Source organism: Ranitomeya imitator, chromosome 7 (assembly GCF_032444005.1).
Source record: "Ranitomeya imitator isolate aRanImi1 chromosome 7, aRanImi1.pri, whole genome shotgun sequence".
Taxonomy (NCBI): Eukaryota; Metazoa; Chordata; class Amphibia; order Anura; family Dendrobatidae; genus Ranitomeya; species Ranitomeya imitator.
Genome location: NC_091288.1, coordinates 186,237,500 through 186,309,588, shown reverse-complemented (window position 1 = coordinate 186,309,588; position 72,089 = coordinate 186,237,500). Strand labels below are relative to the sequence as shown.

General features: G+C 42.3%; 2 protein-coding genes and 1 long non-coding RNA gene across 3 annotated transcripts in view; 2 read left to right on the top strand and 1 right to left on the bottom strand.

The window, feature by feature from the left end:
• ZP2 (zona pellucida glycoprotein 2) overlaps positions 1-6,789 on the bottom strand; it is a 9,265-nt gene extending 2,476 nt beyond the window's left edge. The window contains exons 1-8 of the mRNA XM_069735404.1: positions 6,730-6,789; positions 4,192-4,278; positions 3,470-3,555; positions 2,708-2,845; positions 1,405-1,443; positions 416-586; positions 251-347; positions 1-94 (exon numbers count right to left, since the gene is read on the bottom strand). The exon at positions 1-94 is cut by the window's left edge and continues 88 nt beyond it. Coding sequence (XP_069591505.1) covers positions 1-94; positions 251-347; positions 416-586; positions 1,405-1,443; positions 2,708-2,845; positions 3,470-3,555; positions 4,192-4,278; positions 6,730-6,742 — 725 coding nt within the window. The 5' untranslated portion in view covers positions 6,743-6,789. The remainder of the gene's footprint in view (positions 95-250; positions 348-415; positions 587-1,404; positions 1,444-2,707; positions 2,846-3,469; positions 3,556-4,191; positions 4,279-6,729) is intronic.
• Positions 6,790-24,228: 17,439 nt separating this feature from the next.
• On the top strand, positions 24,229-43,910 carry ANKS4B (ankyrin repeat and sterile alpha motif domain containing 4B). The gene is made up of 2 exons (XM_069734192.1): positions 24,229-24,449; positions 42,804-43,910. The coding sequence occupies exons 1-2, from the start codon at positions 24,286-24,288 to the stop codon at positions 43,867-43,869; spliced, it is 1,230 nt and encodes a 409-aa protein (XP_069590293.1). The 5' UTR covers positions 24,229-24,285; the 3' UTR covers positions 43,870-43,910.
• Positions 43,911-51,452: 7,542 nt separating this feature from the next.
• LOC138645925 (uncharacterized) lies at positions 51,453-54,750 on the top strand. The gene is made up of 3 exons (XR_011314812.1): positions 51,453-52,025; positions 53,610-53,774; positions 53,868-54,750. It is a non-coding gene; the product is annotated as an uncharacterized lncRNA (long non-coding RNA).
• Positions 54,751-72,089: the final 17,339 nt, after the last annotated feature.

The following is a 72,089-nucleotide window of genomic DNA, read 5'->3' as shown; positions in this document are numbered from 1 at the left end:
GGAATGTCTTGGTCAGAAATAGCAATGTGCTGGAGATAACCATCAAAATGAGGAATCCACAGAGTCATGTGTGTTCTATTGCAAGTTGGAGGTCCTAGGTCATAAGATGGACATTAAGTGTGCAGCTTGTATTTCTATAGGGCCAAAGTTACACCCGTGAAGGGGGTAGGAGGAGGAAAGGAGTGTAAAAATATCTGTAGACCCATCACCAGTCATGGAATAAAATATAGAAAGTAGGGTAGCCCATTACCTCTAGCACAAATAATTTTCACATCAATGGTTATCTTTGGGTTGCGCCTCTCCTGGATCAGCGAGACATTTCCACGGTAGAACTTTTGACCTCGAAACTGAGAATTTAGAACAGTCAGTGACTTGAATGAAATGGCATGATTTTACTAACTCGTATTAGACTTACAGTTACTTCTTGGATTCCAAAGGCATCGAATCTAGTACGAATCATTAAGAAATTTCTATCACTTGTCAGGGTATATCCATAAGCACTAGCAGCTGCCACATTGACTTTTACGAGTGTGCCATTATGAATTCCAATGGTCCATGATGATGCTGGAGATGGTGTACTGATTATCTACAAGATACAGTTAGATTTTTAGTTAGTGTAGGTCCATTTATAAGCCAATAACTGTACGGGCTATCTGCACATCTCCAAAGTTAAGGAGCACTTTTCTTTGGGAGGGGCAGTAGAACATTAAAGCATCATGGTTCAGTCTGTCCAGTTTTAGAAGCATATGCAATTGGGAACAAGTGTCAACTGTTTGGTGCAAATGAAAGTGATAATAGGTGCATGAGTGCCAACCTGCAAGAAGGAAATGTCTATAGGTGGTGGCCTCAGAATATTACTCCTTTTGCCAGTTTCTCACTACTTACAGTACGAGACATTACAGGTTGTCCAGATCAAGGGTCAAACATCCATACATCTTTAGATCCGATTTAGTTTTTGAAATGTGTACTGTACTTTTCAGATACTGAGATCCTGGCTAATCTCAATTTTTAGTGATGGAAGCATTAGGCAGCATTGGCACCAGTCATGGCTAGGTGTTGCAATGTAAGGGGCCATTTTCAACTCAAGATTGTGAAAAAGCATTTCTAGGAAAGCTCATTTCACAAACCTGCAGTTTAAACATGCTCCTGATCACTTAAAATAATTTGTTGGGTGAAGTTCTGAACCAAAGAATTGTTCTCGGCAGCATAACGTCCTGTTTAAACAAGACTGGACTGCCAAGAACAATGGCAGCCTACTTGCACTGAAATATTACTTGTTTCTATTTTATTGGAAGCACAGTATGCCAGTGTGAGCAGGCTATTAAATGACTCCCAACTGGAACATATTTAGCGGTCTTTTAATAGATGGTTAGGTAATGCAGTTCCAACACCCACAAACCCTACCTCATCATCAAAGCCAGTCAGCGTCCTTGGTATCGTTGCCTAGAAGAAAGTGTAGTTTGACATTAAGTTTAGGATATAATGGAACACCAACTTAAAGCAGACTTAAATTTAGAAGGAGACTGAGTTATATACGAGTTGCCCACCAGGGCCGTGGGGGGTACTCTGTACCGGTCAGCTCAAAGGGGATGTCACGGTGGCAGCAACCTGGTCCGTGGCCCTGGGTGCCCATGTTTAAGGGAAAGGTCTTTTATGGGATTTGTAATAAAGTTTGTTCATGACACCACCTGTAGTTTTTGGTCAGTAGGGACCGACGCTTCTTAAAGGGGTCCTCTGGGGTGATGTTATGCAGCAAGATGGTGAAGCGGCGTCCCCAGGGATCCCAAGGTGTATGGCACAGATGGTGTGGTGGATGGTATAGAAAGGAACGGAGGACACAGGTTTCCAGTCTTTACTGGGTTTACTGATGGTAGCAGTCAGCCTCAGTCCAGGATATCAAGTGTAGGGGTAGCTGTGGTCCGGCCAGCTTTGAGGCAATGGGGGGGGGGGATCCCTTTCCCAGGTGAGGTCTGTAAGCCTTTCCTATTTGTGCCAGCTGGAAAAGTCCCCTCTCTCTTGTCCTGAGACAGATGTCTGTACGGTGGGCAGTGTGAGACATTTTATAGGGTCTCTCATGACCCGGGATCTCAGGTTACTGCTTCACCTCAGACTTTGTGTGGGCAATTAATGTGCAATCCTATGCCCTCTGGTTCTGTCGGGTGTCCTGGAGTACAACACGATCACAGGCTCCTGATGCCCGGTTTCTGCGCTCTGGCGGTGTCCGGTCACCATTTCTCTTTCACTGTGCTCCTTTCCTCTCAAGCCCCACTACAATCCAACCTTTCAGGTTCTCTCCTTTTCCAGGGGCTGCAGCTCCCATGTGGCTGCTCGACCCCACTGTGTTCGACGTCCTTCCATCTCTCCCTCCAACAGATTGACCAGAAACAAAGTTGGGGAAGCTTCCCTGAATCTGGGTTCAGAGCTCCCCCTTCTGGTCTGGATTCAGAATGTGTTGAATGTAGATGCTTACCTGTTAAAGAGAGAGTCCTCCTTGCCTCCAAGCATGATATCACCCTCCCCAAAGGGAAGGCAATATCACCAACAACCGATTACCTGGGGTGTTACATATGCCATAGAAGTTCAACCAGCAAATACCCCACCCGAGCATTGGGAATATTTGTCAGAACTTGGACATTTCCCAGTAGTACCAGCTCAGTTTATATCTCATCAATACCAAGGGATGGGAAAAAGAAAAAGATCAGTTTACCATAATGTAGTCCTTTGTACATGTGATAATTGGCGTCATGTAGTCAGAGTCGGCCTGGTCACCATTGCAAGATACTTGGTAAACAGTCTTATTACGCATATGCTCATACAAGGATATATGGGCAACACGTTTTCCGGTCTAAAAGAAAAAAAAAAAAAAAAAAAAAAAAAAGTTACTTGTTGAATTAGCTCAACTGAAAAATCATGATCACATTATTAGAGGGAGTCTGTCACCCCAAAAATCATATGAGATGGCCACCGACATCAGGGGCTCATCTACAGCATTCTGACACTGAACTTTCCCGGCGCCTGCGCCGAAGCAGGAAGACAAGAAGAGGACGTGATCGCATGAAGATAGGAGGCGCCAGACCGCAGAGGGACCGCCCCTGGGCGAGTATAATATAACCGGTTTTTCTTACCTTTCAGGTTACATCAGGGGCTTATTCTACAGCATTACAGAATGTTGTAGATAAGCCCTTGATGCCGGTGGCCTTATCATACGATTTTTGGGATGACAGACTCCCTTTAATAGGAAGACCTCAACACACTCAAGAAGATGGACTAATGACTCAGGCAGTTGTGTTTTAGCATCTGTATTACTGGTGTAAGTCATGGCCAAACTGAGTCCGAATCATGTTACCAAGCAATTTAGGGTTATTCCAATGGACTCATTTGAGGAGTCTGTATTACACTGGAATTTCTGCTGTACATTCACCAGAATATGACGGCTGCAAGACATGCTTTAGTATAGTGGTAGCAGTACCTCATGATTCACACATGTTTCAGGGATAGTCAACAAGCTGCCATGAGGCGAGAGGTGACAGGCATCCACTTCAAATCCTGAAGAATCTGTTCAGTTAAATGTTTAAATATTAGTGAATGCGCAATAAAAAAAAAAAAAAAAAAAAAAAAATCCAAGACCTACCCCGGTAGAACATATGCAAACACTTAACGCTAGACATAAGGTGGGTGTAGAGTATCCCCCTGTGTGATTATGGGGGGCCCTGGCTGATCCAAGCTATTGTATACTCTGTTGTGTCCATGATGCCTTAACTATAACAATGAAAGAAACTATGCCACCATTTGTCAATTTTGAGTGTCTCCCTCCCTCCCCCCACAGTGCTTTATATGCCTGGACAGCCTACTGGTGCACCAGCTCTATTAGGAGTGCCATATAGCATTTCTTCCCATTATGAGAGCATGCATAATTATTGCGTATGAGCAGCAGGTATAAAGGTTGGTTGAGATCACTTTTCCATGACGATGACAGGGTGGACCTACACCAAGTTGACCTGCCAAGAATGTTCTCACTTGCAACTCTTTAGTATGATTGCATGGCTTAAGACACAAACAAGGAATTGAGCTTGAAAAGGTTAAATCCCCCCCTTAATTTTTTTTTTCTTGCTCAATTTAATGCATATATTTTCAATGAAAAAAACAAAAAAAAAACAAACATTTTTTTTTAGAACATTTATAATTACCTACCTACAACATGGAGTTTCTGCCATTCGAGCTGTTGAACATCTTTAGGTTTCTTTATTAGAATCTCATCCTCCAGACAATAAATGGTACCTAGAATACAAACAAAAAAAAAAAACCTGTTGCTACATGGAGCAGAGGGAAGAATTAACTGTGTAAAGAGGCAAAATGAGCAATTTTAAGTACAATGATAATATGAACGCAGTATATTAACCCCTTTGAGACCTTGCCCTTTTTGTTTTTCGCTCCCCTTCTTCCCCAGAGCCATAACTATTTTTCCGTCAATATGGCCATGTGAGGTCTTGTTTTTTGTGGGACGAGTTTTACTTTTGACCACCACAGGTTGTTTTTTCTGTGTACTCAAACAGGAAAAACAAAACAAAAACAATTTGCATCATTTTCCAAGACCCATAGCGTCTACTTTTTTTTGGATCTCAGGTTGGGTAAAGGCTTATTTTTGTCTGTGCGGAGCTGACGTTTGATTGATATAATTTTGGTGAAGATACGATCTTTTGATCTCCCATTATTGAATTTTAATGCAATGTCGCAGCGACTCAAAACGTAATTTTGGTGTTTAACTCCCCCCACCCCTCTTTTCGCTATACTGTTTATCGATCAGGTTAATAATTTCTCTTTTTTTTTTTAAATATATATTCATAGATCGAGCAATTCTGAAGACAGCGATACTAAATGTGTATGGTTGATTTTTTTTTTTCTCTTTTTGTGAATGGGGTGAAAGAAGGGAGATTTGAACTTTTAACTTTTTTTTTTTAAACTTTCGGCAGGCTTTAGCAGTCTCCATGGGTGACAAGAAGCTGCCATAACCCGATCGCCTCTGCTACATACAGGTGATCTGATCATTGCCTGTATGTAGCAGAATATCTCACTTGCTATGAGCACTGGCCACAGCTCATAGTAATCCGGCAGTGACAACCATAGAGGTCTGCAGGAGATCTCTCGTTGTTATGCCAATCCATCAGTGACCCCCGATCACACGACAGGTCACCGATAGGAGTGATTTCAGAAATGCATATTAAATGCTGCAGTCCACGTTTGACAGCAGCATTTAGCGGGTTAAGAGCATGGGTGCATTAAGATTCCACCCGTGGCTGTTCTAGGCACATGTCAGCTGTTCAAAACAGCTGACATGTGCCAGGAAAGATGAGGGCTCGGCGCCGGACCCAAAATCAAAGGGGGAGATACGTCATGAGCCGCATGGCATGAGAGGGTTAAAAACCTGACTTCTAAGCTCCATGTAGAAACGGAAAATCCATTTTCCCTGCATGAGTCACTGCAAAAGTTTGGGGGGGTTGCAGATGGTCAGGGGTTGAAGATGAATATGGACGCCTGCAAGGAAAAAGACTTCCATTTCTAAGTGAAGCAGAGAAAAAAGATAGTTGACTGGGTAGAAAGGCAAAATGAGCAATTGTAAGTACACAGTGCTGTATAATCGGATGATTGCAATATATTAATATAAAGACTGATGGGAGTGAGTCTTTACATACAGACAGCATATGGAAGTCAGCTGCGTGATATATGTGGCTCCCCCATCCCCCAAATTCATTAGACTTTGGCACTTTTAACCCAAGATACTGGAAATAACAGACATGTTAACAGCACCATAGACTATAATGGGCACTTGTATCCATGTAAAACATGGACATTTGAATGAGGCCTAACAGTAGTGACATTGCTGCAAGTCACATTTCAATCTCAGGGATTTTGTTCTGTTATCACATGGCACATGCTGGACCTGCAATACACAGTCAGTGGCCAGCAATGCCATGCATCACCCATAGCAGTCACACGTTAAGAGTGGGGTAGGTGTGTAGCCCCCACCCCTTTAAAATACATAACAGCAGCAGAACAGGGACATATACCAGGAAGAGGTAGGTGGGCAGCACGGGGCCAAGTTTTGCATCAGTGTCCCATCAGACTCCAGTTACACCACTGCAATATACTACTAGCAATGGAAGAGAAATATATATATATATATATATATATATATATATATATATATATATATATATATATATATATAATCTCCTTTCAAGCAGATTTTAAAAGCTTGCAACATTTCAATATCACATGCTGAAGACTGTCGTGGACTTCACGCTTTGCAACGAGGAGGAACAAAACTAAGGAGAAAATCCACCCCAGAAAAACACCTTGAGGGTATGTGCACACGTTCAGGTTTTCGCGATAAAAACGCACTACAAACTGCAGACACACGCATCCTATCATTTAGAATGCATTCTGCAATTTGTGCACGTGTTTTTTTCCCGCAAAAAAAAAAAAAAAAAACACACACACCAAACCATGCAGCATGTTCATTAGTTTTGCAGATTTTTCACGTTTTTCCCCGCTATTCTATGCATTGGGAAAAAAAAACGCAAAAAAAAAAAAAAAAAAAAAAAAAAAAACACGCATGTGGATTTCTGGCAGAAGTGTCCGGTTTTGTCAGGAAATTTCTGCTAGAAAATCCTGACGTGTGCACATACCCTGAGCGTGCAGTTGCATTTCTACACAACGTTGGCCATTTACCTGAAAAATCCATTGTCTTTATAGCATCAGACAAGATAAACAGAACGCACAGAAGTGAGAACCTGGAAGAGATCAGATTAGATGAAATATTAAAGTAGATCATAAAAAGACCGAACTACCACCTCAGTATTTCATCCACATTACCTCATTGCAGAATGCTTAGAATTAAGCACAGGCACACTAGGACCTTGAATCCTGCACCCCATCAGGGCAACTAACCCCAATTTCCCCATAGCAGAACCAGCTCCAGCAAAGAGAAACCCAACTGAGCATGTGATGAACCTTCCACAGGAAGCCTTTATGATCCCCATGCTCCAGGTCAGGTGCAAACAATTAGCTCACAGGCCGTTACTCCAAGTTAATTCATTATCATCACATTTGGACATGTCTGTCCCTGCCAAGAAAATCTTTTAGGCTGCGTTCACACACATCGGTCATGCAGCGGTTGAAGACATCAGTAGCCTGGTGCCGCCGCAGACTTTCCACTGTTTCCCGGCACAATCACTTAGTTCCCATTGCACTTTTTTTGTATGTAATTTTTTATATATTTTTCATCTGTTTTTCATTAGCCCCCTCTTCTTCTATTTTATATCTGCTTGCCTGTTTTGTTTGTTTTTTTGTTTGTTTGTTGACAGGGTTTTTTAAAAGCCACAAAATGTTTGTGCGAATGTATTCCACCCCTGGGGTGATTTTATGCACACCTTGAAATTTTTGAGCTAAAATGATGTCAAAAAAGGTTAAAGACAAAAATAAAGAGCAATCTGAAGAATTTGGCAGAAATAAATGTCATGGAATAGCACAAGGCCCAAAAAAAAAGTGATGGTGAAATCGGGCCTTATATCTTGCAGTGAAACAGCCCAGCCGATCACAATGCCCTGAGATTGGGATTGTTCATTGAAACGGCATGACCTTTGTGTGTGAATACAGTCTTAGGCTATATTCACACTTTGCGGATTTTGCTGCGGATCCGCAGCGGATTTGACCGCTGCGGATCCGCAGCAGTTTCCCATGAGTTTACATTTCAATGTAAACCTATGGGAAACAAAAAACGCTGTGCACATGCTGCAGAAAAATCCGCGCGGAAACGCTGCGGATTACATTCCGCAGCATTTCACTTCTTTTCTGCGGATTTTCAGCTGCTCCAATAGAAAACTGCAGTTGAAAATCCGCAGAAGAAAACGCAGTAAAAACCGCGATAAATCCGCAGTAAAAACCGCGATGGGTTTTCACTGCGGATTTTGCAATTCCGCTGCGGAAAAATCCGCAGTGGAATCTGCAAAGTGTGCACATAGCCTTAGGGCTCAGGCAGATGTCTGATTTTCTCGTACAAGTGCTAGCTGTGGTTTTCATGGATAGCCTTCATGCCTAGATTATTCTACAGGGCTGTGTACATGTCCAGTTTTTATATTGGACCAAGAGGTTCCATGGAAAATATTGGAGGCGTCCAATTTTGATCCGAGGGTCATATCAAAAACAGTAATGCAAGTCTATAGGTTCGTGAAAATCGGATCGCACTCGGATGACAATTTTTTCGCGAACTGTCAGAATGGAGAAATTTTCTTTATTTTTTTCTCCATGTATGAGAAAACCTGATGGCACTCAGACCACACTCTGATCAGAATAATCAGTCCTTTTTCTTGTATGTTGAAAATACTGACATCTGAATGAGCCCATAGGCTGGGACTACACGGTGACACTATGCGCTGCTACTTCACAGTGTAATGCATGTGAATGGTTCCCCTGTAGGTCATTGCAACAAGCAAGTTGCAAAAAATTGTGATCTTTAGCCATGTGACCTGTGTTGCTGTCAGTAGCCTCAGTGGTTAGCGCTGTTGCTTTGCAGTACTGGGGTCCTGGGTTCAAATTCCGTTAAGGGCAACATTTGTGAGGAGTTAATATATTCTTCCCATGTTTGTGTGGGTTATCTCCCAAGACATACCTGGTAAGGCTACTTTCACACTAGCATCGGTACGGGGCCGTCGGCCCGACGTAACGATGCATACTTTGCAAGCGCCGCACAATGGGGGCAGCGGATGCATTTTTCCAGCGCATCCACTGCCCCATTGTGAGTTGCGGGGAGGTGGGGGCGGAGTTCCATCCACGCATGCGCGGTTGAAAATGGCAGACACAACGCAGAAAAAAACCATTACATGTAACGCTTTTTGCTGCCGACGGTCCGCCACAACACGACGCAACTGTCGCACGACGGTTGCGACGTGTCGCAATGCGTCGCTAATGTTAGTCAATGGAGAAAAAAACGCATCCTGCAAGCAATTTTGCAGGATGCGTTTTTTCTCCTAAACGACACATTGCGACGTGCAGTGCACGACGCTAGTGTGAAAGTAGCCTAAGAAGTTTAGACTGTGACCCCCTATGGAGACAGGAATAATGTCTGCAAAGCGCCGTGGTATATAATGGAGCTCTATTGCATAAGAAACCATTTCAATGTAGTTTCCTGCTCATCCACTTCTCATTTTGTCTTCAAAATTTGCATTAACACTTCATGGAATAATCTCACTAAGTTTTTCTACATGAATTTATCTGCTTGAAACACAGGTCTGCAAAAAAAAAATTTTTCAAGAGCTGTCTTGGTTATTCCACGTAATCTTTATGTTTTTAAGTGCGCTGAATCCGAAAATGACCTCCGTTTTGTCATAGGACATCACGTTTTCTGACAATTTAAGTACCTATGTTAAATAAGACAATACCTCAAAAAAAATGAAAATACTCATAAAATTAATTTTTTATTACAAATGTTTCATGAAAATCATTTTTTAACTGCAACGAGCTCACTAACACACACTAAAATCGATTCTTCTTCCCTGTGAGGCTTCTCTTGGTACATTTACGTTTGTGAGTAGCATCTGGAATGTCTCTCTGAAGCGTCCAACAGTAGTCTGCCATCATTGTAATGCTCCATCTTCCCTGGTATCTTCTTTCCATCTCTTTAAAGGGACACTGTCACCTGAATTTGGAGGGAACAATCTTCAGCCATGGAGGCGGGGTTTTTGGGTGTTTGACTCACCCTTTCCTTACCCGCTGGCTGCATGCTGGCTGCAATATTGGATTGAAGTTCATTCTCTGTCCTCCATAGTACACGCCTGCGCAAGGCAAGATTGCACCTTGTGCAGGCGTGTACTATGGAGGACAGAGAATGAACTTCAATCCAATATTGCAGCCAGCGGGTAAGGAAAGGGTGAATCAAACACCCGAAAACCCCGCCTCCATGGCTGAAGATTGTTCCCTCCAAATTCAGGTGACAGTGTCCCTTTAAGACATAGACAAAACCAACAAGGCAAAAATACTTCAGGAAAACATTGGTGGTCATTTTCCTGAAGTGCCTTCTCAGCTGTTTTCAGATGGCTCCACTGCTGGCATCTGTGCACTATACTTTCAATTGTATAGAGAGGGCAAATGACTGAGCATGGCAGCATGGTGGCTCAGTGGTTAGCACTGTTGCTTCGCAGTGCTGAAGTCCTGGGTTAAAACCTCACCAAGGACTGCATCTGCAAGGAGTTTATATGTTCTCCTCTTGTTTGTGTGGATTTTCTGGGTTCCTCCCATATTCCAGAGACATACTGATATGGAATCTAGATCTTGGAGACAGCGATGACAATTTATGCAAAGCGCTGCATAATATGATAGAGCTATATAAGCAAAGCATAATAATAATGAACATGTTACTTGTTTGAACCACTTCAAAGTATCCAAACCCTGAAGCTGTTAAAAGAAATGACATAAGATGGAACATGTGCACAGCAATGTCATTATGAGTGATAGGTGGTCAAATGGGTTTATAGGTTGGGAAAGATGGCTTTCATGGTGAAGATAGACATGGAGGCTGCCTTTGTTGCCAGTTCACCATAATAGTTTTTATTTGTTGGGCTAAGGTCCCACAAGCAAATTTTCTCTTATCCGTGAGAATTGGATTGAATATGGTAATCGCAGTCTGATCAGACTCTGATGAAAGTTTGATCTTAGTATAATACAATTTTGTCAGTTGTGGAGAAGATGGGGATGAAAAATATATCCATCATCTCCATTCCGTCAGTCTGTTAAAATCAGACTGTACTCAGATGTTATCCGAGTGCATTCCGATGTTTTTCATGGTCTCATTGACTTACATAGCCGAGTGCCATCTGATGATCGGATCCAACTTGGACATGCTGTGATTTTTTTCCTCAGAACGGCTTGGTCTGAGGAAAAAGTCGGACCTGTGCACAGCCGTATAAACTAACATTGGTCCGAGTGTGATCCAATGTTTTGTCACATTGTACTCAGACTGAGAATACGGCCATGTGCTTAAGGCCCTGAACTGCGAATGAAGGGTAAGCTTATATAGAATCTTGTTTCGCTATGGGTGTTTGATTTCTTGGTCTTACTTTGATAAGTTTAGTAGTTTTGTTGAATGCATGGTATAGTAAGAGCCTTGGCTGTATGCCTCCAGTATTTAGAAGGACTGTTCTCTACTCGGACACTGAGCCCTATAGCTCATCAGCGGCCACTTCACTCTCACTTCATTTGAACGAAATTGACTCCCAAAAGAAGTGAGAACTCCTGCTGCTTTCTGACTACCTCCGGATGTCAGTTACGTCCAAAGGAAATGAGTGTGAAGCGGCCACAGAACATGTCACGTGAGACCCAGGAGAGCCAGTGCCATCATCACTGGATTAGCTTTGGCACTGGAGGGGACTAAAGGTTGTTATTTTATAAGAGGGGGATAAAGCAATTGAGACGGAGTTGTCCAAGAGGTTGACAACCCTTTAAAATGATTTTCTATGTATTAGACCATCTGGGTTACTGCTGCAGACAGTAGAAATAGTCATTAGTCATTTCAGCATTCTGTTGGGGCCCAAAAAGATGGAGGGTAAATCAACTGAGTGAACCATTTGGGCATTGAGGAAGACTTTGATAGAATGGAATATCCCCTGTACTTAGATGAGCTGCAGGGCTTAAAGGAGTGCGTTCAAGAGGCACTGCGGTCCAAGAAGGTCTTACAATGGTAGATCAGTTTGTTTAGATAAGGTAGTATTTAATGTAGATTTTGACTTGCGTATGGATATAGCTGGTGCATTGAGTTTTGGTGGTTGATGATTAGAGACTGGCCGGTTGACTGGATGGTTAGAGACTGGCCGGTTGACTGGATGGAGGTGAGTTTGACAAAGCATATGGCCCTTCTGGAGTTGTTTACCATAGTTGCGGTGTTGAAGGTCTGTGATGAGGATTTCAAGAATAAGAAATTGTGTTTTTTGTGGGATAATCTGAGAATTTATAAATATCATGTTGGTGAGATTCCTGTCAGTGGTAACTTTCAAGTTCCTCCTTGTATTGAGATGTTTGGAGTTGAATGTTTGGGTCTGAGTTACTCATGTCCCTGATGCGAAGAATTATCTTGTTTTTTCTATGTCTTGCTGCCAGTGAAATTGGTTTTGTGAAATGGCATCGGACACAGAACAGAGAGGATGAAAATGGCCACAACATTTGTGGGATCTGGTCACAGTACAGCAGTTAATTTGATGAGGCATTAATTTGATCTGGTTACATGGATGATGTACTTTGTTTCATGGAAATTGTGAGGACATTGAAAGGCATCTGGTGGGGACAGGATATCTGAGGCTGAGTTTGCTGTTATAATATAAAAGAGATGAAACACATTGGTGGTTTTTAGGGCCAGCGTGTACGCAGTGGTTGAAATAGATATGGTAAGCGCAGAAGCACTTCGGCGCGTGCGTAATGACCAATAGCATCTGAGAAAGTGAAACACAACCTGCGCCTGCGCATTATCACACAAGAAAAGTATCTCTATAACGGAACAACGATCCGAGTGGCGCAGGCGCAGTATGTGAGCCGCACATGTGAAGCGCAAGAGCATGTGCGCATGCGCAATTGGTCGCGCCTGCGTACATGAATTACAGGAAGTGCAGTCACATAATCTCTAGCATGTGGGGCGCTTGGTACGCAGGACGGGAACTGGATGTGCGGGATGCTGATAAGCACGCTAAGTATCCAGGTGATTTGGATGAATGGGCAATGAGGAGGCTATATAACCTATACATTTGGGCACTCGTTCTGAGGCACTATATCAAGAGGGGACCTGCCCTGAGGTGCTGAGGATCATATTGGCTGAAACCGATCAGCTATTGATAAGCTAAGTAGTCCTATGGCATTATTATTATTTTTTTACTCCTGATGAACCTCATATACTTATAGAGGGGAAACGCGTCGAGTTTCTAAGAGACATACTTAATGATGAGTTTTCTAAGGGACATACAGTATTTACTGATTTTGAGCTTCCAATGTGGGTATATGTATTTGACTAGATAAAGGTAATAAGATCATCTACTGTGAATTTGCATTTGGGCCGGCTGATTATTAATTCATAAGCTCTAGATAAATTGGAATTTTGTCTTGTATATGCGAGCTATGAATGAATGTTACAATGAGAGGACCCATATATATATATATATATATATATATATATATATATTTAGGAAACTCTAAATATTTCCAATTATTGGCACTTTAAAGCACTAAGGCACCTTATTTTACTTTGCTTTTGTCTGTGTAATAAGTGACAGAGCAGAGAATCAGCCATCAAGCGGGGGCGCCATTCGCACTAGGTATAATAATAGGGTGTCAACCTCCGCTGGTAGGCAGGGACAGGATAGGGACAGCCCTACCTTGCCAATATGTTTATGTGGATCAAGATTCAAACTATGACAGTCGGCACACCGTATGCATGAAAAACACTTATCCCATCCTATAAGGGCCCAATAGGGGTAGAAGGGATAGCCGACTGTGAGCGGGGGTAATAGGGTTCCAACCTCCACTGACAGGTAGGGTGCATATAGTGAAGTGTAGGGTTAGGCACCACCCTGGCCTTTTCTATTGGATGTTGTTGTTATGGTTTGTGTAGTGCACTAATCATGATTTTCTTTTAAATTAAATTATTAAAAGGTAATATCTATTCATTAAGCACTGGGTTTTCTTAGTGTGTAAAAAATGTTGCAAGGTAAGGATGGTTTTAAAAAATAAAAGTGTTAATAGTTTATTTTTATCAATTCGCAAAAGGAAAATGAATGAACAAAGGAGAGATCTAAATCTCATCAATTTTTGGCATGACCGCCCTTTGTCTTAATGAATTCTTCTAGGTACACTTGCATATACCGTATATACTCGAGTATAAGCCGACCCGAGTATAAGCCGACCCCCCTAATTTTGCCACAAAAAACTGGGAAAACTTATTGACTCGAGTATAAGCCTAGGGTGGAAATGCAGCAGCTACCGGTGAATTTCAAAAATAAAAATAGATCATTATTTCCCCATAGCTGTGCCATATAGTGCTCTGCACCGTTCATTATTTCCCTATAGCTGTGCCATATAGTGCTCTGCACCGTTCATATTTCCCCATAGCTGTGCCATATAGTGCTCTGCACCGTTCATACTGCCCCATAGCTGTACCATATAGTGCTCTGCACCGTTCATATTTCCCAATAGCTGTGCCATATAGTGCTCTGCACCGTTCATACTGCCCCATAGTTGTGCCATATAGTGCTCTGCACCGTTCATACTGCCCCATAGCTGTACCATATAGTGCTCTGCACCGTTCATACGGCCCCATAGCTGTGCCCTATATGCTCTGCACCGTTCATACTACCCCATAGCTGTGCCATATAGTGCTCTGCACCATTCATACTACCCCATAGCTGTGCCCTATATGCTCTGCACCGTTCATACTGCCCCATAGCTGTGCCATATAGTGCTCTGCACCGTTCATACTACCCCATAGCTGTGCCATATAGTGCTCTGCACCGTTCATATTTCCCCATAGCTGTGCCCCATATAGTGCTCTGCACCGTTCATATTGCCCCATAGATGCTCCACATAAATCTGTGCCGCTGCTGCCGCTGCAATAAAAAAAAAAAGCCATACTCACCTTTCTTGCTTGCAGCTCCCGGCGTCCGGTCCCGGCGTCTCTGTGCACTTACTGATCAGGCAGAGGGCGCCGCGCACACTATACGAGTCATCGCACCCTCTGACCTGAACAGTCAGAGCAGAGCGACGCCGGGAAGATGGAGCGGCGCCGGGAAGATGGAGCGGCGCCCGGCGGCTGGAACGGGGACAGGTAAATATGACATACTTACCTTGTCCCGGCGTCCGGCTCCTTCTCCCAGACAGCTGTCTTCGGTGCCGCAGCCTCGTCCTCTATCAGCGGTCACCGGCACCGCTGATTAGAGAAATGAATAGGCGGCTCCACCCCTATGGGAGGTGGAGCCGCTTATTCATTTCTCTAATGAGCGGTCCCACGTGACCGCTGAAGAGGGGAAGAGCTGCAGCACAGAAGACCGTGGGACGGCAGGGGGAGCGCCAGGATCGCTGGAAGCAGGTAAGTATGCCTCAGCGCCCTCACCCGCCGACCCTGCCACCCACCTTGACTCGAGTATAAGCCAAGAGGGGAACTTTCAGCCCAAAAATTTGGGCTGAAAATCTCGGCTTATACTCGAGTATATACGGTAGTTTTTAACGTAATTCAGTAGGAAGGTTGTTCCAAACATCTTGGGGAACTAACCTCAGATCTTCTGTGGATGTTGCTTTGGCAAATCCCTTTGTCTCTTTATGTAATTCCAGACAGACTTAATGATGGTGAGATCAGTTCCAGGTCTACTTGCTCTTCTTTACACTGAAGATAGTTCTTAATGACTTTGGCTGTGTGTTGGGGTCATTGTCCTCCTGCGGTATTAATTAGATGTCTCCCTGATAGAATTGCTTGATGGTTAAGTATCTGCCTGCATTTCTCACCATTGATGACACCAGGAAATGAAGAACTATATTGAGCATAATGGATGGCACAGCACTCTTTAAGGAGTGTGCCACTGACTGCGGTGCCCCCCTCCCCCACCCATTCCATTACTTGGTACTTTCCCTTCCCCCCCCTTTCTTTTTGGTTATGGGAAAAATGGTCTGGCCCGTTTTGGTTGGCCAATGGTAGCTCTTAGGGCGATTCAGCCCCCCCTCCCACTTGTACCTGGTATATAGCAGCAGTAGCTGCGTGGTTCCTCCTCTTCCCCTTTGGGTCCCGGAGGTGCTCGTCTGCGCTGTCTGGTGAAGAGTGGTGTGATGGCTGATCCTATCATGGACATGCTGCGTGTCAGGGCATCGCAGGAGGGTGAGCACTGGGAGCAGGCTCTGATTTCAGGGCTTAGTGCCTGTCGTCCTCCTCCGGCTGTTGCAGTATCTGGAGGCCGGCGGTCCACGAGGTGTTCCCGCCCTCCTGTTCGTCTCAGCCCTAGCCCCTGCCCCATTCCCTCTCCTGCTCTGCGAGCAGGTCGTACACTTGATCCCAGGGCAAGCAGGGCGGTCCCGCCCAAACCAGCTCTGTCTGCTGTAGCTCCACCCCGTCTTTCAGAGCGCTGTAGCTCCGCCTCCTTTTTCTCATAGCGCCGTAGCTCCGCCCCCTTCATCTGTGATCGCTCCTGCTCAGCCTGATTCTAATAATGCTTTCATTCCTTCTGTCGGGCGCTCACATGAGCGCTATTCAGAAAGAGGGAGCACACATAATCCTTCCCTGGCCACTCTCCCTGCTCCGCAGCCTGCTGAGTTAGTAGTAATACACTCGGGCCGGACAGCATGTGGCTCCTCCCACTGTGCCCCAGCTCTGTCCTCCTCCACTCCCACAGGTCAGCGTGCAGGGCACTGTAGATGCCATTACTGAGGCTCCAAGTTTAACCCCTCGGCCTCAGTATTTTTTATTACAGCCCTCACATAGTTTACAGATGGGGTAGAGAGGCAGTACCTCTGCCTCTGCAGATGACTCTGCTGAGCCAATAACAGTAAGCACGCAGCAAGGCACGCAGAAAACTTCGGGGGCCCCCCCCTGCCTGACGGTGCCGTACCCGGCACTGTCGCTGGTAGTAATGTTGATTTTGGGGTGGTTGTAGCCCCTGCTGTGCCTCAAAGGGCTTCCTCTATTTTGGCTACTGCCACATCTAACGAGGCTGTATCACATAGGCGTAGACGCCGTGATTCTAGTTTATCATCATCATCTGAATCACCACAGCATCATCGTCGCCATGGACACCGCTCCTCACGCCGGCGTAGCAAGCGTTCCACGCATGTGCGCTGGAGGTCCGGATCTCACAGGAGGGGTCATAGGTCACGGTCCTCAAGATGGCGCTCTCCGTCATCATCGGAGTCTTCGAGCGCATCGGCGAGTCCCGATTACTGGCATCGTTCTCGTGGCGAGAGACGTGAGCCAAGTTCAGCTTCCAGGGCATCCAGCCTGGCCGAGCCGAGAGCTGCGTCCAGGGCTGCCAGCCTGGCTCTTACTCACCCAACCGTCGACCCAGGGGCTGGAGTTCCTCCATCTAGCGGAGTCCCTCCTCCTACGGCAGATTTGGGTGAGTGCAATTTTTCTTTTCCAGGTAAAAATGTGAATTCTGATTTTCTACCGACCCTTAAGACTTGGATTGAGCAATTTGTGACGCCGGTTGGCGATACACTAGTAAATCAGAAGAATTCAATTAAAACGGTTGAACCACCGCTAGCCAGTGTATTTAAAGATTCCCTTTATTGCGGGATTAGCCCACTTGGTTCTCATTTAGATAGTGAAACCAAGACAAAAATTTGGTCAAACAATTATATAGATATATGGTCATTAGTATCAGTGGATCAGCATACGATCGATAAAGAGAGGCGTCTTAATGATAGGCCATTTGATAGGAGCAGGCAGAAGGTCGCAAAAACCATGAGCAATTGGTTACAGGCGTTTTCCGTTTTGGGCTGTGTCATGGGCCAGAAACATCCGGAACGGTGTTCTGAGTTGTTTATTTATAAGGACATGATTTACACTTCTTACAAGGCCCACGGCGGTTCCGCCTGGTGGCGCTATGATGAGGAGTTCCGGAGGCGGCTGGCCCTGCAGCCTGAAATAGGTTGGGGGGTAAAAGCTACGGACGTGTGGATAAGGTTAATGCTTTCTCAAAAACAGCCCTCCTTTCCAACAGCGGCCACTAGTCACCCCACAACAGCAGGTCACAACTCAGTGGTCATCCGGAGACCTGGAGCCTGCTGGTTGTTTAATGAGGGACACTGCCGTTTCTTTGGGTTATGCAAGTACAAGCATGAATGCTCCTCCTGCGGAGGAGCTCATCCTGCGGCCCGCTGTCCCCGTCCAACGAGCAAACTGCCAGTCAAGCCTGCCTCTAGTGAAGGCAGGGAACATAAGGACCCGGGTGAGCGTATCCGCGATGGGCCCTTGGCTAGACCGTTATCCTAATAAAGATGCGGCGGGCCAACTTCGATATGTTTTTTCATATGGGTTTTTTTATCCCCGTCGTTTGCTGCGAATTTAAAATCTGCCCGGGACCACTCTGATGTTTTACGCGAGAAAATCGTCAAAGAAGTGAAGCTAGGCAGGATTGCTGGCCCGTTCAAAACTCCTCCTTTTTGGAACTTTAGAGTTTCCCCTTTGGGTTTAGTTCCAAAAAAGAAACCTGGCAGTTTTCGTCTTATACACCATCTATCCTACCCCAAGGGTGAGTCTGTCAATGACGGAATTTCAACGGAGGAAGCATCGGTATCATACATTTCGTTTGACAGGGCGGGGGCCTTGGTCCGCCAGGCTGGCGCTGGCGCCCTCCTCGCGAAGTCTGACATCGAGTCTGCCTTCCGTCTCTTACCAGTTCACCCCAATTGTTTCCATCTTTTGAGATGTCAGGTGGATGATGGTTTTTATTACGATATGTGCCTCCCGATGGGTTGTTCCATATCTTGTTATTATTTTGATCTCTTCAGTTCCTTTTTGGATTGGGTTGTTAGATCCGGAATGGGTTACAGGTCTGTCACACACTATTTGGACGATTTTCTGTTTGTGGGTCCTAAAGATTCAACTGTTTGTGTGCAATTATTGAATTTTTTCAGGGATATAGCACACCATTTTGGGGTCCCGTTATCTGCGGAAAAAACTGTAGGCCCAGTTACAACCCTGTCGTTCTTGGGGATTGAAATTGACACCGTGAATATGGTTTATCGTTTACCTGCGGAAAAAGTGGAGAAACTGATGTGCATGATTGAAGGTTTTTGTTCAGCTAAAAAAGTTACCATCCAACAAATGCAATCTTTACTCGGGCTATTGGTTTTTGCCTGTGAAGTCATGCCGGCGGGTAGAGTTTTTTCACGGCGTTTGTCCTTAGCGACAAGAGGGGCTACTCTTCCCGGTCATAAAATTCGGATAACAAGAAGTTTACGGGCTGATTTGGAGGTTTGGAAAACTTTTTTGAGTTCATTCAATGGCCGTAATTGTTTTATGTCTTCAGAAATTTCTAGCCAGGAGCTAAAATTGTTTTCGGATGCGGCCGGGTCAGCTGGTTTTGGTACTATTTTCGGAGATCAGTGGTGCGCGGCCGCTTGGCCGGAGTCATGGAAGTTGCAAGGCCTTTGCAAAAACCTTACGCTGTTGGAACTTTTTCCCATTGTAGTAGCTGTGGAGATATGGGGCACACAATTCGCCAACAAAAAAATATGCTTCTTGTGCGACAATCTCAGCGTGGTCCATTGTATAAATCGCTTGTCTTCATCTTCTCCTCCGGTTCTTAGCCTACTTCGTCACCTAGTCCTGGTCTGTTTAAATAAGAACATATGGTTTCGGGCTCGCCATGTTCCAGGTGTGGAAAATGATATTGCTGATGCTTTGTCGCGTTTTAATTGGCAGGTCTTCAGGGAGCTTCTCCCCAGTGCGCAACAGGAAGGATTGCTGTGCCCTTCTTTCCTATGGGACATTGTGGCCAACAGTTAATCCCGATGGTCCGTTCGTCAGTGGCTCCCTCTACTTGGCAGTCATACGGTAAGTCTTGGGTGGAATGGTGTCAGCTGATCAATGGGAGACCAGTTCATTCTTGCTGCCAGGCCAGACTTGAGGTAACAGTTGAATTTTTGTTGTTACTCTGGAATTCTGGAATTTCGGGTTCTTCGGCGCAACAACGGCTATCTGGTTTGGCCTTTTATTTTCAGTTGCTAGATTGGCCAGATGTTACAAAGGCCTTTATAATCAGGCAGGCCTTAAAAGGGTGAAAGAGAGCTCAACCCTGTAAAGAGAGTAGACGCCCCATTTCCTTTTCATTATTACATCAATTGGTTTCATCTACCCCTGTTATTTGCTCTTCGCAGTTTGAAGCTGCTCTTTTTTCCGCTGCGTATGTCATCCTGTATTTTTGAGCTTTACGCATTAGCGAGTTAGTCCCTAAATCAAAAAATATGCCAGATAAGGGTTTATTGAGCGAAGACGTGGTGGTAGTAGAAAATGCTATACGTCTTTCGAAGATCAAAAACTGACCCTTCTGGTAGGGGTGCCTGGATTCTGGTAAGCACAGTTTCAGGATGCCCAGTTTGCCCGGTTACGACGGTTTTAATATATCTGGAATTCAGAATTATTGGTAAATTTTTCCTTGCGCATGAGGATGGGTCCCCGTTGACTAAATTTCAATTTCAGTCGTTTTTTCTCAAAGGCCTACAGGCTTCCGGGGTTCTACCTGGGGAATATGGGACACACTCCTTTCGTATAGGGGTCGCCACGGAGGCTGCAAAAGCGGGTTTACCAGTGGCGGAGGTTCAAAGGATAGGTAGATGGCGCTCTGCTTGTTATGCTAGGTACATTAGACCAGATTTACTAATTTGATTCTTTTCTTGTTTAGGTCGTTTCAGGCCAACAGTGTGGCTCCTAGGCCATTCATATATTTTCTGGGCTGCTCAGAGAGCTGAATGCCATCCTGGAGGAAGACATATGGGTTTCCAGGGTTTGGATGTTAATTGGAGGGGCATTCGGGGTCTGAGATGGCCTCAGGTGCTACAAGAAGTGGTTGATATCAGGAGGGATATGTTTGGGCCAGTAATTCTAGTTCTGCAAGTTGGCGGGAATGATTTATGTTCTTACAAGGTTGCTGAGCTGCTGACTATGATGAGGTCTGACTTGGTAAGATTTCCTAGTTTTTTCCCAGAGCTCATACTGGTATGGTCAGAGATAGTACCTAGAGCCGTGTGGCAAGGTGCACGGGATGGGATGGCGGTAGAGAGGACTAGATGCACCATAAATGCACGTATGTCCAGATTTGTAAGAGATAAGTTCGTTGTGGTGGTGCGGCATCGCCAGCTGGAGGGTGACAATTCGGCTTTCCTGAGGTCAGATGGCGTCCATCTCACTGATATCGGTTTGGATATCCTGTTGTCAGGGCTGCAAGATGGGATAGAACAAGCGTACTTGATGGGTGGGGGTCGGAGTACCGTGTAGGTCTACACGGGATCCTCCATGGCTGTTTCAACAATAGGAAGCACTGGAAAGTTGAGGCTAAGTAGGCTGACTTGCCTGTAGATGTTAGTCTAAGTTCACATTAGCGTTGCGCCGCTGTTGCGTCGGCGACGCAGCGGCGACGCAGCGGCGACGCGCCCCTATGTTTAACATAGGGGACGCGTGCGTCTTTTTGGTTGCGTTTTTCGCCACGTGCGTCGTTTCCGACGCTGGCGTCGGACGCACGAAAACGCTACAAGTTGCATTTTCTGTGCGTCCGATTTTGGTCAAAAACGACGCACGCGTCGCAAAACGCGCGCGTTTTTGCGCGCGTTTTTCGATGCGTCGCGCGTTGCGTCGCCGACGCAGGGCGGCGCAACGCTAGTGTGAACGTACCCTTACAGGGCATTTGGCTACTGGTCTGTTGTGAAGTTGAAAGTGCTTCCTTCCATTGTTATATGTTATATATGAAAAAAGAAATTAAAGCTGTGACCCTCACCCAGCAATTTACTTGTGTTGTCTCTTTATTGGGAGATGGAATACTACTTGGGAGGGGGAGGGAGAGTGGTTTTGCTGGTGCGATGTTTATGGGGGGGGTCGCCGCAATCTGGATGGCACAGCACTGTTTAAGGAGTGTGCCACTGACTGCGGTGCCCCCCTCCCCCACCCATTCCATTACTTGGTACTTTCCCTCCCCCCCCTTTCTTTTTGGTTATGGGAAAAATGGTCTGGCCCGTTTTGGTTTGCCAATGGTAGCTCTTAGGGCGATTCAGCCCCCCCTCCCACTTGTACCTGGTATATAGCAGCAGTAGCTGCGTGGTTCCTCCTCTTCCCCTTTGGGTCCCGGAGGTGCTCGTCCTGCCCTCCCTCCCCTATGTTTGGTAGTTTTAATATTTGTTACTGCATAAATGTCACAGCGGCTGTTTCAACAATAGGAAGCACCGGAAAGTTGAGGCTAAGTAGGCTGACTTGCCTGTAGATGTTACAGGGCATTTGGCTACTGGTCTGTTGTGAAGTTGAAAGTGCTTCCTTCCATTGTTATATACAGTGGGGCAAAAAAGTATTTAGTCAGTCAGCAATAGTGCAAGATCCACCACTTAAAAAGATGAGAGGCGTCTGTAATTGACATCATAGGTAGACCTCAACTATGGGAGACAAACTGAGAAAAAAAAATCCAGAAAATCACAATGTCTGTTTTTTTAACATTTTATTTGCATATTATGGTGGAAAATAAGTATTTGCTCAGAAACAAAATTTCATCTCAATACTTTATAATATATCCTTTGTTGGCAATGACAGAGGTCAAACGTTTTCTGTAAGTCTTCACAAGGTTGCCACACACTGTTGTTAGTATGTTGGCCCATTCCTCCATGCAGATCTCCTCTAGAGCAGTGATGTTTTTGGCTTTTCGCTTGGCAACACGGACTTTCAACTCCCTCCAAAGGTTTTCTATAGGGTTGAGATCTGGAGACTGGCTAGGCCACTCCAGGACCTTGAAATGCTTCTTATGAAGCCACTCCTTCGTTGCCCTGGCGGTGTGCTTTGGATCATTGTCATGTTGAAAGACCCAGCCACGTTTCATCTTCAATGCCCTTGCTAATGGAAGGAGGTTTGCACTCAAAATCTCACGATACATGGCCCCATTCATTCTTTCATGTACCCGGATCAGTCTTCCTGGCCCCTTTGCAGAGAAACAGCCCCAAAGCATGATGTTTCCACCACCATGCTTTACAGTAGGTATGGTGTTTGATGGATGCAACTCAGTATTCTTTTTCCTCCAAACATGACAAGTTGTGTTTCTACCAAACAGTTCCAGTTTGGTTTCATCACACCATAGGACATTCTCCCAAAACTCCTCTGGATCATCCAAATGCTCTCTAGCAAACTTCAGACGGACCCGGACATGTACTGGCTTAAGCAGTGGGACACGTCTGGCACTGCAGGATCTGAGTCCATGGTGGCGTAGTGTGTTACTTATGGTAGGCCTTGTTACATTGGTCCCAGCTCTCTGCAGTTCATTCACTAGGTCCCCCCGCGTGGTTCTGGGATTTTTGCTCACCGTTCTTGTGATCATTCTGACCCCACGGGGTGGGATTTTGAGTGGAGCCCCAGATCGAGGGAGATTATCAGTGGTCTTGTATGTCTTCCATTTTCTAATTATTGCTCCCACTGTTGATTTCTTCACTCCAAGCTGGTTGGCTATTGCAGATTCAGTCTTCCCAGCCTGGTGCAGGGCTACAATTTTGTTTCTGGTGTCCTTTGACAGCTCGTTGGTCTTCACCAGAGTGGAGTTTGGAGTCAGACTGTTTGAGGGTGTGCACAGGTGTCTTTTTATACTGATAACAAGTTTAAACAGGTGCCCTTACTACAGGTAATGAGTGGAGGAAAGAGGAGACTCTTAAAGAAGAAGTTACAGGTCTATGACAGCCAGAAATCTTGATTGTTTGTTTCTGACCAAATACTTATTTTCCACCATAATATGCAAATAAAATGTTAAAAAAAACAGACAATGTGATTTTCTGGATTTTTTTTTCTCAGTTTGTCTCCCATAGTTGAGGTCTACCTATGATGTAAATTACAGACGCCTCTCATCTTTTTAAGTGGTGGAACTTGCACTATTGCTGACTGACTAAATACTTTTTTGCCCCACTGTATGTTATATATGAAAAAAGAAATTAAAGCTGTGACCCTCACCCAGCAATTTACTTGTGTTGTCTCTTTATTGGGAGATGGAATACTACTTGGGAGGGGGAGGGAGAGTGGTTTTGCTGGTGCGATGTTTATGGGGGGTCGCCGCAGTCAGCAGAACAAGGAAGTGATGATATGGCCATGAAAGAGCACTGATCTCAACATCACTCAGTCTGTCTACATTATTCTTTAATAATAAACTATACTACTATACATAGGCAAAAAAATACTGAAGTGCTTCTCTATAAAGAAAAAAAAACAATAGGTCATCCTCTGACAGTACACTCCTTTTAAGGTCCATAAGATTGTTAAATCTCATGCTTGTCTAGCAGAGAAAGGACTTTGAGCCATTATTATCATCAAGCTGATTATTTAATGGTAGCCTCAATTAGTAACTTTCTATATAACGCACTTGGTTCCTAAGGTTTCCGCCCTGCGCTAAAGCAATTACTGGGGACTTTGAACCTAATCCGACTGCAGTAAATGAGCCATCCCAACGTGTAATAATTAATCAGCCTTGGAGAAGAAACTTCTTCATGCAAAGCCCTACAGATTGTGTGAGAACTCTCTAGGCTGGAGGAGCAGTAAGAATGTCCACCAGATATCACCAGTCCGCCATAGATGGCTACTTAGATATCCTGAAAGAAGCCACTAAAAAGGATATCAACACAACAGACGGAGATGGAATGACTCCCACCCTACTGGCAGCCTATCATGGACATATAGATGTGCTTGAGCTGGTATGCAACAGAGGGTAAGTAGACAGAGGAATCTCTTAGAAGTTCAAGACCGTATCTCCCAAGTGTCCCTGTTCCAGAAAGGACAGTCATTACTTATGACCTCAGTTCTTAGGTCCCTCTTTGCTCTTTAGCCCTTTCCCAGGATAAGAAATACTGTCCTAGGCTGGGCTTCACGAGAAATTGTCATTTCTTCTATATGCTTCAATACCATAGATCAAATTATTGTAGGTGGAAGTCAAATGGGGGACAAAAAAAAGAAAAATCTAGAAAAAAAAGTGGTTTATTTATAAGACTTTGAATCACCCCTCTTTTCCCAGTTAAACAAAAATAAAAAATAGACATATTTGGCATTGCTGTCGCCGTTAGAGTCTATGAAAAAGTAAAATTAATGAACCCATAGACTATTAATACCTTAAAGAGAAAAAAATCAAAATACAAGAATTGCTGTTTTTCTTTCTATGCTTGTCCAGCAAAACTACAATAAAAAGCTACCAAAATGTTTTATGTACCCCACAATAGCATCAATAACAAATATCAGGTTACTATGCAAAAAATAAGCCCTCACACAGCTCCATCGATGTAAAAATAAAGGAGTTATGGATCTCAGAAAATGGAGAAACACAAACCAATTTTTTTTTAAGTACTGATTTTTTTAACCTTTAAAGCATAAAAAATGACATATATTGTGTATCACCATAAATGTACTCGTGACCTGAAGATTGATGTTTTCATGTTATTTTTACTGCAAAATGGAGCCATAGAAACAAAATTAAAAAAAAGTAGTTGGGGAATTATGTTTTTCTTTTCACCATTTCAATAAGCGTGGATTTCTTTTTTTTACAGTTTTTCATTTCATTGGATGCTAAGATGAATGATATTAATCAAAACGCCATCTCATCCTGCAAAAAAAAAAAAGCTCTCCTACCTCTATTTCGATAGAAAAATAATTCTGTTGTGGCTCAATGAATAGGCGCAGGAATAAACAAAAGCGCATAAACAAAAAAAATCACTTACTCATGAGAGGGTTAACTTCCCTTCTTTTTGACCAAAAAACACCTACAAATTTGAATCCCTGATGAAGCATTTGTGAAACGCACGTCGGTGTTTGGTGGGTGAGGTTTTTTGTTATCTATTATTTAGATTCGTTATCTGTGACTCTTGACGTGGGTTATACATTGATAGGTATTATGATATGGATACTTCTATGGTATCCACGGTATGGACACTTCTACATATATATATATATATATATATATATATATATATATATATATATATATGCTTACCGTATATATTATTCAATATTTATTCATGCTGTTATATATTATATATTACAAGTGTTCTATACCATTTACTATCTGGGTTCCCATAGTTGCTCACCAACCAATTTTAGTCTTTCTCTGCATTGCTGGGATTATCTGTACTCATAGTTTTTATGACCTGTATGCAATAAAGTTTATTACTTTTTAGTTATTTGCATTATTAACTTTGCCCTTGCACCTATTTTTCTTTTCGGTTTCCTTTTTAAAAAATTGAATTGCCATATCCATAAAAGTCTGATCTATCATAATCCAAAATGATTTAACTTGTACAGTAAAGCAAAAAAAATGGGATCCAAACTCCTAAATTTACATTTTCTGTCTTTTTTTCCTACCCAAAAAAAATGGAATAAAAAGTAATTAAAAACACCAAAATTATATCAATAAAAATGTCTATTCACCAGGCATAAAAAACGAGTCCTAATAAATAATATGTCTTAAGGTAAGTAAAATATTAAGAGAAGACACTAAAAAGATAGAAGTGATATGCTACATGCACAGCTTGCTATTGTTGGTAAAAAAAATAGTTTTTGATTTTTTTCTTTTTGGAAAAATAAATAAAAATCTATTGAATCAGTGAAAACAAGTCCTCACCCAGCTCCAGCGAAAGAAAAATAAAAAGTTATGGTTCTCATGAAATGGCAAACATTTTTTTTTTTTTACAAATTACCAAACAAAAAAAAGGTTACCACTAAAATAAAGTAAAAATAGTAAAATAAAATAAATTGAATTTTGGTATCACAAGGATTGTACTTACCTGGAAAATTATGTTACCAGCTCATTTTTACCGCACAGTAATGCCAAAAAGTATTGCCAGAATGCCAAAAAACAAAGTTCTAAAATTTCCCAAAAAATAATGGCCGCATCTGGAATTTTTTCCTTTTTTTTCAGTACATTGTAAGGAACAAGGAATTATGTAATTCAAAACTATAAATCATTCCTCGTGTGGCTATGTATGAAAAGTTGTGGTTCTTGGAAGAAGGGGAGGAAAAAAAAATAAAAGGATGAAAACTAGAATTGGCTGTGACCAGAAGGGGTTAATGTTTTATGGTAAATTACGTGTAAAGGGTAAAATTTACAAATTTACTAAAGGCGTTTAGTGCTGAGTTTAGTAGGCTTTACCTGTTGAGGACTATGAACAAATGTAAGGATGAAAGCTGATAATACAATTTTACTGAAGTGACGTGAAATTTCAGAGGAGCCGTACACTCGTAATATATATGATAGGTTTCCGGGATCTACAGGGAGGGTGACAGCGTACGAGTAATTTTTATGGTTTTCCAATATTTCTCTACTTGAGGTCTTAAGACTCTCAGAGTGCATTATAAAGTACAATCCACAGCAAAAAATAGCAAAATATGGTGAATTTTGTAGATTTAAATACAATCAAGGCCTAGGTTCAGCCCTGATCTGTTCTGCCATGTGTGGGGTTTAGTAGAATCCCATAAACTTGCATTATCCTGTGCTCACTGTGAAAATCCATAACGAATATGAACATGGCTTAAAGGGGTTGTCTGGCCTACGTTTTGCAATGTACGGTATTTGCCTTCAAATATCATTCTCTATTTCCTACTGCTTGTCTTAGATTCGCCCAGGCTGTACTTGGCTTCTGTGGTGCTTTGTACCTGTAATAATTCGTCATGGGTTTGCATCCTCCCGTGGCAGATATGGACACTTATTGGAGAACACCTTGCTTTTGGAAAACACAGCAGTGTGTTATGACTTTACATGTAGAAAGATATCACATTTATGATAAATTTAAAAAAATTGTGACCCTGAAAGATGGAGGAATTTCTGGAGTCTAATCACATCCCCTTTCTGAAGGTCATGCCCCTTTTCCACCCATTAAACAGGACGTGTCACACAGGTCAAAAATGGTCAATTTTATATGTCCAATGGTCCTTTAAGTGTGCCGTTTTCTCTGTTTTATAAATCCACCATACGGTTCCAGAAATATGGAACTTTTTATGATCTTTACCAAGATGTGTGGCTCACAGGATAATAATGCAGAGCAGCCTAAATAGATGCCCCAGAGGATCCTGTTACTATGCTTCATTGGTACAGGCCATAAAAATTAGCACTATTTGAAAAGGCCCATATTTCTGGAATTGTCTGGTGGATTAAAAAAAATATTGAAAACTCAAGAAAGCAGCAAGAAAAAAATGAAAGCACAAACTGGCCTCATTTGACCTGGTGACAGGTCCTCTTTAAATTTGCCACTGGGTTTTGGGGTTTCGCGTTTCCCAGGAGTTTTCGGTAGCACCGAGGAGATTCGTCACCAACCATTCCAGAAGTCTTGGGGTTTTCCCTTTTTTTGGGAGCATTTTGGACAATATGGGACAGTAGACAATTATGTATACATTTCATAGCTTTTTATTCTTTACAGGTTATTAAAAATCATGAAAACCACTATAATTTCTTCTTAAGTACCCCACCATTTTTCAAGTGTAATAGAAGGCTGAACTACAGCACTGTGCAGAATAAGCATTCAAAAGAAAGTCTCAGAAAAGTCATAAGCTTGATCCATCATTTTCTATAGAAGGTGTTAAAGGCCAAAACCCGAAAACACAGAACACAGATATTTTGGTTTGAAACACTATAGAAAACAAATATAACATCCTTAAGGTATGTGCACACGTATCCCGGAGGACTGCGGATTTTTCCGCAGCGGATTTAGAAAAAACTCAGTTCAAAACTGCTGCGGGTTTTACTGCGGATTTATCGCGGTTTCTACTGTGGGTTTAAAACCTGCAGTTTTCTACTGGAGCAGGTGTAAACCCGCAGCGGAATCTGCACAAAGAATTGACATGCTGCGGTTTTCATTTCCCTTAGGTTTACATTGTACTGTAAACTCATGGGAAACCGCTGTGGACCCGCAGCTGCGGAAACGCTGCGGATCCGCAGCAAAATCCGCAGCGTGTGCACATGGCCTCATAGACAGCCACGTAGTAACCTCAACATTGGTGGAGGACATTAGCTCTACTTGCAGAAGGCCTACAGCTATCAATCCCTAGTTGATGATTATCTTTATCTGGATCAGCACATGTAACTGTCATGATCCGTTCCAGGGTTTATTAGTGTCTGCCCTTTTTACTGGATGGATCATGTCAAGGGTTAACTTTGCTCTGCCTCATTCTGGGTTCAGGTTTGCTATTTAGCTTCCATGAATCTTGCTGGCAGTGTCAGCTATACTGCAGAGGTCCCCAACTCCAGTCCTCAAGGCCCACCAACATGTCATGTTTTCAGGATTTCCTTAGTCTTGCCCAGGTAATAATTGCATCACCTGTGCAATGCAAAGGAAATCCTGAAAACATGACCTGTTGGTGGGCCTTGAGGACTGGAGTTGGGGACCTCTGAGCTATAGTTCTGCCTTCGGCGTGTTAACCTGACCCTGCTGGTAGCTCTTGATTTGTCCTGCTGTGAACCCTGACTTGTCCTGTGTCTGTTAACTCCCTCTGTCTGCCCTTTTCCCAGTATGTCTCTGTCTGTCTGCTTGATTCTGATCTCCTGGCTTGGTAATTTACTTTGTTGCTGTCTGTCCATATTGTACTGTATATTGCCCGTTCTGGTTTACTGATCTCTGGCTGCATTCAGGGCCGGTTTTAGACAAAGTGGGGCCCTAGGCAAAAATTTAAAGTGGGGGCCTCAAATGATAACATTGCGCTGTGGCCCCCATATTTAGGGGCCTTATATCGGCCAACGGGTCTGCCACTATTAGCTGTACACAGGGGCGTTGCTATTGTCAGAAAAGATTGGGGGCCCAAGAAAAAGAGTTGCCCCCAACCCCCTCTTAACTTTTAACTCTTCAGATAAAACAGTGCTAACTCTCTGAGAACAGATAATGTAGTAGATGTCACCTGCAGTCCTATGTAACACAACAGATAGACATAGCGTTTCAGACTAAGACTATGTTTACATGCAGCATTTTTTTCAGTAGCAAAAACCTTTTCTATTAGCAGTAAAAATGTTGCATTCAAAACACCTGTTTTTCAGCTTGTTTTGTGGTGTTCTTCACACTTTTTTCAGCTTTTTTTTTTGGAGTGAGGATGTTTGTTTTGTCTACAGTATGTTTAAGGCCACGTTCACACGTTGAGTGTTTGGTCAGTATTTCACATCAGCATATATAAGCCAAAACCAGGAGGGTGAGAAATACAGAAGTAGTGACGTGTTTCTCAGGCTATGTGAACACGTTGCGGATTTTGCTGCGGATCTGCAGCAGTTTTCTATGCGTTTACAGTACCATGTAAACATCTGGAAAACAAAATCCGCAGTGCACATGCTGCGGAAAATACCGCGCGGAAACGCTGTGTTGTATTTTCTGCAGCATGTCAATTCTTTGAGCGGATTCCACAGCGTTTTACACCTGCTCCATAATAGGAATCCGCAGGTGTAAAAACGCTGTTGAAAACTGCACAAAGATTCCACGATAAATCTGCGGTAAATCTGCAGGTAAAGCTGAGGGGATTTAAAAAGTGCTACAGTTCTGAAATCCAGTCAGAAAACAAACAAGCGCCTGCAGGAGATTTCGGAAATCTCCTATGTTTTGCTGGCACTTTATAAAGCAGCTTTTCGCCATGTTCATATGCAGAAGTTTTGCAGCTTTTTCTTCTGCAAATAAGAAGTTTACAGAATTTTACAGCACAAGCAAAAACTGAGATTTTCAGAAATCTCCTGCACACCCTTTTATTTCCCCTGACAGAATTTCACAACTGCAGCCTTTTTTAAATCTTCAGCGTGTCACTTTCAGCAATTTTTTTCACCTGTAGAAAGCAATGAAAAAGTTTAAAACATGCTGCAAATGTTGCAATGTTGTTTTTTGCTGCGTTTTTTGTGAATAACACTAACTGTATTAAACATGTACTGTAGACAAAATGCATACTGTAAAAAAACAAATAGCAAAAGCTCTAAGGGTGTGTGCCCACAATCAGTAAACGCTGCGGGTCGGCTGCTGTGTACTTGTGCAGCGGCCAGATGTTACAGTATAGTGGATGGGATTTCAAGAAATTCCATCTCTACTATGCGTGCACTATCACCTGCACCTCACCTGCAGAGACGGACATGCGGCGCGTCTGTCCAGACCCCAGCATGCCAATTTATCTGGCGTAGACACGAGTCTCCACAAGAGAAATCTCACCCGTGCAATGTATAGGACGCGGTGATTCCACACAGATCAATGAACACACGCGGAATCACCTGTGTTCAAAAGATGGCAGCGTCCAAGGTGCTGCCATTTCCGGATCCTCTGCACATACCCTAAAAAAAGGGTGTTTTGAAAGCAGTGTTTTTACTGCCAAGAGAGTAGGCTTTGGCTGCGTAAAAAAAAATGCACCCAAAACGCTGATTCTTATGCATACCTGTACTATATGTGTATGGTTTACCCTTATTATTTCACATGGGAATTCATTTATTTTTATATAATAAATACCCTGATTCAGCAGACAATATTCCTGCCTTGTGTCATCCAGACTGTAGTGACAGCAGGTCCCACTTTCAGATTACAAACAGTGACTGTGGTCAGAGCCAATGGCTGCTGTATGTGACTGTGAAACCTGATCCTACAGCAAACAGCACAGAGCTCTGGGAGCACATGAGTAAATCACAGCACTGAGGGGGTCTCAAGAGGGGTTTGGGAGAGACGCCACTGCTGTACACCCTCTGGGCACTTCATACAGGGGCTGCAGAGGTAGGGGGCCCCCTTTCTAGGTGGGGGCCCCAGGTGTCTGCCTGGTCTGCCTGTGCCAAACGCCGGCCCTGGCTGCATTCTGACTATCCGTCTGTCTAATCCTATTATACTGTCGTGCTATCTCATGCTTTTGACTCGGCTTGTCTGACCACTCTCTCGCCACTTGGTGGCATCTGTTCTACTGTCCTGTGTGTGCAGTCTCACTTTCCTCTCAAGCTCCCCCTGGTGGAGGTTGCGCTGTACTGCACTGCAGCAGCCTGACAGTTGTCATGATCCAGTTCTGAGTTTATGTTCAGCTGTTTTATCTCTGGACTGCTCATGTGGGAGTTAATCCCCTCTGCCTCACCTTGAAACTGACTGAGCTATTTAAGTCCTCTGCAGCCTGTGGGCCAGTGTCAGCTATAGTTCATGCTGCACGGTTTGAGCACCTGACCTGGATCCCTGTACTAGTGTTCCTCTTTGCCTCTGACTGCCTGCACCCATTTATGACTTGTTCCGACCTTTGGCCTGTACCCCGACTCCGTCTTACGTTTTGGTTACCACGTTCCCGGTAGGCTCTGACGCCTTGCTTGTCCCTGACTATTCTCTGCTCGCCCCTCCTGTACCGCGCTGCTATCTCCGTGTATGACCTTGGCTTGTCTCACGTCTCTTTCTTTACCTGTGATACCTGTGTTGTTGTTCAGTGTTGCTGCGCTGTGTGTTCAACCTCCTTTCCTTAACCAGCACCCCCTGGTGGTGGTTGCTCTATACTGCACTGCAGCAGCAAATTACAACAGTAACTTTTTTAATCATGATGAGCCTGGTCCAGTCCGTCATGTCCTATGGTCATATCCACTTTTTATAATACATCCACTTCAGCTTTGTACTTTATCCCAATGTTAAAAAATCTCTCCACCCTAAGGACACAAGGGCATTACAGAGGGCAATATCAAGTCAGGTCTCTAAGGTAATGAATCCAATAAGTTACCATTAATTTTCTGCCAGCTATAATGAAAGAGCCAAATACTTGAACCCCCATACAGCCAAATGGTTGTATCCTACATCCATCTTTGACCCATTTATGCATATTTATTTTTCCTCCAAGGAAGGGTGAGAGGCTACAGGGCGTTCCAATAATGTATTTCTACAGGACCCAGACATGATAGTTGCCAAGTGAGTATTGGGCATAACATGAGAATAACTGTTTAACTCCATATCAGCATGGGTTTATGAGAAATCGCTCCTGTCAAACCAATCTAATCAGTTTTTATGAAGAGGTAAGCTATAGGCTGGACCACGGTGAGTCATTGGACGTGGTATATCTCGATTTTTCCAAAGCGTTTGATACCGTGCCGCACAAGAGGTTGGTACACAAAATGAGAATGCTTGGTCTGGGGGAAAATGTGTGTAAATGGGTTAGTAACTGGCTTAGTGATAGAAAGCAGAGGGTGGTTATAAATGGTATAGTCTCTAACTGGGTTGCTGTGACCAGTGGGGTACCGCAGGGGTCAGTATTGGGACCTGTTCTCTTCAACATATTCATTAATGATCTGGTAGAAGGTTTACACAGTAAAATATCGATATTTGCAGATGATACAAAACTATGTAAAGCAGTTAATACAAAAGAAGATAGTATTCTGCTACAGATGGATCTGGATAAGTTGGAAACTTGGGCTGAAAGGTGGCAGATGAGGTTTAACAATGATAAATGTAAGGTTATACACATGGGAAGAAGGAATCAATATCACCATTACACACTGAATGGGAAACCACTGGGTAAATCTGACAGGGAGAAGGACTTGGGGATCCTAGTTAATGATAAACTTACCTGGAGCAGCCAGTGCCAGGCAGCAGCTGCCAAGGCAAACAGGATCATGGGGTGCATTAAAAGAGGTCTGGATACACATGATGAGAGCATTATACTGCCTCTGTACAAATCCCTAGTTAGACCGCACATGGAGTACTGTGTCCAGTTTTGGGCACCGGTGCTCATGAAGGATATAATGGAACTAGAGAGAGTACAAAGGAGGGCAACAAAATTAATAAAGGGGATGGGAGAACTACAATACCCAGATAGATTAGCGAAATTAGGATTATTTAGTCTAGAAAAAAGACGACTGAGGGGCGATCTAATAACCATGTATAAGTATATAAGGGGACAATACAAATATCTCGCTGAGGATCTGTTTATACCAAGGAAGGTGACGGGCACAAGGGGGCATGCTTTGCGTCTGGAGGAGAGAAGGTTTTTCCACCAACAAAGAAGAGGATTTTTTACTGTTAGGGCAGTGAGAATCTGGAATTGCTTGCCTGAGGAGGTGGTGATGGCGAACTCAGTCGAGGGGTTCAAGAGAGGCCTGGATGTCTTCCTGGAGCAGAACAATATTGTATCATACAATTATTAGGTTCTGTAGAAGGACGTAGATCTGGGGATTTATTATGATGGAATATAGGCTGAACTGGATGGACAAATGTCTTTTTTCGGCCTTACTAACTATGTTACTATGTAAAACATGATAAATATAGGAGTTGTAGGCTAATAATCTGGGGGCCCTCATCAATTCACTGTATGAGATCCACGTTATACCTGATGGTTGTTAATCTTCAGAATATGGCCTTTAACAATTCCAGTATAAATATTGTAGTACAGCTGGGTTGGTTCAGTGCGACAGATAGGCAGGAACCACAGAAAGTTCAACATAAAGTGTCTTTATTTGCAGACAAACAGGTGTGGTATCCTTCAGATCGCAGCCAGGTTTCCATATACACAGTTCGTGTTCACAACCCATTGCTGTGGACAATGACACAGCCATGTCTCATGGGTGTGTCAGCCGCCTTGAGTTCTCTGGCTCTGTGTTAGCTCCTCACAGACCTAGGTTGCACAGAGCCTCCTTCTCTGCAGCTTGCAAACTCCAAACCGACACACCTAAGGCAAAACTGACAGATTTAAATGGAATCGTGGCCATAGAGCCACTTCCAAAACCCGGTGTGGAGAGAGGGATTCGCCCCACTACCAAACCAGCAAATCCCTCTAAAAATAATAGCCCTTAATGAGTTTTCCTAATAATCTACTTGGACCCAATCCACTCTTTCTTTTATTTTGCCTTGTGACTCACAGGCGTCCTGCTGTTAACACAAGGCACTCTAGTGGTTTTAATAAGACTCTGCCCACATCCTGGGGGAAACATATCGACCTTAACATATGAGCCCCCTCACTGCCTCACAGTATGTATATATCATTGACTTGTATGACTTACTAGAGCTGAGGATGGACCTTATACGCCATGGAGATTCACACAAAGTCTTGCTGATCAGTATGCCTATTGAGTCATCATTTATTTTCCTAGGAATATAAATCCATCCATGTGATTATGATGCCAGGAAACAATCTTGACTAACATAAATTAAAATGGCAATATTGTCAATGGGGGAAATAGGGAGGCAATGCTGGAAATCCAGGTGAAACACTGGTTTATCCCCTGCAAACATGTGACAAGGATAATTTCATTTTTGTTCCTGGCATTCTGTGATAATGTACATAAGGACAGCTCTGTGTAAGTAATTGAGACTCATAAATCAAGCTTGATTCTGTGACACAATATTCCATCAGCAGGAGGCGAAGAAAATAAATTGCTTATAACATTTGTCGCATTAAAGCTTCCTCCTGTATATTATCCCTCACTTCTGTCTAAATTCTGTTTTCTGGGATACAACAAATAAGACAATTTTATCATAATATTGGGACCAACCAATATTCCTATAATAAAAAAGTATCTGGCTGCTTCAGAGAGATGCACCTAAGTGTCACGAGATAAACCAAATGGTGTTGCAAAATATCTCACAAATATATTCTCTCAGATGAGGAGAATTTGTAAAAAAAAATTCTCCATCTTCTCCATTCTGTCAGTCCGTGAAATTCAGAGTGCACTCAGATGTCCACATTTGTTGGCGACTTGTTGGTAGTCAACATACATCCCAAAAGCTTATTTTGAAGTTGTTGTCCAGCCCTTTATTTTTTACAACTGGATCCAATGTGGTTTCCAAAAAATATATATATATTCACCTACCTTTCCACTTCATACTGCGGCATGGGTCCCCAACCAATCTAGTTTCCTTTTCCGTCACTTGGATGAGGAAGCGAAGGGACTGCATGGGCACACAGAGGGTTTAAGGAGTCACTGGCCAAATCGGTGACCCAATGCAAAATTTGAAACAGGGCAGCCACCAACCATGCATCATTTTTGTATACTGGTATCATATGTGGCAAATAGACTTCAAGCCCTAGGAATGAAAAGCCACTGCTGCCTCTGAACCCCTTTTATCTACACCCCGGATGCACTCATTGTATCAGCCCCAGAGTTATGTTGTATTCAGCTTTTCACACTAGAAATAGATACTCATACATTTTTATTAGTCTCATTTATAATACTTATGAATACATTGCTACAGAGATCAATGTGGCCTGTTCTGAATGCTTCCTTTGGTTTGGTTGATCAATTTTTCATGTTAAAATATTGGAAGGCAATCTGTTTAACATCTTTTTAGCTGACAAAATAGCAAGATAAAAAACACTGAATTTGCTAAAGGTGCAGGAAATGCTGGCGGTATATAAACGTAAAGTGTTGGGATAATTGTATAAATGCAAATAGAAATTCCAGTCAGAAGTATCATCTATTCTGAAACATCTAGTGAACATGCAGAGAAAAGATAATTATGAAGGAAGATGCAAAAACATGTACACAGAAGGGGAGGCAGCACATTAGTCAGAGGCACTTTCCTGATGCAACTTTCCTGACTTAGCGCAGTGCTGCCTCCCCTTCTGTGTACATGTTTGTTCATCTTCCTTCATACCCCCATGTACCCTTCTGGCTTGATTTGCCCTCCTTAAATGTGCCCATTGCTTATCCAGAAAGGCAAGTACAGCCCCTTGCTCTTAGTTTAAGGGTCTGATCAGAGATCATACCCTGTTTTTCCTAGGAATAGAAATTGACACAGTAGCAATGGTCTTCCTTCTGCCTCGATAGGATCGAGAAACTCCTGCACCTGATTGGCGGTTTATGTTCCATGAGGAAGGTAACTCTTCTACAGATGCAATTGTTGCTGGGCTTATTGATTTTCCATTGTTGGGAAAGTTTTTTCATAGCATTTGTCATTGGCAACTAGAGGGGCATCTCTTCCCGGTCATAAAATTAGAATTAAACGATTGATGCGTCTAGACTTAGAGGTTTGGAAGACTTTTTTATATTCTTTCAACGGTCATATATGTTTTATGTCCGCGGAAGTTTCTAATCAGGATTTAAATTTATTTGCTGAACCTTCAGGGTCAGTCGGTTTCGGAACAGTTTTTGGAGACCAATGGCGCATGGCCTGATCCATGGAAAGAACAAGCAAATTTCACTTGAGCCTACTTGAGCCTTTCCCTGTAATGGTAGCAGTTGAATTTTGGGGCTGGCATTTTTCAAATAGCAGAGTTTATTTTTGGACAGACAACCTCAGCGTTGGTCATTGTATAAACCCTTTGTCTTATCTTCTCTTCCTGTTCTAAATCTTCTCCGTCATGTGCCTACTTCAGAGTATATGGTTCCTGGTTTGATAAATCCCTGAAGTTAATAACACCATTGCTAAAGCATTATCGCAATTTAATTTGCAGGTTTTCAGAGAGCACCTCCCCAATGTATGCCCGTTGGGTTTGCCTTGCCTTCCTTCCCTTTGGGACCTAGTAGCGAACAGCTGATTCCTCTAGTTCGGTTCTCTGTTGCTCCTTCCACGTGGTAAAATTCTGATAAGGCATGGGAGGGATTTTCTCTGTTAATTAAGGGTAGATCTGTGCATAGTTGTTGTCAATCTAGATTGGACATCACTATTGAGTTTATTTTGCAGCTCCTCAGTACTAGTGTTTCAGGATCACCAGTCCGACAGTGCCTGTCTGGTTTAGGTTTTTATTATCAATTACTGGGATAGCCAGATGTTACTAAGGTCTTTATTATCAGACATGCTTTGTGGAAGAGGTCTCATCCCAGCAAAGAATAAAGATGTCCTATATCATTTTTTTTCTGGGTCGCATTATTTCCCTCACGTCTTTGGTTTTTCTTTCCCAATTTCAGTTGGCACTCCTATCAGCTGAGTTTGGGATTTCTTTTTTCAGTGCATTGCAAAATAGCAAATTGATCTCGCTTTCAAAAAACAATTTGGTAGCTGGTTTGTTTAATGACGATGTGGTAGTCTATGGTACATCTCTGTATTCCCCCCAAAAAATTGATCCATTGGGTAGGGGCATTTGGTTTCTTTTCATTCATCGGAGGACTCTATTTACCCAGTCAAACTTGTCAGCAACTATTTAATTTATAGAAGTGGGGGTAATTTTTCTTGCTCCATTTACATCGCTCCCCATTAACAATATCAATTTCAGTCGATTTTTGACAAATGTTTGTGGGCTGCTGGTGCTTATCCTAAGGATATTGAGGCACACTCTTTCCTTTTGGGTCTGCTGCAGAGGCCACCAGGGCACAGGTCCAAAGAATTGGTTGGTGGCATTCGGCTTGCTTTGCAAGATATGTCAGACCTGATTATTCATCTAATTTCGTTATTTCATTCTTAGATGCCACCAGGCCATCTGTGTGGCTGTGACTGAATGTCACCCAGGTGGGAGAAATCTGAGCTTCCAGGGCATTGACTTAAACTTGAGAGGCAACAGGTTTGCAATGGCCTCTGGTTTTCCTTGAGATTGTTGATATTGGGAAAGATGAGGTTGACCTTTGCTCTTCAAAATTGCTGAATTAATTACCATGATGAGAACAGACTTGAAACGCTTTCACGGTTTCTTTCCTGAGCTCCTTCTGATATGGTCTGACATTGTCCCCCATGCTGCTTGGCAGGGAGCCTGAGTTAGTACAGGCTTTGAAGAGTCCTGTCGAACAATAAATGTCCTCATGTCAAAATTTGTTCTGGAAAAGTTTGGTCTTGTAGTAAAGGTACCTTCACACTAAACAACTTCACAACGATAACGATAGCGATCCGTGACGTTGCAGCGTCCTGGATAGCGATATCGTTCAGTTTGACACGCAGCAGCGATCAGGATCCTGCTGTGATGTCGTTGGTCGGAGCTAGAAGGCCAGAACTTTATTTCGTCGCTGGACTCCCTGCAGACATTGCTGAATCGGCGTGTGCGACACCGATTCAGCGATGTCTTCACTGGTAACCAGGGTAAACATCGGGTTACTAAGCGCAGGGCCGCGCTTAGTAACCCGATGTTTACCCTGGTTACCATCGTAAAAGTTAAAAAAACAAACACTACATACTTACCTTCCGCTGTCTGTCCCCGGCGCTCTGCTTCTCTGCACTCCTCCTGCATCCTGTGTCAGCGCCGGTCAGCCGGAAAGCACAGCGGTGACGTCACCGCTCTGCTTTCCGGCCGCTGTGCTCACAGTCAGTGCGGGAAGCAGAACGTCGGGGACAGACAGCTGAAGGTAAGTATGTAGTGTTTGTTTTTTTTACTTTTACGCTGGTAACCAGGGTAAACATCGGGTTACTAAGCGCGGCCCTGCGCTTAGTAACCCGATGTTTACCCTGGTTACCGGGGACCTCGGGATCATTGGTCGCTAGAGAGCTGTCTGTGTGACAGCTCTCCAGCGACCAAACAGAGACGCTGCAGCGATCGACATCGTTGTCGGTATCGCTGCAGCGTCGCTTAGTGTGAAGGTACCTTAAGACAATGTCAGCTCGAAGGCAACAATGCTATCTTTCTAAGGCCTAATGTGTATCTGACTGATATTGGCCTGGACATTCTCTTGTCTGGTTATCAGGACTGTATGGAGCAGGCATTGTTCTTGATGGGTGGCAGTCAGAGTCCTGTGTAGGAGTACACATGATCCTCCTTGGCTGGGGAATGTAAAAATGGGAAACACAGATGTTGTGGCTCATTGGCTGTTCATTGAAAGAGTTGAAGAGCCTTCCTTTTATGGTTAAATTTAAAAAAAATAATAATTAAAGCTGTGACTGACCTTCATCCATCAATTCTTGTGTATATTTTTTTTTATTTCCTATCGTATTGGGGTTGTGACCATTTTCTCCAGATCTAAGAAAAACGCTCTGATTATTTTCATGAGACTTTCATCACAATTTGATAAGAGTGGCATCAGTATTTCTCAGACATAGAGAGGCAAAAAAAAATATCCTCTGTTTCCATTCTATCGGACCGAACATGAATGTTTTTTCACGGACCCATGGATTTGCATTGCAAATTTTGATCCAGCACTTTGATCAAAATCTGATGTCTATGATTTATTTCTACAGACTGCTCAGTCCGAGGAAAAAAAACAGACATGAGCACAGCTCCATATAATACCAAAGATATGAGGGCTATCCGTGAAAACCACAGATAGAACTCGTATGAGAAAATCGATTGTGTGCACGAGCTCTAAATAATCAGTTGGCTTCTGAGACCTTGCACAAGTGTTAAATTGACCTTCAGCACCATCACAGGTGAAATTTAGCACTACACTGTTTATACAAACAAAAGGACTGTCTGTGTAATGCATGATCCAGCTGGATTATCCAGAGGTTACTGTTAGTATTATTTATTTAACGGCTTCCAGCTCTATTTTGAAATATAGCGACTTAATGGATGAACATTCTGTAGAAAGATTGATCTTCTGCAAGCCTTGATAGGTCCACCAGGGCCTTCTCCGCCATTACCTTGATAGTATTAAGCCATCGGATTGCTGGTCTTCCTCTTCTCCTTGTTCCTTCTATTCTTTATCGTCCAAGTTTCACATCAGTATGTTAGCACAGAAAAGACCAAACTAAATAGGAGCTGTGTTTTCATCCCCAGTGAGCAAGTTGTCTCTTCAGAAAGGAAGAGGTCTAGAACTCTGGTGCCACCTATTGGAAGTAGCAATCAACATTGACCCTTGTCACATGACTTAGGATAAAAGCCAAACCATAATCTCAATTTGCCGACACTGTGTTTCGGGGTACTGCCCCTCGTCAGTGCAAAGTGTGAGATCTGGTTTGGCTGGGTGAAAGGCATCTTTCATCGCTAGTCAATTGATCCTTGATTTGAAGACCATGTCCAGTGACTTCTTTGTTGATTTGCCCATAGCTTGCCTATTGACTTCCGGTGTCATCGCTGTATCTTGAGTGATTGTCAAGAGTTTAGGTACTTAATATGGACAAATTTATTAGGACACCTACATGTAACAAGCACAATAGCTGTATGACATCTCATTCTAAATTCATAGGCATTAATATGGAGCTATTTCCCACTTGGAATATAAAGCAACTTCCGTTCTTCTGGGAAGGTTTTCTACAAGACCTCTAAGTTTTTGGAGGTATATGTGGGAATTTTTCCTCACTTATCCAGGAGAGCATTTGTGAGGTCAGATACTGATGTTGATTGAGAGTGTCTGGCACTCAATCTCCATTCTAGTTCATCCCATAGGTGCTCAATAGCATTGAGGTCAGGGCTCTTTATGGGCTAGTTAAGTTTCTCTACTCTAAACTTTATGACCCTTGATTTGTGCACTTAAGCATAGTCAGGAAAGAATGTGTCCAAACTGTTTCCACAAATCTGGAGGTATTAAGTTTTCCTTTCACTAGAGCTAAGGGTCCTCGGCCAACTCCTCCAAAATAATCCCGTAGCTTTACCTTACTCCACTAAGCTTTAATGCTGGCAAAATTCAGTCAGGCTGATAACATTCTCCTGGCATTTCCCAAACCCAGACTCGCCCATCAGATGCCAGAGAGAGAAGTGTTATCTATTACTTCACAGAACATGTCCACTGCTCCAGATGGTGGCGGCTTTACATTCTTTCCTATGTTTGTGATTGTGCTTGATGATGTAAGGCTTGTATGCAGTTGCACTGTTAAGGAAACACATGCCATGAGCTCCCGTTAGGGGCACAGTTTTTGTGCTACTGTTAAAGTCAGAGTAGGTTTGGTCTCTGCAGTTATGGAGTCAGCAGAGCGTTGGTGACTTATGCCCTCTGCTCCTCACCAGTTGATGACCCCGCTCTGTAGCTTTACGGGGTCTCCACTTCATGGCTGAGTTGCAGTCTCTTCTGGAGCGCCCGCCAGAGCAGTGGGGATACTTGATACCAGGCTGGTTCTTAAAGGGATGTGTCATGGCAGCAGTGACCTGGTCCGTGATCCTGGGTGTCCAATGAAAAATGATGATATAAAAGGGAATAAAGTTTGAGGAAATTGGGAATTGTTCGTGACGCCACCAGTGGTGTTCAGTCAATATGGCCGACGCTGCAGTTCAGATCCACTGGGGCAGTTGGTGACACTGCTAGGATGTTTCAGCTCTCCATGGGTAGAGCTAGTTCCCAGGGCAGATATAGGTGTTAAATGTGATGATGGTGGTTATGGTAGTTGTAGTGCACGGCAAGTGACGCAGGAATAATTCAGGGGACACAGATGCTCTATCTGTGCTAGCGGTGACGGACCCAAAAAGGCTGCAGACTGCGTCCGAGGGTCTGTCACAGAATGACGGCACATCGCTAACGCATGCTGATTATAACATGCGTTAGCGATGTGCTACATAATGGCAGTTTATGGGTGCGCTAATGCATCCGTTACATAGCGTTAGTGCCGCTATGTAACGGATGCCGTCAGCGCATTGCCATTAACGCAATGTGAACCCAGCCTAAAAGAGAAGAAGTCATTCCTTTGCACTTTTCTTCAGTTTTGGATTTATTCCTGCTGTTGGATAGAAAGTGCATACCAAAAATGCACCAAATCTGTATTGTGCAATAATGCTCAAAGTTACCTAAATATATGAGAGCAAAGTCTCCAAAACTCACAAATTTCAAAAGGACATTCCCAGTTCTACCCCAACAGATAATGGCAGAGGTAAAAAAGATCAGGCATTTTAAACTTCAATGCCCAATGCTTTTATTCAGCTAGTGGTTAAGCTGCCTTTTGAGATGTTTACAGGCATTGGGTTACTCCATTCTCCCTCTACAGAACAAATGTATGCCCTGCTGAGCCTGAGCCGAGAGTGGAAGATTATGGGGGGGTGGAAGAGGAATAGGTACTGAACGAATGAGTGTGCTCTAGACAGTTATATTGTACATACAGTATATAGACCTTTAGTTTTACTGAGGTGAACTAAAACCCAAGAATACAATAGTTCATGGAAAAGGTCTCTATGAAGCTCTGTGTTATGTCAGTAAAAAGGGTAGTCGATTTTGCATATTGGGTGTTTTAGTTGTTCATCTTTTTGGTGTTCACTTTGCTATCATAGACTGGTCTTTAGGTTTTGTTTTATTCAGTTTTGACGCAGTCTTATAGTTAATGTAAGTTTAGTCACAGGCCAGTAACATCAAGATCTATAGGTTCTCCTTTGAGGGTAACTAATGATCCTTATTTGTTTATTTGTCTTTCAGAGGAGATCCAAACAAAAGCGACATATGGGGAAACACACCATTGCATCATGCAGCAGAGAAGGGCCATACTAACTGTGTGGCATTCCTAATTAATTTTGGAGCAAATATATTTGCACTAGATAACCAACTCCGTTCACCACTGGATGTGGCTATCATGAAAGACCGTAAAGAATGTGTCAAAATCTTGGATGGTGCAGCTAGTAAGCAAACATCTTTAAACCCTAAGAAGGTCGCTAGGTTAAAAGATCAGGCTATGAAAGACTCAGAACGTAAGATCAAGGAGTGTGAGAAGCTCCAAGAGAAACATCAGAGCCAGATGAACAAAAGCTTTAACAGGAACAAGACAGGTACAGTAAATGCATCGAAAGGAACCTTGTCAGGCTCCGTAGGCGCCCAGTTTTCAAGGCCATCAACTATGAGCACATTGACCAGAAGTCTGAAAGACACATTGCAACTCAAAGTAAAAAAGAAAGATAAAAACACAATGGACACAAATACCATGAGCAATGTAATGTATGCCAAAGATGAAAACACTAGTGGTCAACGCATGAAGGCCACCGATATCTTCAATGAACATGAAGAGGGGGATATGGATTCAGAGGAAACAGAAAAACAATCTATTTTTAATCGTCCTGGTCTTGGGAACATGGTTTTTGGAAGAAACAAGATATCAGGTATTAACACTGATTTTGGTGACACTTTGGCACTTGAAGATGACATGGCCTTCAAAGTCAACAGTGAGTTGTTTACAGCTGAGGCCAATGATGACAACGAGAATTTAAATGACTTTGATGACAATGAGGCCTGGATTGTAGATGACATGGAACTAGATACAGAAGAAGAAAGTTCCTCTCTTCAGGTCTTCTTGGCATCGAATGGCTTACTGGAATTACATGTCACGCTTCTGAGGGAGAAAATTGATTTAGATTCTCTTCTCATGTGTTCTAATGAAGATCTGCAGAGTATTAATATCCAACTTGGACCAAGAAAGAAACTCCTTAATGCAGTAGATAAAAGGAAAAAAATTCTGAACAAGCCAGGAGAGATTGTGGACACAAAGCTATAACCATATTTCTGTATGTATATATAATAAATATATCACGCTCACATTGGTGTCATTAATATCAACACTAGACTGTATAGAGTAATACATTAATGTAAGTTGGTGCCAAGTTGGATAACTGTTTTTGTGGATATGGTATAAATGTCTAGGATATAAATGCCCCTTTAATTATGTACTACATAGGCATATTTGAACAAGAATTTTAGTGTAATTCGCAAAATAATATTAAATAAGTAATCAATATTTATATTATTAAAGAAGTTAATAATTAAAAATAATTAATAAATACCACTAAGTAGAGATGAGCAAAATAATCCTAAGGAACAGAGTACATTGACCCATCAGTTTCCTATGGATGCCGCACCAGAGTCTTATGAGCCTTCTCCTACTTGCCAGAATCTCCAGCACATCTTCTGATTATCAGGCCCAGAGTGATATCATCGTTGCAGTTTTACATTGTGGCAGGACTATGAAGCAGAAAAGCTGATGGAGGTGGCGGCAAGGAGGAGATCCGCAAGGCTTTGGTGAGGCAGCCATGGACCACCCCTGAGGCTGCTAACTGAGGTCCTACAAATGTTTTTACTCAACTCTACTAATAAGTAATTTACTAATCTTATATTTATGATTCAATGTGCCCTAACCATGTCACATCACTGAAGTCAGAGCAGTGGAGAGAGAAATTATGACAAAAATGTGGTGGCAGTGGTGACAAAGTGACAAAAAGAAAGTGGAAGTGTGAAAAATAGAGACATGGTAAGATAAACCAGCCCAGCCAAACATATATCCAGAGAAACCTGAACATTTCCAGAGTGGGACTGGTGTACCAAAAAGAAGACTAAAGGTATGTTTATACCAAGCTTTTAATGTAGATTTTGGAGAAGTTTCTGATCTAAAACCTCTTCATATACTCTTTGAATAAGCTTCGTATTGCTCAAAAAACCTTATAGTGCACATGGTGCTGTTTTATTCTGCATTCACATTTTTTCAGTATGGAACAAGTAGCCATATGTCAATTCTTGAGGCATTTCTGCTTAGATAAACACATAAACAAAGCAAACACAGTATACCATTGAATCAATGGAAGAAAAAACACCCCATGCACAAAACAAATTTAAAAAATACACACAAAAAATATATATATTTTTTTTATTTGATTTGTGCACATGGATATTTTTCAGCTAGAAAAATCCACATAAAAAAAACTGTATGGACATACCCTAACAGGAAGTTTAGACTGTGTTCTCATTAAGGCCATGTTCATACATTCAGTATTTGGTCAGTTTTTTTTACCTCATTATTTGTAAGCAAAAACAGGGGTGGAACAATCAGAGGAAAAGTATAATAGAAACACGTCACCACTTCTGTATTTATCACCCACTCCTGGTTTTGGCTTACAAATACTGAGGTAAAATACTGACCAAATACTGAATGTGTGATCGTGGTCTAAAACTGCAGATTATTCAGGACTTGTCACTAGGGATGAGCAGACATGAGGATGGTCGGGTTCGGCCAATCTGTTTTTCAAAGTTCGGATCGGCATCCCATCTTGGCTCTGAACCCAATAGAAGTCGATAGGGACCCGAAATTCTGTGCTTTAAAATGACTGTAAAATGGTAATAGTAAGGCTACAGGGCTGACAAAGGAAGCAAAATGGAGGTAAGGTAAGAGTAGGACAATTACCCTGCAAACAAATGTGGATGGGGAAATGACTTAAAATAATATCGAATTTAAAAAAATTAAAAATCAAAATCTTGAACCAGGAAACGGAGGTCCAAGTGGAGGAGGTGGAGTTGGAGCAGGTAGACGTGGAGGTGTAGGTGGAAAAGGCAGGGGAGGAGGTATCCAACACTGTTTTTGTGTTGTTGTTTTTTAGGGAACTGACTTAAAATAACATGGAATAAAAAAAATCTAGAACCAGGAGGCAAAGGTCCAAGGTGAGAAGGTGGAGGTGGATGTGGCGGTGTAATTGGAAGAGGCAGTGGAGGAGGTATCCAACATTGTTTTTCTGTATTTTTTTTTGTTTTCTTGGTTGTTGCTTTTAGGGAACTGATTTAAAAGAACATAGGTTTTTTTTTTTTCGTTTTTTTAATTCTATCTTGAACCAGGAGGTGGAGGCCAATTGGAGAATGAGGTGGAGGTGGACATGGCAGTGAAGGTGGAAGTGGCAGAGGAGGAGGTATCCAACAATGTTTTTGTATTTTTTTTTGGAGGGGGGGTGTTGGAACTGACTTAAAAGAGCATAGGATTAAAAAAAAAAAAAAGGAGGCAGAGGTCCAAGTGGAGGAGGAGGTGAGAAGGAGATGGATGGTGTAGGTGGTAGAGGCAGGAGAGGAGGTATCCAACAAGGTTTTTGTGTTTTTTAAGAGTTTGTTTTGTTTTTTTACGTTTTTTTAGGGAACTGACTTAAAAGAACATAGAATTAAGGTGACAGAAGTGATGATGGTACATTGTGGTAGGTGATGATGGTACGTTATCCTTGTAGCAGAGATCCAGCAGGGTGGCCGCCCACTAATCAGCAGTTTTAACAATCCAGGAAACTCTGCAGTCGTTTCGCAGGCACAGCAGTGTGTATTGGCTCATGCGTGCCAGGTTGCCCAGAGGCAATGACAAGCAGTCCTCGGTGGGAGCTGTATGGTCTGGGTCCTCTGTATCCCCCCCAGCCACAATCCAGTGATGCCCTTGAGCGGCTTTGAATGCCACTCTGCTGTGAACATGGTTCATCCTCCTCCTTATACTCAAAAAACTGTCCCCTGGCTAGACAGTTGTGTACTTGGCCATTGTTGGTACAGGAACCCACCATCCAGCATGTGCAAGGTGGAGTTTCACCTTGTTGATACATCTTATATGAGACAGTGAGCGTGAAGGCAGAATTGAAGCTGCGCACCACCAAATTCAGCACAAGCGCCAGGCAGGGGATGTGCGTCAAACTAGCTAGGCCCGAATCTGCTACAAGATTTTGCTCGTTATCGCACATCAGGCCAGGCTTGAGGCTCACTGGCACCAACCACTCAGCTGTACCAGTGTGTGCAACCTGTTGGGTTTTTTACACTTGATAAAGATTCTAGCACATCATTGAAACATAAAGTGGACAATAAAGAACGTTCTAATGAATATTGCAGCAAGAGACTTCTTTCTAGCAGCGCAGCCAGTTTTTAAACATGTTTTTATCCTGTTTTGGTCATGTCCATATGGCAGATTCTCCCCGGCAGCTGCCTATCTAAACCTTTAGGGTATGTACACGTCAGGATTTCCTAGCAGAAATTTCCTGACAAAAACCTGCCAGAAATCCGCACGTGGTTTTTTTTTGCATTTTTGACGCTTTTTTTTTGCATTTTTTGGGGGGGCGTTTTTTCCCAATGCATAGTATAGCGGGAAAAACGCAAAAAATCCGCAAAATTAATGAACATGCTGCTTTTTTTACCGCAATGCGTTTTTTTTCCGGAAAAAAAACACATCATGTGCACAAAAATTGCAGAATGCATTCTAAATGATAGGATGCATATGTCTGCAGTTTGTAATGCGTTTTTGTCGCGAAAAAATGCGAAAAAAAAGCCAAAAAACCTGAACATGTGCACATACCCTTATAGTGGTTGTGTCTTCACACAACCAGTCAAGGAGAACAAACTTATTGTTTTCACTGTCTCCTATATTAGGGTTTTACCCTTTTGTGCGCTTATCTCTTCACAGTCACTGTTTATTCAACTCTGTCCCTACCCCAAGCAGAGCAGAATGGTGGTGGCACCCGTGATCTGCCATATATACAGTCCGGGTCATATGGTGCGCTGGCCAATCACAGCCATGCCAATACTTGACACGGCTGTGATGGCTTCGGAAGGGCCCAAAGGTTAAAAGTCTGTTGATTGGCTGAGTTGCAGCCTTTGAACAAACTTTTTTCAGCACTGAAGCCGAACAGTAAACCGGACTTCGGGTAAAAAGCCCATGTTCGACATTCGGTACTGGACACAAGGTGTGCGGAGCGAACCCCACACTTTACAGTTTGGGTTCACTCATCACTACCTGTCACTTGATAAAAAAATGAATTAAATATATTTTAAAAATTCCTGGGCTCCCCTGATTCTGGCACTCTTTTCGATTTTGTAATGTGCCAACCCATTTTTAGAGATATAGTAGTATCACACTATGTGAAATTTCTGCTTATAGTTAACAGGGTGTTTCTTCAGAGTCTTCTCTGGTTCTCTGGGGGTGTGTGCTTTCACCCCCCCCCCCCCCTCTGGAATGCTGCCAATGACAATTCAGAAGCGAATCTAATAGTCTAGCAGTCTCAGACACTGATGAGCGGTAATTGGCAGAGTCGGGGAGTTAGGGGTGAAAGCACCCATAGAGAAGGCTGAGAAAATGTCCAGTTGGTTTACAAGCTGAGATCTCACATACTGTGCTCCAGGAGAAGCAAATGTGAATATATCTTCAATGGAGCGATGCAGCACAAAATGTAAAAGACTGACTGAATCAAGGGAGTTCAAGGATATTTAAAAAGTATTTAACTATTTTTTTTTTGAGAACTTAACAGGTCCTTTTTAAGTATTTGAGACTTTGTATTGCATTGAAATAAGAAGATCCCATTATTCCTATTGAACAACTGCCAATTTCCATTGATTGTTGCATATTCCATAAAAAATCCCACCATCATTGTACAGAGAGTGATTCCTATGAGAGTCCCTTCCTGGAGACTGCACATATCTGCCCATCTCTTGCCCTTAGAAGCTCACATTACACTCTACAGAACATGATCGACCAACATGGCATGACTCTCTCTATGTAGGAAGTATGAGTTAAATTACGAGAAGCCACCTTTTTTTGCTGGCAAAATACCAACAGATCGTCTGCTGGAGAGCAGCTAGATTTGCCATTTCTTACTAGAGTAGGAACCCAAGGTCTAAAGTCTCTGCTACTGTGCTGAGAAGGATATCTAGCACATGACATGACTAGTTAGTTGACCTTTCCAAGATTGATAAACTGATAAAGAGGCGATGTACCTGAAAAATAAAGAAGTGTTGTCCCAACCATCTCGACTGGATCTACCACTGTAGAGTGTTAAAGTGATGTTGTCCAACCCTTAATGGGCATTCTGTGTTGTCCTCTGAAAAAGTTGCACATAGGTCATTGCAGTTACAGTATGTACACATTAATAACATTCTGCTATTAAGCTTCTTGGTATCTGTCCCCTACTTTATTGCATAACGAGAAAAGAAAAAAGTGAAGGCTTTGCATTTCCATATTTTTTAATGAATATATCAAAAGTTAAAGAGTTTTGTGTGCACTCACGCTTCTACAGGCTAGAGGATTTTTTTGCTGCCTTGTCAATAATTCCATCAAATCAGTTCCGGGACATTTTCACCGGATGCTTTGAAAGTGCCAAGCCCATAACTCGTCCAGTCTTGTTTATCCCCTACTTCTTGCTAATGCAAAAAAATGTATTTTAGAAAGAAATAGAAGACAGCTGGTATTGGGTATGACTACAGGATCATATTTGCTTGTAATTTGTGACAATGGAAACACATAGATTTACGTAAGAGCTGTTGACACAAAAAGGTGGACGATTTTTAATATAGACCATTTACCAACATTCTACATTTTCATTTTAGATTTTGGCAGTTTTATGAGAATGGGAACATCTGAATGAGACAAATGGGCACAGATAAGGTAGTACCGTGGGTACAAGATGGGGTGAGAGTGATGGTAGCGCTCATCTGTCAGGGTCATGTAAGGACACAGCACCTGCAGAAGTCTGATGTGCCGCAACTGCATCCGCATGACTGGAGCAGAGTATCATCAAGATAGCAGTTTGGTAAAGTAGAGATCATCACAATGCGCACATGGAAAGTATGAGATCCAGAAAGTATAAGCAAGGTTTTTCTTTTAGTTCGTTGCCAGACCGACTCCTTTCTGAAGGTAAAAACCAAGTGTCAACAACAGTTCTGAAACGCGTTGGTATGAATAAAAAAAAACTTGCTTATACTCTCCGGATCTCATCCGTTCTAGGAGCGCAGCCAGCACTTTCTGATAATCTCCAGTTTGCCAAATTTTATGAAAGTGGAAGTAGTATTTCAAATCAGTTCACACTGTGTTTGTGATGCCTATCGAGAGAATACACTCATAGGCTATGTGCACACGTTCAGGATTTCTCACAGAAAATTCCTGAGAAAAACCTGAAATTTTCTGCAAGAAATCTGCAAGAAATTTGCATGCTGTTTTTTTGTGGTTTTATAACGTTTTTATTGGGAAAAAACGCGAAAAAACAGCAACGTGTGCACACAGCCGTAAGGACAGCGTCCACAGTTTAGATTGATGCCTTGGCAGCCATCCAACAAAGAGAGCCATTGCTAAGAAGTGTATACCGTAACCTATGGTCTGCAGCTCTTTCCTATACAATAAGCATAGGGGCTCGCTCACACCTGTTTATAAACCGGACGAGTGCAACATGATAAAAAATCAGACTGCACTCTGACCAATGTTATTCAATGAGGCAGTGCAGATCTCAGCTTTACTCGCCATACGGACTAGCAGATTTACAGATACATTACATTTCTGTTAATTATGCAAATTGTCTCTTCAGAGAGGAAGAGAACTAGAACTCTAGTGCCACCTATTGGAAGCTAGCAATCCTACAATTTCACAAATTGAGATTCTGGTTTGGCTATTATCCTAAGTCTTGTGACAAGGCTCGTTAAAGGGTCGACATTGACTTGTAGGATTGCTACTTTCCAATAGGTGGCACTAGAGTTCTAGTCCTCTTCCTCTCTGAAGAGACAATTTGCATAATTAGCATATTTCCCAGAGGAGCATTGCGGCTTTAAGTCTCCTCATCTCGGCACGCTTAGCATGTCAATCTCAGCAAGGAGAAACGATACTTCTTGGATTACATTTCTGTGGCATGGTCATATGAAAGGTTAATAGCTGCTGAGCAACAAAACTTATTGCATACGGATAGTGACAAACGAGAGAAATTCGTCACACTCTCCTGGATGAGAATGGGACCAATTATTTATCCGTCAGTGTGAACGTACCCTTATGCTGACGCATACCAGCTAGACGATGCCAAAAGAACACATTATTGTCCTCTTTCTTTTACGGGAATGATAAAGTACAGTATATGTCGGGAAAAGGTCCCAATACACAAAAGTAGTCTTTAGAGAAGTTAATTGTTCTGACGTGGCAATAAAGAAGTACACAGTGGTAAAACGGATGCGATACTGCATTTCTTCTATATCAAATCATATAATAAAACATTAAGAAGAGACATATATCGCATTAAGCCCGAGTGCAGGTTTGGTGCAGTAGTTGCATGTAAACTTATCTGTACGCCTTAAGTCTGTATTCAATATGGATAAGTAAATTGTTTTATAACTCCGAGTATTATATGTAAAAATGAGAGTCAAGACCTGCAGAATAAAGGCAATTTGTGCATTATGTATGACCACTGTCATTGGCTCAGTATTGAAATGCCCATTCCAGTTCAACACTAACGTCCCTGCTTGATGGAAATGTATGTAAATAACATGGAAATGCGGAAAGATATGAAATACTATAAAAGCTTATAGAAGCTCAAACTCGCTCAACAACTTTATGGCCATCCATTTAAAGGAACAGTAAACATGATTTAACCACCTGAGGTAATGGTGGCTAACTGCTACCCTGAAAACCCCTCATAACCCCCTCTAACTACCCCCTCAACAAGTACGCTCCATGCTCCAGCGACAGAGCACCTTACTCTTTTTGGTGGCAGATGACTATTTGCTACCCTCTGCATTTCCTATAACTACGTCCCTGCGCTGAGGACATTTATTGCCTTGTCTCACGACTTGAGAATCATGCAGTGTATTGTATTACCATTATATTGTTGCTGTTACACTGCTCTGGCAACAGTTTGCCTTTTCTAAGTTTGTCCTGCCTCTCTCCCTGTAGTCCAGCTCTGATGTAAGTAACACCTGACCTCCCATCTTCCTCCGGTGTCAGTGTTCGTCAGTCATCTTCGCCTGAGGTTCATATCCGTATAGCTCTCGATCAGAATTGTCTTTTTAGCTGCTGAAGCTCCTGCTATTGTGCGCAATACAAGAATTCAGCCCGAGAATAAAACTTCTTCTGGAATCTTCATATGTGCCTCTGCAGTCGAGTTAAGCTATCGGATGAAATCACAAAGTGTGAGTACTAGTTCCTATACAGACATCCATAGAAACTGTCTCCAGAGTCCCACACTCACAGCCTAGTTATGGAGTCGGAATATATATTGTTCTATGTCACACAATTTGTAAATTATAGTCATGGAAAACTCGACTGCCTATTGTCTGTAGATTTCAATGTTGATTTCCGGTGTCAGAGAGTGACCATTTGGAGAAACAAAAATGCACAGATACTCCTTTATTACAGTACCGATTGGTAGCAGAAAATGACCAATGGAGGTGTGACAAGACAGAAGAACACAATCTGATCAAAGCACATCATTTATTAACTGTACTTATTGGGTCATTAGTTACATTATTATTCATATATCATATCATATAAAGCGAATGAATTATAACTGATGCCAAAAACTTGTATTTCTGAATATATTCTGTAGTTTGTTCCAATGGTACAAATACTTTTAGCTGTTTCCAACCTGTCGATTTAGTATAAAGGTTTTGGCACGGAATAGCAGAAGTAGAGAAAACAAAAATAAAGAATAAGAAGAATATAAAGCACATATTTAAAGCATGCAGACAAGATGCAGTGTTGGTTACAAAAAAAAGAGTATAAGGTAAAATTCTATTCACATGTAGATATTAAAATCAATATGTCAGGTTTTTGCCATGTAATATGACAGCAGTATGATTTAGAGGCAGAGACTGATGCCAGTGATGTGTCACTCACTGGGCTGCATGCTGTTATGTTGATACAATCACTGTTTTCTCTACTGCAGATATAGCAGTTCTCTGAATGCTGAGTTCTGTGTAATCCCGCCCACAACACTGATTGGCCGCTCTCTGTGTACATCGGAAGAGAGATTCCAATTTTGTAAGAACCTTGCAAACATATATGGAGTCACCCATCCCTGCACTGGGCACCCCCTGTCCTTCAGTGCAACCAACCACCTTCAAAACCCCCCTCCTTTTACGCCAACCACTGTGACAATTTAAGAACCAAAAAAATGCATTAGATAACATAAAAGGAGAAAATAATAGTAGGGTGGGACCTTCCAGATAACGAGTCACCACGGAGAATGGACATTCCACAGCAGCACCCCCCCCCCCCCCCTTTTATATGACCCCTATGGGAACCTCCCATCTGCTTATCAGGTAAGACCTGACGTATCTGCCCTTATACCTCTCCCCTAAAACTCCCCTTCAAAGCTCAACTTCTGAACATTAACCCCTAACTGCCCACTATTCGGGCCTAGCAGACATCCTGAGTCATGCGGCCCTCCCCTAAGCCCCTTTGTTAAGGGAATGAAGTCTAGGCCATTACTTTTGAGGTTGTTTTTGGTGTATTTTTCTCTAAATAACTTCGAACTATGTTATGTGTAATATTACCAAATGACCATCTGCGTAGTGTTAACTATCATTATTTATGGCTGATATACAGTTTTTGCCAAAAGGTACATTACATAATTTCTCAGGTTGGGCATCCTTGAACTTGCAAGGTGAAATCTTTTTTTTAACATACTTGCAGAACAGAAAAACCAGAAAACATCTGTTTATTGGTGTGATTGTTTCAATGTTTATCTGATATTTTTTGTCTTCAACCCACAGTAGAGAATGAAGTGACAAGTAGATGGTGCAGCTGCAGGGATCAGTTCAGAAGGGAACGGCAGCAGTGAGGTAAAAGTGGAGATGGGGCCCCAAAAAAGAAAAAATACCTACCCATCTGTACATGAGGAGGCTGAATTTCCTGGCACCCATCATTGGACTGAGACTGTAAGTTCAAACCTCTGTGCATTTTTCATAAAAAAGTGGTTTGGTACCATAATATAATATTGTTTAAATTATCATGTAAAATTGTCATTACAGAACTGAAAGCAACTTTCAGGACAGGGAACACTTAGTCTGAAGTGGTGGATCCACCAGAAGAGCCAAGACCATCGGCTGCACCAGAAAGAGGCACTGAAGAGGAGCAGGCGCGGAGTAGGAGCCCCACCTTTCCACTTGATACCTCACAACAACACCCACCCGTTCCCCGAGCTCGGTGAAGGAGAGAGGCCCTTCCCAACACCACACTGTGCAAGGTAGAAAGTCGAGTCATTGACTATCTATCTCGCACAGTTGATGATGATGATGGGGAGGAGGCCTTTTGCCGCAGTCTGGCCAAACATCTGCGAGACGTTCCTGTGGATATCTGGATCTGCACCAAATCCGCCATGCTGCTCTTCCTCTATGCTGCACTCCTGCCAAATGACCCCCAGGAGGTTTATGAACTGCTGGAATGAAGGCAGCTGAGAGATGGCCAGAGGCAACAGCGAGCACTGTTTCCTACCAGCCAGTCACCATCACATCCACCAGCATCATCACCGTGTTACTTATTGCATAGATACCATGCTGGTCGCACTGAGCAGCACCATATCACCGGCCTAGGGGACGGATGGTATCATGGACCACAGTCCCAAAGCTACGTGGGTCACAGAAGCCAACGCTATCCCAGGTACCACCACCAATAGTCAACATGTGACCTAACTGTCCATGGGAGCTAGCTACCACCCTTCTGCCAGTCCCCTACTTCCACATTTCCTACCTCATTTTATAATTTATGAATATTTTGTTTTTCCCATTAGGCCTAAATAATATTTCTTAGTTGTGTTTGTGGCTTGTCTGGCGTTTTGCCCGGGTTAAGGCTGTTTTTTAATTTGTAAATAAACATATGCTTAGGTTTTCTTTGACATTTGAATTTATACAAAAAAAACAATTTATTTTGGTGTGTGGTAAAATTACAACAAAATAAACATAGTGCAAACATCACGCCACATTATTACCTTGCCAGGGTTTTGAACCTTCAGACATCAGGAAATAATCTACAAGCAATTTACGGACTCTGAAGCCAGAAGGGTCCTAGCGTCTGGGCAAAACCTGTGAGTGTGATACTGTGCCAGGATTGTTGAGCAATCCTCCATCTGTCACCAGGCAAATCGTGGATGCTGGTGAAATTGTGTAGTATTACACAGGCGTTAATGACGCCATTGACATTTTGCTCCCTTAATTGGAGGGCACTAAGAAATATATAATACAAGAAAAAGTAAGCTCACCTGGTTATGGGCTGCTCCACATCCGACCCCGCACGGAAAAAAGCTGAGCATCTGTTCCAAGGTAATCCATATGAAAAACGATTCAGTGGGGAACAGGTACTTCCATAAAATGTAAACATTTATTGATCCTTATATAGAAGTACCTGTTTGCCGCTGGATCGTTTTTCATAGGCACTAAGAAACCTTAATTTAGCACACAAAATGCCCAAAAAACATTCGACCAGACAGCGTGCCCTAGTAAGCCTGTAATTGAAAATCCAGACCTCAGTGGGGATACAACTTCATCAAATACCAGGTGAGCTGAAGGACCTCATCAGGAACCAGTGCAAATATGACAGGTTCTTCAGTTGAACCAGAGAGGTTCCCTGATCGGGGGCACACCAATTTCATTGTTCCGAAGCTGCCGATACATTAAGGAAGAATTGAGGATTCGCAAATCTCCAGTTCATTCATAGGCCCCAATATCTACAACCAAAAACCGGTAGTTGCTGTCAACCAAAGCCAACAGCACTACAGAGAAATATTGTAATTACAGTATTGGGACCCTGAGTTCAGTGTCTTCTTCACATGGATGTGTTTGTCATCCAAAGCACCGATACAGTTTGGAAATTGGCATGTAGTATACCTCCACCTTGACATGCACACCCAGTCATCAGAGTTTGGCTTAGGCATGACTTTGGGCAGTAGATGGTCCCAGATTTGCGAGCAGGTATTTTTCATAATGTCGGAGAGAGTTGACTTCCCTAGAAGAAACTTCAGTGCAAGTGCGGAGCAAAGCAGAGACCATTGGAAAGAAATCTGAAGGGTAGATTGAAATTAAAATACATATTCATAAACAGAACACACAAAGGAACACTTTAGCAGACAGATATTTGTAATTTAAGTAAATAACTGGCTCATTTGTGTTGGTTCTTTTTTAATTTTAAAAAAGGAGAGTAGCCAAGTATACCCAAAAGACAGGGAGCCTGTAATGAGAGGCACAAAACAATATTAGAAACAATTAATAAAAGAACCTGAGCCAACATAATTTGTGTAGAGAAAAGAAGTTAGCAAACAGAAGAAGTATGATGTGATTCCTAAAATATGTAATTTTTGCCTGAAAAAAACCTAAAAACCTATCTAAGTATGTGATATTGTCCTTCTAATATTATTGGCAGAACAAAATATTTTAAATCTAACAAGGTTTAAAAACAAAACAAAAACAATTATACATTTTAAGCAGAACATCTTTGTTTACCAGCATGAACAATAAAAAAAAATAACTATGGATTGTTCAATTATCTAAGGGTAAGGAGCAGTCATTCTACAGAAATTGTGTGTTCTGGTAAGTGATGCCTGGCCGAAGCTCCTCCACTAGACAGTCAAAGGTGGTGATGGTCTTTCTGCAATTGAAAGAATTTTTCTGGGTTCCTGCGTAGCTCAAATTATATATGGGCAAAATGTCCTCTTCTTACACATTGGCAAAATGTCCTCTTCTTACACATGGGCAAAATGTCCTCTTCTTACACATGGGCAAAATGTCCTCTTCTTACACATGGGCAAAATGTCCTCTTCTTACACATGGGCAAAATGTCCTCTTCTTACACATGGGCAAAATGTCCTCTTCTTACACATGGGCAAAATGTCCTCTTCTTACATAGGGGCAAAATGTCCTCTTCTTACATATGGGCAAAATGTCCTCTTCCTACACATGGGCAAAATGTCCTCTTCTTACACATGGGCAAAATGTCCTCTTCTTACACATGGGCAAAATGTCCTCTTCTTACATATGGGCAAAATGTCCTCTTCTTACACATGGGCAAAATGTCCTCTTCTTACACATGGGCAAAATGTCCTCTTCTAACACATGGGCAAAATGTCCTCTTCTTACACATGGGCAAAATGTCCTCTTCTTACACATGGGCAAAATGTCCTCTTCTTACACATGGGCAAAATGTCCTCTTCTTACATATGGGCAAAATGTCCTCTTCTTACACATGGGCAAAATGTCCTCTTCTAACACATGGGCAAAATGTCCTCTTCTTACACATGGGCAAAATGTCCTCTTCTTACATATGGGCAAAATGTCCTCTTCTTGCACATTGGCAGAGGAGAGGATGTACCCAGAATCTACGATGCCTCACCAGAACATCGGCGCCCAGATACTTTGTCCCAAATTCATGGAATAGTACCCAAGTAAACAGGACCCGTTCACGAGTACTGGATGACAAGTTCCTAATGGGCATAGATGCAGGTAGGATAAAAAACAACTGCAGGTCGAAAAAGATGATATGAGGATCACCCCAAAAATATGGATGTACTTAACATCTGACCTTTGATAGAGGGTTTATATAGGCATAGCAATTAGTGATGAGTGAACATGCTTGGATAAGTTGTTATCTGAGCATGCTCGGGTGCTAAGCGAGTGTCTTTGACGTGCTCAAATACTATGTTTGAGTCCTCACAGCTGCATGTCTCGTGGCTGTTTGATAGCCACAACACATGCAGATATTGCTTAAAGAAACAGGGAATTCCTACATGTGTTGCAGCTGTCGAACAGTCACGAGACATGCAGCCGCGAGGACGCGAACATATTTCGGTTAGCACCCGAGCATGCTCAGATAACACCTAATCCCAGCACGTTCGCTTGTCCCTATTAGCATAATAGACTCTTTTGAAATTAGAAAAAGATGGTTGAAAAACGCATTACATACACATGCCATACAAATGCTATGCGATAAAAAAAAATCGCACTATTGCATTGCACTTCTGGATGAGAATAGGACACAAATGTGAACGAGTCCAAAGCCTCTCTGCATTATCCAGTGCGAGACTAGAGAAATTTAATTTTAGATATCACCCCCCAAAAAAATCCTTTATAATAAATGTAACACATTGCTGAGAAAGAAGAAAAACGGTGGTTAGTTAATGAGATCAAATTTGTCACATTAATAGCATAGCATAAAACCGGACCTACAAGTACACAACCCTACGAATCTGGTTAATGCACTTTATGTTATACAATCTTGGAGAAAACAGCAACATTTACTGTCACTTTTTAATTAGAGAGTAAAAGACCTAAGTGATTGCTAAAGCTCTATCCATTAAGCAATGTCAAAATCCGTTAGCGTTTTGCTTACCGAGCCCACAAACTCAGCTGGTCATCCTTTGCATTGACGTAAGGCGGTTTTAATTTATGACTGCATGATTGCATGGGTAAGAAAAGAATCACGGCTATTCAATTAATGCATACGGGAGATATACTGCCAGGATGGGAATATGTAATATTTAATAAAGTGATTAATTATTTAAAAAAGATTGTAGCACAAGCCATGTGGTGTCCGTAGTAGAACGTTCCTTCTGGTTACACTGTTCTACAGCCAAATTGGTTCAGAGGCGAAAAAAAAACTTAAAGTGGTATTTGCATCTCCAAGATCCTATTCCAATATGTATTAGGTGTAATAATATTAATATTAGCTAACACCTACAATTATAAATGTAGTATAGTTCTCCTAATAACCTATGTCACTTACCGCATGTGCATGCCACTGCAGTAGCTAAAGTATCCATGGTTACGACTACTAACAACTAACTAACTGTCACTATATGAGTAGTCGTAACCACGGATACCTAAGCTACTGCAAGGGATAAGCGACATTGGCTATCAGGAGAACTAGACTACATTTCTAATTGTAGGTATTAGCAAATATTATTTTTATTACACCTACTACATATCGGAATAGGATCTCTGTGATGGGAATGCCCCGTGAACTAATTCTGTGGTGATGAAAACAAATATGATTAATAAATTTGCTGATTGGTTCTAATTTTCAAGATCCAGAAAAGGTTGTAATTACTTAAGACACCTTTTATGCAGGCCTATAGAAAAATTGTGTCTTTATAATCGTATCATCGTTATTGCATTGTTATTGGCTCGTCTATTACATCATCTATTTAGTCTCCTGATCCTTCAGTGTTCTATCATCTTAGGGCGACCAATCAAAAAACGCCAACTCAACTCCGATGACGTAATCCTAATTACAGCTGCATCACCTACTTTTATAAATGCTCTCTGTGTAAGGTGTACAGTTTTAGGATTTCTCAGCTTAGTTTCTTAGTATATTGATATGTTTCTATGTGTTTTTACAGATATGCCTTGTTCTTGCATTACAAAGCGGATAGTTTTTTGCTTTGTGTCACAAATGCGAAACTTGACTACCATGATAAAGATAGCCTACAACCTGTATTTTGGCTGCAGAACAGGAGATCAGGACAAGAGTTGGGTTCCACACATGTGTTGTAATAGATGTGCATCACATCTTACCCAGTGGTTTTATAGGAAGAAGCAATCAATGCCTTTTGCAGTCCCAATGATCTGGAGAGAGACAACCGATCATGAGTCACCTGCCAGGGCCGTGGGGTACCTGGGCGTCCATGTAAAAGGGGAAAATCTTTTAAGGGATTTGCTGAATAGAGTTTATGTTCGTGACGCCACCCGTGGTGTTCGGTCAGTGGGGACCGACGCTGGCTTTAAGGGGTCCTCTGGGGTGATGTTATGGCAGCTAGATGGTATAATTTCCCACAGGTGAAGTGTATTCCCAGGGCTCCCGGTGTGTAGATGGAACATGGTGAGTGGCGCAGTAAAGAACGAGGACACAGGGCAGGAAGGGTCGGGCAGGCAGGGTTTGCTTGGAAGCAAATCCAGAGTCCCTTTTACCAGGTGGAGTTAAAAACCTCCCTCTAGTGCGGTGGTGTTGTAGTCCCTTAATGCCTACAGCTTCAGATAAGGTCCTCACAGTTCTTCTCTCTGTCCCCTGTATAGGATAGGACAATACATGCATGACAGGTAACTCGAGCCTTTTTACAGGGACTCTAGCACACCCCGGGCTCTATGTGTTACTGTTTCTGCTTTAAGTCGTAGAGTCCCTTACAACCTCGGTAATCCGGCTACCGGTGATCTGCGCTTCAGAGAGAGATAGTTCACTCGCAGCTGGTCTCCCTTGATGTCACTCTCCTGTGCTTCGCTCTCCTGCACGCTCACTGAACAATGTCCTTTTCATCTGTATGTCGCTTTTCAGGAGCTGTAGTACTTCAGACTACACGGCCCCTTCAGACCTTTTGACACTCTATGTCAGTCTGCTATCTTCCCTGTCTGTAACTTTCAGAACTCTCTGACCCTTTCCCTCCAGATCAGAATGCATTTATAGGGGAGTTCACATTAAACAGGTTTAGAGCTCCCCCTTCTGGCCTGGAGTGTGAACATGTTGTAGGCATTGTGGTTACCAGATAAAAGATATCCTTCATCACTTCCAAACGTAAGATCACTCTCCCCGTGAGGAAAGCAATGTCACTGTGATGACCAGGACCCTGGGGCGTCATACTCACACTACCAATTGCTATTTTTGCATGGTGCCCTCACCCCCCATTAGGAAAGGAGTTTCAAGGAAAAAGAAGTAGACTTTACAGTATCCAGACATTCCATCTGCAATACATCCAGTACCACATACAGAAGAAATTTTGGTTCCAAAAGCACCAGAAACATTTTCAGTCCAGTCAAGTGTGGAAGAAAAGGGCGTTTGGTATCATGAAGCATCTGCGTCTCACAACCTAGACATTCTGTCAGCAACCTCAACTAAACCACACCTTATAACACAAAGTGAACTGAACGATCTTTTTAGAGATTTGGACCTGCCCAAGAGTAAGGCCGAGCTCTTAGGTTCCCGGCTACAGCAATGGAATCTCCTGCCATGTTCAGATCTTTTTATTCCGCCACCGTGATAAAGATCTTGTCCCATACTTCTTCATGGACGGTGATCTTGTGACATGTAACAACATCAACAGTTTAATGGATGCTCTGTAGATAAGTCATGATCCAGATGAATGGAGACTCTTCATCGATTCATCCAAAAAGTCTAAAAGTTGTATTGCTGAGTAATGGAAATGTACTACCTTCAATTCCAGTTGGTTATGCAGCTCACGAGAAAGAAACCTATGACACCGCGAAACAGCTGTTGAGGTGCTTGAACTATTACCAGCATTTTGGCACCTCTGTGGTGACTTAAAGGTGGTTGCCCTCTTATTTGGTCTTCTGGGTGGATACACAAGTACTGCAGCTTTCTGTGTGAGTGGGATAATCGTGCAAGAGTATATCACTACAACAAAAGAGACCAGCCTCTCCGACATTCACTTCAGTAAGGGAGTAAAAATGTCCTACACCCAACACTTGCTGAGCCACGTAAGATTTTGTTATTACCACCATTGCATATAAATTTGGACCTAATAAAGAACTTTGTAAAAGTGATGAAAAAAAAGCAAAAGCATTCGAGTATACAATTAATACATTTGTAAGGTTGAGTGAAACAAAGAAAAAGGATGGAGTCTTTATAGGACTTCAGATTCTTCAGCTGCTTCAAGATGAGCACTTTCTTCATTTGTTGCAGGACAAAGAAAATGCTGCATGGGCAGAATTTGCATTGGTTGTAATTTGTAACTAAATTTTTTGGTAAACTCAAGATCAGATAACTCTGAAGAGTTTATGAAAAATCTCCTCAAAACATATAAGCATCTTGGTTATTAGGTAACCTTAAAGATTTATTTTTTATAGTAGCGTCTAGACCTTTTCCACAAAACTGCGGAGCAGTGAGCGATAAGCAAAGTGAGAGATTTCTCCAAGACATTGCAGCTATGGAGAAAAGATACCATGGAAAATGGAATCTATTAGTGCTTGCAGATTATTGTTGGACAATTGTGAGAGATGATCCGAAGCAGAAGTACAAGAGACAAGCAAAAACAAGTTGTCCCTGAATGAGGACCACATTATCTAGTGCAATTTCTGTAACTGATTAATTCGCAATAGTGTATAGACATGTTTAGTTATTTGAATTGTTGATAAATTTCTTCTAAATAAATATTGGAAAATATTCAGCATCTTCATATTTGCAAAAATAATAAAGTTTAAAAGTACTGAAACTTTTATGCATTAATTATATGTAATGTAGCAGAAAAAGGAAAACTCTTTGATATCAGATATACAAGAAGAAACTAAACATTTTCATTGTCAGATTTGAATTCAGGAGGTCAAAATCATTAAGAAATTGCTCATTTCATTACAGAAGCTGACAAGTTTTGAAAATATACAGAACATTGTAATGCATTGTGATAAATAAATGAATCAATAAATTAAAATTTAAGAATTATTAAAAAAAAACATTGATTGCATTAGTCTGCCACATAAATATTGAAGCTGTACACTCTTACAATTTAGAAGAAGGGGCCATGCCAGCAGAAAACAAAATAGCTGAAAAAAGTGTTTATACTCCATAGTCAGGGATTATCTCAACATACTAAATAGGTAAAATTGCAAAAGGCTTATATACATGTTTCTAAAAATCCTCTCTTTCCAGGGATTTTTAATTTTTTTCAGTTGCCAGTCTATAAGTCTGTTAGACAGAAGTGCATCTTCACTGCCACAAGACATGGCAGCTTCACTTCCCCTGCACTTCTTTGATGATGCACAACACTCTAATTGGTTCTAAACTCGTTCCACCACATCCTTTCCAAAAATAATCAAATAGTCTAATCTAATGATAACATTGCAAAGAACAAATAACAGGAGATGGATCCTCTCTGCAAGATCCAAACTTTGTAGATCATATAGTACTGGGACATGCCAGGTGGGTGATGCCATCATACTAACTGCCCCAGTGGTGTGGCTATAAGGGGTGCAGAAGTTGCTATTGCAACTGATCCTGAATTCCTAAAGGCCCTCTGCCATAAAAAAAGAGCAGAAGGGTGCACTGATATGTGAAGATACTGGTTTATAATGAACAATCAATGGTGCCAGTAATGTACAACACAACTATAAATAACAAGTAATGGTTGAGTTTATCATAAGGGATATATATCTTTGGATTCTGCTACAAGTCTTTGGTTATGTTGAGTAGATGAAGAATAAAATATGATTCTTTTGTTGCATTTTGGTGCAACTTTGACACAATTTACAACAGAAGTGCAACAGTCTCACTGCAATACACGTCAATGGAGATGAACAAGACTGGCATGATTCCACCCCAGCATTGTAAAGCTGCAGACGGTCGATGTGGTTCCATCTGATGTCATGCTGCTCTGTGAGATCACGATGTTCTTTGCCTGCAGATTCACTCTTCCAGGTGTTCCATGAAGTTACTTGTGATGACATGCTGCTTTTTGACATCACATAACAAGTGACTTATGGACTCGGCCATCTTGATTCCTTCTGTGGACCTTTGCCGTCTGACGAGTGAAGGTGCATTTTTTTTTCTCAAGCTCAGCGAACTTTTGATTGTGATTGTATCACAACATGAGTATTAGAGATGGGAAAAAGCGAAAAATGATCTCCGACAGAGAAGAGACCACTACTTCTACCAACAAGGATGGTCTCTTATGTCAGGATAGAGATGTCCCTCATGACACCAGAGAGGACACCAAAGGGGAGAGTGATGCCCCCAACATACAATATCTCAGAAAAGCAAGAGATAAATCCTGGTCTCGGGACTCGAGGACCAAAGATGAGTCTCCTTATAAAAACAAGGAGATGCCTTGATGCTGGAGAGTGTCAAGACCCAAATAACCTTCAAAAAACTCCGGTGGACACTGGAGTTTTAAAGAGGAAGAGAGAAGAAGACCATGTGGAAGGCAAACGATCCGACACAGGAGGTGAAGGAATTAGACCCTGTAATAATGAGGCCAAAAGACCAAAACCAGACACCAACTTTTGCCCAGTAGCAGGTAAGATGGGAAACAAGTCTGAACAGGGGCATAATCCCAACCAATAAATGGTTGTATATAAAATTAAGTAGCGACATCAGATTTGCCAAGCCTACCATCTTTGAACCATCTTGTTACATCCAATTTTTCCAAATACTTTGTAATTATTAGCATAGGAAACTGAATTTGGTTTAGGGAACTTTATTAACAGTCACTGTATAAAAACAGATGTCATACGGATGACAACTCAGATGAAAAAACGTTTATTTTTTTCTGGATAAAAATCAGACTTTTTCTATTCTCTTGTATGTAATTCGCCGACTGATGATTTAATATTTTAATCTTTTTGCCTCCCAGGAGACGACTCCCTCCAGTCGGATGACATCTTGCCCACTGTGCCAGATTCCCTGTCTGTGGAAAGTTTCACCTACCACAAGGTTCTTGGCCAAGGACACTTTGAAAAAGGTTTGTGATTTTTATTTTTCTCCACTGTGTACATTTTAGACTAATGTATACAAACTGCTAACCCCATGGAAAGTTTAGAGGGGTCCCTTTATTGGTTAGAAGTGATCACCAACAGCAAACAGGGTTGTTCAGAATCATGGTTACGGCTGTCTTCTTTCAAAAACAGCACCACACCTGCTTAGAGGTTGTGTCTGCACTGCAATTCCACACACATCCTGTAGACCGAAGTGGCGCTGTTTGGGAACAAAGTAGCTATATTTTTTGTGCCCTTTTTAAGCTGGTTAGAGGATATTTTACTGTTTGGAATCTCAACAACTGTCTGTATTTGTAGGGAAACCGACATTGAATGTTTAATATCAGATGTGAAATGCAACATTACATGGCGTTCAGTGAAACTCATGGACTTTGTGTGTAATGTGCAGATGTCCCGGGTCCTCCAGAGTTAGACATGCAATGGGCAGTGGCATAATGTGGGTTGCCCGAGGCAAGGCAAGAATTGTGTGCCCCCTAACCCAAGGACCATGAGCATTCCCTAGGTCCCATCCACCAGTCCAGACATGAAGAGGCCATGGCGGGCAAATGATGGGTTGGGTTTCTGGTACGAATCTTCTCTGCTCTTTCAGATTATTGCATCTCGTACCCCAGATATCTTATTTCTGCTCCTTTTTCAGGTGTTGTTGGCTTCGGAAAAAGTCAGCGGACATCAGCTGGCAATTAAGATTTTACAGAAGAGACGGCTGTTAAAGGAAAGGAGGACGACAGAGGCAAATAAAGAGAAACTGTTGCTTCAGATTGCAGAGCAGAGCCCCTTCCTTTGCGCCTCGTATGCCACGTTCCAGACATCGGTAAGAGCTCCCGCTTCTATCATTGACTCCTTTTACCCTTAGCCCTTTTATATATAAGCAGCACAGTTCTACTATAGTGTTATATGATGTAGTATTATGTAAAGGATTTCACCTTCCCGATATCGGCAAAAGGGTCTTATAGACATGGGCCCCAAATGGGTGTTTCTGGGACGTTTTTCAGAATCTTACAATGAACAGCAAATTTTTGGGAGAAACATAAAAGGAACCATGACAGGTCACGTCTTCATATTCAAGGGTGACTACATTACATATAATCAAGCAATATTGTTTACACCTCAGGGAATAATATCTATATAACAATATATGGATTATTTTACATATTATAATCAGAAGAAGATGATAAACTGTCCTTAGTGTTACACGAAAAAAGTGGAAACCACTCAATAGCAGAGAAAAAACCCAACCACCAGAACTATGGAGCAAACAATAAAAATACGGACAAGGATATAACATTTAAAATATATCTTCTTTATTCACAACAGTTTTACTAAAAGATTAAATGTGTGCACATATCAGGACAAAAAATAATAAAATATAAATGGGTATAGATGATGGACCAAAGAATATATAAAATCAACAATGTATTAGGGACCAAATAAAGCAAAGAGGCACCAGAAAAGGATATTGAAGATCTCCAACAATTATGTGAGATTGTGCATGATTTAAAAATCCACAAGAGATCCCATTACTATATGGGTAAGCGGGAGAAAAGACATGGGCCCCAATGGTTGTTTCTGGGACGGTTTGCAGGATCTTAAAATGAGCAGAAAATTTTTGGGAGAAATATAAACAGAACCATGACAGGTCACATCTTCATATTCAAAGGTGACTACTTTACATATAATCACTGGAGACAGTCAGCAGGTTTGACTTCAGAGACCACCCCCACAGTTCATTTTTTTATGGATCACTATGAATTATATATTTGATTTATCGTTGTCTTCTCCTTCTCCCCAGGATTATCTCTTCTATGTGATGGATTACATGGCCGGAGGAGATCTCCATCATCTGATTAAGAACAAAGCCCCTTTTGACATTGAGACCACCAGGTAAGATTGGCTGGGGGTCTATAGGGCGAGCATAGGGAGGTGTACAAGGGTCATAGAACTACTCCGCCTCAATTATGCTCTTGATTGGTCAGGATAATTGATGACATCCAATATGGGGGTCACTATCATCCACACGGCACAAGCTCCGGATTAGGACAGATCTGCAGATGTGCAGAAATGCGTCCTCCATATCAGTGTGGATCAGGAACGAGGACGATTGTAATGTTTTTCTCTCTTTCCTATCAGGTTGTACATGGCTGAACTGACCGGTAATGAATTCTATAATATTCCCTTATAATAGAGATCATTGTACAGATAATTCCTGGGTATTGTGGGTGGGAGACTTACCCCTCCCTAACCGTGCAAACCTTTTTAGTAATTATTAAAAAAAAGCATTCACTTAGTGGTGATGTGATAGATTGCAGCTTAGATACACATAGCTATACATCCAGATACACCTATATATCCATATCCAGACACTCATAGATACCCACATTTTATATACAGATACACACCTATATATACAGCTGTACACATACATGTAGATAAATTCACAATAGTTATATCAATTTATTCATATTCTCTTTCTCTAGTAACTAATTTTTCTTCTTTTACAGAGACCTGAAGCCACTAAATATCTTTATAGACAGCGGCAGCCATGTCAGGATCGGTGACTTCGGCCTGGCGAAAATCAATTTACTTGAAGATCAGAAAGTTTCTGGATACGCAGGAACCCGGAGATACATGGCTCCTGAAGTAAGAAACTCGTCATCATATTACATAGTGAATGTTGGATTTCCTGTTATTAATAACAGATCATAGGTTAAGAATGCAGATGTTCCCCCTAACCACACTTTATACAGGAGCATCAGCGGCCCTTATACTGGACACATACCACACAAATGTCCCCCATACACTAGACACTAGTAGTTCCCACTGGGCTGCAACAGACCCCTGCTCTCATCCAGAACACTGCACCTCCTTCTGGTGTGAGTCTCGCCCCCTTCAGCCCCCATACTGTACAGTACATGGAGGTCTGTTGTCCTTACCTGCCTCCTGTGCTGCTTGTAACTAAGAAATGTCCCATCACTGGGTTGGCCTTTACCGAGCAACGACTCATCCTAAAGATTCCATAATGAAGAAGTTACAGACCAAAGTCATAGCTAAAGATTCCATAATGAAGAAGTTACAGACCAAAGTCATAGACAGAGATCACTCCCAACTCACTGACTGTTTCCATCTCTTTCCTTTTATACTCACAGGTTTTCCGTAGAGAAAAGTTTGACAGAGCCGTAGATTGGTTTTCACTTGGCATCATCCTGTACCAAATGTCATCTGGAAATTATCCATTTTACAATGGAAAGGACAGGATGAACCTGAAAATGTCCATTTTGTGGGATGAACCGATCTATCCTCAAGACCTCAACCCCAAAATAAAGGACATGATTAACAATGTAAGTGGTGTTATATATTGGAAGGCAGGAAGCAGTGGGGTAACGTGGGAGAGTCACAGAGGCGTTACCCCAGAGGCCAAATTCTATGGTGAGCCCCAGGGGCCAAATTCTCTGGGGAGTTATAATTCAGGATTAGGACTAAGGTTATGGTTAGGATTTGTTTATATTAGCTAGGATTAGATATATATAGGCCTAGGGTTAGGGTTGGAAAGGATTAGGGCTAAGATTAAGGTTATGTCGAGGATTAGGGTTTGGGTTACGGCTTTGGTATTAAAACATAAAAAAAAGACAATAACATAATAAAAAAGTAGGAAAAAAGTATTCTAAAATATGTGCAATGTAATGTCAGATTTTGGCAAAAAGGTGAAATAAATCTGGAGAGTCAAAGGGAAAACCATAGTGACATCAGTATTTTCTTTAGTTACAGTACATGTGCCCGAAGAATAAGGGGAGCAATTCTGTACAGGTGAAAGGGACTCAGGAGGCGTTAATGCATTAGTTACCCAACATGATGGTTTGTTTTTACATTTATTCCTCAGCTTCTCTGCAAATCTGCCGACAAACGGCGATTATTTGTGAAAGAGCGACTGAGGACACATCCGCTGTTCAACACAATTGATTGGCTGGCTCTAGAATCTGGCTCCATGTGGAGCCGGTAGGTACCTAACACCCTGGGGCTTTTTTGGGAGATAACTAAGAGCATTAATTGACAGAGGTCCCTTATAGGAACAAGAAATAGGTCCCTTTAAGGTGTTGTGGGACACCCCTACCTGTTTATAATCCTCCCCAGGGCGCCCTATAGCAGCTGCCTGTGCTTCCTCTATGGTTGGGTATGCACATAGCATTGTCCATTTGCATAATCACATCTAGGTATAACATTTGGGGACGGGGCCTCCAGTCTTCTAGCGGGAAGTTGTCACCTTACTGTGGATATTAGTGAACACTTGACACAAAACTTTCTTTTTACAGACACTTGTGCAGGATGATGTCATTCCCTTTGTGACCATGCTGAACACAAGAAAACCGCGAGGGCCTCCAATTACACCCGAGGAACAGCGGCATTTCATCGACTTCAGCAATGTCAGTTGCAGGGGGACAAATCTCCAACCAAAGAACTTGGGGACAACAACATCTAACTCCACCGGTTCTTCTGTACAAGGAGCCCTGGTAGATAATGTAAGTCTGTGGGGTAGGGAGAGGCTTTAGTTTCTTTATCTCTGTCTGAGGAAGAGGCTTACTACAAAAGAAACCGCCTTTAAATTTTTACAATCAAGGTCAATCATGTTAGCGAGGTTGTCAAGGCTGAAAAGTCTGCAGCTAATTATGTGATTGCAGACTGCCGAATCATAACTGTGCAATGAGCACACTGTCATGATTGCCCTGTATTCCCCATGTGGGTGGTTACTTTTCCAGCTGTATCCATTTTCAAACTTGCAGTCACATGTTGACTAGACTTATCTATCTCCTCTCAACTCTCTTCAATAGAAACAGAGTGATTGCAGAATTTATTTTCAGCCTGGAAAAAACCCTTTATGACCACTCTTTTAGGCAAAGACCATTTTGGTAACTTTTATTCATGGTTGTGAATTTAACTTTTTTTTTCTTCGTCTCACAGCATTTATTTTCATCCAGCACTTCATCATCATCATCCGGACCGTCAATCATAGTTCTCCTGTGATCATCAGTACCGTTCACCTCATGCAGAACATTTTTGTGGAGGAGTAGTGCAAAGAAAAGACCTTAATTTAATGAATACCTATGCCCAAATGAAGGGTAGTCCTTCCATCACGCTTCATAGAGTTTTTCCCCACTGGGGTTTTTTCACTCTCCGACATGCAGAAGGGCAACTCTTTATAATTTGAGGCAAATTATCATCTCCTGTAACTGATTGATCAATGTGTGAGACATTACATTTGAAACAATATCTGAGAATGTTACTTCCACCTTTGTTTGTTTTCTAATTCCATATTGGAAGGAACAGGTTCTATTGTAGCCACCATTAGGCTTTAGTAGCAATTGTTCCTCATGTTTTTAATTCCTTATTGGAAGATGTGGAGTTCTGTGAATGTTCCTTCAATTTCCCAGTTACTTACACACACACATACAACATTCCTGGATCACATATTGAAATGAGTGAACTTGTTCGGAAAATGTTTGCCAATCTCACATTTGGCACGAACATTGCATATTCAGATTCATGTTCGGATTTCCGAGCTTTTTTCATAAAAATTGGCAAAAGTCGTCCAATGTTTGGTAAATGGCCCAGTTCACTAAGGTCTCTTTCAGACATCAGTGTTTCCAGTAGCAGTATGGGCTACAAAACATCCCGCACATGTGTACACTGATGACCAACGAATGACATCCATGTGTCATCAGTGTGACACATACCGGCTCCTGGAAATCAGCGGTATTGTTTGCGCTGTTCCCTAGCGCTGGGTGCTGAAAAAGACAGCTGACATCACTATCCCTTTCTCGAACTGCAATCAGCGCTAGCAGGGGACAATGATGACAGTTGTATTTAACTGTTAACAGCGAGAGCAAATGGTGGCTGATGGGAGTATTCCCAGTCGGGCCCCTGAACTAAGGGGACCTCGGTGAAATCAGCACTGCATCGCAAGACTTTTTCTCACTGTGCTAGCGATGAAGTCATCGAGGTTACCATAGTCCAGGGGCTCGGCTGTAAAATCTGCGATTGGGGTGCAAAAGTCCCTGGAGATCCATGACTTGTTCTACTTGAGTTATATGATCTACACTTTCAGGCAACAGCCGGCTGTGCTTATGTGCTTATCTGTCGCGACACCACCAACAGCGGTGACGACACATACTGAGAGAACGCTGGCTGCCGGGTATGATAAAACCTCCAAGGACGTTTGTAAAGGGTAATTTGTGGATTGAATGATACAATTTCAGATATAATTAAAAATTCTGGTGGTTTATTCAACGCGTTTCAAGGTCTATCTGACCCCTTCATCAGGGAAATTACCACAAAGACATACAGACATGATGTTGTTACACTGCGTAAATACATTCAAATTTCAAAAACAGGCACAAAAAGGAACTCCTGACATGTGACATCCGAATTCTTCATTATATCTGAAATTGTATTATTGTGGCAGCGTGGATTTAATCCACAAATTATCCTTTACAAACGTCTCTGAGAAGGTCGCATTGGCGGCCCGTGTATCTGCAGCAGCCGATACACACATGCTTTTGCTTTATGCCATCAGGTGAGCAGCTCCTTGTTAAAAACTACAATTAATCCAAAGGATAAGACCCTATTTGCGCTTTTTTATCTCCTAATTTACTAAAACCTCCAAGGAGTGAGAGGTGAGCTCAGGTCACTCATCTATTTTTGAAGACCAAAATGTAAAAGGACCCAAACCCTCCCTGATGGTATTGATATTTAGTTCTAGATACTCCTGCACCATCCTCTCCAGTCGTTCACCACGTGTCAGTCTTGAACTCTGTTGTGCTCGTGCACAAGCTGGTCTAAAAAATGTGTCAAAGGACTCACAGAAATTGCTTCTGCCACTTACATTACTGCTGCTGCTAATGTTTTGGCGTTGACCATTTGACGTGTCGGAGGTTGGAAGTCTATAGCTGAGATGCACACTGTGTGTGTCCCACTGCTGTCTTGGGGTAAACCTCTCTTAAGGTTTTGTAAAAGCATGTTTCATTATTCCAGCATTTGTGGGTCCCTTTCCAGGGCGAGAAGCATCTGGCAAAATGTACTCTTATAACGTAGATCTAACAGAGTGGCAACTCATTAGTCAGCACTATTTCGAATCATAACTATAACGGGATCATGTTGCAGATAGTACAGTAAGAAGGCAATCATATGTTGGGATCTTCCATGAGGTCCAAGTCCATGCAGTGCTGGTGGCTGGGTAACACCGATGCTTGTTTCCTCCGTACCCTCCCGACAACCATGAACAACATAGAAGCAATAATTATCCTCTTCATCTCCTGACAATTGCTCGCCCATCACCTCTTCCTCCCCCATTTCCTCCTCGGTTCTTGCACCTTCACTAACAGTTTGTTTGGTATCACCAGCCCCCCTTGATTGCAGTAATTCACCCTCCCTTGGCAACTGCTTGTGTGTCAACAGTCTGAAACATTGAGACAGTGTTATCGCTTCCGCATCCTCCTCTGCTTCCATCTGGTTCCTCTTGGGACCACCACCTCCTCCCGCAGGCTATTCAAAGTATGCTCCAACATGTAGATGACCGGAACAGTGATGCTGATGACAACATTGTCATTGCTAACCATCTTAGTAGCCATTTCAAAACTGTGCAGAAGGGTGCAGAGATCCTTAATCTGTTCCGACTCCGTAAATGTGATATGCGCCACATACGTATTGCGCTAGTTCAGGCTATATGATCTGACATACTGCGTCATGGCTCGTTGCTGATGCCACAGTCACTGCAAAATGTGCAGA

Bases quoted from the DNA above. Each gene is read 5' to 3' on its own strand.
- ANKS4B (XM_069734192.1), top strand. From the start codon at position 24,286: ATGTCCACCAGATATCACCAGTCCGCCATAGATGGCTACTTAGATATC. The intron at 24,450-42,803 runs GTAAGTAGACAG...TTTGTCTTTCAG, and splicing joins GAGCTGGTATGCAACAGAGG to AGGAGATCCAAACAAAAGCG.